At 30.0% G+C, this 72,089-nt stretch overlaps 3 protein-coding genes and 4 long non-coding RNA genes across 7 annotated transcripts; 2 read left to right on the plus strand and 5 right to left on the minus strand.

Moving 5' to 3' along the window:
- Positions 1-2,121: 2,121 nt before the first annotated feature.
- On the plus strand, positions 2,122-3,803 carry LOC126662092 (uncharacterized). The gene is made up of 3 exons (XM_050355978.1): positions 2,122-2,628; positions 2,866-3,239; positions 3,758-3,803. Exons 1-3 carry the CDS (start codon positions 2,122-2,124, stop codon positions 3,801-3,803), a joined length of 927 nt encoding a protein of 308 aa, XP_050211935.1.
- A 148-nt stretch (positions 3,804-3,951) lies between these two features.
- On the minus strand, positions 3,952-6,343 carry LOC126662093 (uncharacterized). The gene is made up of 9 exons (XM_056104192.1): positions 6,323-6,343; positions 6,182-6,235; positions 5,928-6,008; positions 5,700-5,780; positions 5,532-5,612; positions 5,287-5,429; positions 5,080-5,203; positions 4,459-4,973; positions 3,952-4,243 (listed from the first exon to the last, which is right to left on the minus strand). The coding sequence occupies exons 1-9, from the start codon at positions 6,341-6,343 to the stop codon at positions 3,952-3,954; spliced, it is 1,392 nt and encodes a 463-aa protein (XP_055960167.1).
- Positions 6,344-6,379: 36 nt separating this feature from the next.
- LOC130014915 (uncharacterized) lies at positions 6,380-6,886 on the minus strand. The gene is made up of 3 exons (XR_008789674.1): positions 6,775-6,886; positions 6,587-6,667; positions 6,380-6,454 (listed from the first exon to the last, which is right to left on the minus strand). It is a non-coding gene; the product is annotated as an uncharacterized LOC130014915 (long non-coding RNA).
- Positions 6,887-6,959: 73 nt separating this feature from the next.
- Positions 6,960-7,777, minus strand: LOC130014905 (uncharacterized). Its single transcript, XR_008789653.1, has 3 exons — positions 7,434-7,777; positions 7,216-7,278; positions 6,960-7,122 (listed from the first exon to the last, which is right to left on the minus strand). It is a non-coding gene; the product is annotated as an uncharacterized LOC130014905 (long non-coding RNA).
- Positions 7,778-11,763: 3,986 nt separating this feature from the next.
- Positions 11,764-13,966, plus strand: LOC126659912 (uncharacterized). The gene is made up of 4 exons (XM_050353238.2): positions 11,764-12,059; positions 12,333-12,822; positions 13,332-13,442; positions 13,549-13,966. Exons 1-4 carry the CDS (start codon positions 11,919-11,921, stop codon positions 13,647-13,649), a joined length of 843 nt encoding a protein of 280 aa, XP_050209195.1. The 5' UTR covers positions 11,764-11,918; the 3' UTR covers positions 13,650-13,966.
- A 12,342-nt stretch (positions 13,967-26,308) lies between these two features.
- Positions 26,309-29,771, minus strand: LOC126659782 (uncharacterized). Its single transcript, XR_007635071.2, has 3 exons — positions 29,615-29,771; positions 27,446-27,561; positions 26,309-26,737 (listed from the first exon to the last, which is right to left on the minus strand). It is a non-coding gene; the product is annotated as an uncharacterized LOC126659782 (long non-coding RNA).
- Positions 29,772-33,269: 3,498 nt separating this feature from the next.
- Positions 33,270-36,737, minus strand: LOC126659783 (uncharacterized). The gene is made up of 3 exons (XR_007635072.2): positions 36,576-36,737; positions 34,407-34,522; positions 33,270-33,698 (listed from the first exon to the last, which is right to left on the minus strand). It is a non-coding gene; the product is annotated as an uncharacterized LOC126659783 (long non-coding RNA).
- Between the last annotated feature and the right edge of the window lie 35,352 nt (positions 36,738-72,089).

Consider the following 72,089-nt stretch of genomic DNA (forward strand, 5'->3'; position numbering starts at 1 on the left):
GAACTTTTCATAAACACTCTTCCATTAAAACTTTAGCACATATACGCCTTTTTTGTTTAAAAGATAGCAAATATGCCTTTCACCATAACAGACTCTAATACCGTTAAATATCTCCATCTTCTCCGATGAACAACGGCAGTTTCTTCTTCAAATCAATAAAAATTAGGTTATTCAAAAATTAAAGTTGAAGATAAAACAGCTAATCTCCAAAATTGTTCCGATTTCTGCTGATTTCTCCAAAAATTTCAGATAATTGAATAATTAATCAGATTTGTCCCGTATATTCAAGTATTTGTCTGACTTCAAGCATTCAATCTCTCATCTAATTCAGGTACGTGATTCAAATTTAATCAATTACTCAATTAATGTCTTAGTAATTTTTCATTAAATTCAATTTTGTAATAACAAATTATAATATCTCTGTTTTAGTTTCCATTCTATTTAGAGAGATCTGAAATTTTTTAGGTTTTTCTTTGAAATAAATTACAATTATGATGAATGAGTTTTATTTTATGCAATTTTTGAATCGATTTCTAGGTTATAACTGTGCAATTATATTTGGCATTATATAAGAACGTTTTTCATTAAAAGATTTAGACAAATACAAAATAAGAATTCTCTATATAAAATTATGATTGATCTGTTTGAATATAGTTGTTTATAGCTCTATTAATTATCTCTGCAATGTGTGCAAATTAAGTTTATGGCATTTTAAATTAACTGTCATGGTTAAATATTATTAGGAATAAGTTCAAAGCATATTTTGATTTTTTTTGTTTTTGTTTTTCTGTTTAGTACATGGAAAATATTCCAGTATTCATTCATTATAATGGAGAGTGGAATCAGAGTATGGACTACATCAATTTTGATGTTACTGGAATGGTTTTGCCGGATGAATGTGACTACATCAGTTTACTACAAAAACTAAATAATCAACTGGAAAGCAACCAGAGAGCTACTGAAATAGAAGTCAAGTACCAAGTGAAGAACGGATATCCACCTTTGAAGATACAAGATAATGCTACTTTATTCTTTTACAAAGAGCTCAAAAAACAAGATGGAGATTGCACAAAGTATCCATTGTGCATATCATTTGCCAAAAGTCAAAGGGACGTCAACTTCTTTGATTCGACTTTATTATTGACTAATACCCAAATCAGAAGCATTCATACAGCTGCTGCCTCAAGCTCAAAAACTACGTCAGAAATGATGTCATTTAATGGAGAAGCAGACGGTAGCATTTCAGAGGCAGTCCTTTGCGCAAACTATGCGAGTAATGACTTTGATGGCGAGGACGAAGAGATAGAGAGCAAGTTTGATGATGCGAATGTGATATCGAATAGAAAACATCCAGAAATTGATCAAGGGCAGATTTACAAAGACAAAGAAACTTTGAGCACGGTTATGAGCTTCTACGCGATAAAGAATCACTTCCAATATAAGGTGAAGAAGTCATGTAGAAGACAGTTTTTCTTAGATTGTTGGGATGAGAGATGTGATTGAAAATTAAGAGCTTCAAGAAAAAGAAACACAAGCATGTTCATGATAAGGAAGTTGAACAATGTTCATATTTGCCCATTAGAATCAAGAACAAGCAACCAAAGGCAAGCAACATCAGCAATCATTGGAGAGTGCATTAAGTCAAAATTTCTGAGTTTAAAAACAGTTTACACGCCGGGAGATATATTGAGGGACATGAAAGAAGACTACGGTGTAAACATCAACTATACAAAAGCTTATAGATCAAAGGAGATGGCTCTTGAAAAAATAAGAGGAAGAGCCGATGATTCATTTGGAAAGCTGCCGTCTTATTTATATCTCCTACAAATTGCAAATCCAGGATCATTTGTGAGATTACAAACTACAGAAGACAACAACTTTCTCTACGTGTTCATGGCTTTAGATGCTTCAATAAAAGGGTGGACTTCGTGTATGCCTTTGGTAGCAGTTGATGGCACATTTCTAAAGTCAGCTTATGGTGGAACACTGCTCTCAGCAAGTACACAAGATGGAAACGGCAAAATTTTCCCCTTAGCGTTTTCAGTGGCAGATTCTGAAAATAATGAATCATGGGAATGATTTATTCAAAATTTAAGAGAGGCATTTGGATTGAGGGAGGGAATGTGTATTATTTCGGATCGGCATGAGAGCATCAAAAATGCAATTGGAAAGGTATATCCTGAAGTTAGCCATGGAATATGCACCTTTCATTTGTACAACAACCTCAAAACAAATTTCAGGAAGAAATCAAAAGATTTCAGAAAAACATTTTTCAAAGCAGCAAGGGCATACACTAAAGATAAATTTGAATTTTACATGGCTGAAATTGATGAGATGGATGCGCGTATAAGGCCGTATCTAGAAAAAGTGGGGTATCCAAAATGGGCGAGGGCACATATTACAAACAATAGACATTTGATGATGACAACAAATGTGGCAGAATCTTTGAATGCAAAAATTAGAGGTGCAAGGGAATTACCAATAACACCTTTGTTAGAGTACCTACGAGCATTGGTTCAAGAATGGACATATACAAATAGGTTCTCAGCCATGTCAACCTTCACAAGCGTTTCAAAAAGAGCTGAAAACATGCTACATGAAAACTACATTGATTCGCTGAAAATAAAGGTCAGATTTACTTGTTATATATCCTAATAAAATGTGTGTGCATTTTGGTGTATGCCCTTATTTCATATTTGTTTCTTTTGTGTTCATTAACATGTGTCGGCTTTAATTAATTGTTGCTGTTTATGATAAAATGAGTGTCCAGTTTGGATTTTTGTAGCTTGACAGTAGCTTAGTTGTGACTTTTAAATAGATTTTTTGTAATTTTAAACATTAATCGTAACTGATCTTGAATTGCAGGCATCAAAATCAACTGATCAACTAAGTACGGTTTATGAACATGACCTGATATTCACAGTAGATTTGAAAGAAAAAACTTGTACTTGTAGAAGATTTCAAATGGACAAACTTCCGTGTCCACATGCCATGGCGTTACTAAAAGAGCTACACCAAGAGCCTTATAGGTACTGTTCAGAATACTTTGGAAAAGAAATGATGTTAAAAACTTATGAAGGGATAGTATATCCAGTTGACAATCAAAACTTGCCTAGCATACCAACAAATGTTACAGAGAAAATAGTCCTGCCGCCACATGGAAAAACCAAGTCAGGAAGACCAAAGAAGAGGAGAATTAAAGGACCATGCGAATCTACAAATCAGAACAAATGCAGCAGGTGCGGAGTTTGCGGACACAACAGGAAAACGTGTCAAAATGCCCCAAAAAAAAATTGATTGTAATTCTTTAGTTATTTGATTTTTTTTAAATACATTATGATTTTATGATTCAAATTCAAACAAGAATATGAAATTATTATTCAATAAATACACATTTTAAAAATATCTTATGTTTTTTTATTTTTATTTAAAGATAACAATTAATGAATTACAAGTAAAATCGTATGAAAAACACATGACTATGGTTTTCGCTATAAGTATTATTTAAGTAGCTTTTGGTCAGCTAATTAGTAGCTCATTAGTATCAGGTCTTGGAAAAGGTTTAAATTTACCTTATGATAAGTCTTTATTTTAAAAAAATGGACTTCTTTTCATAAGTAAGCTACTATATTAAATATTTATTAGATACATTCTGATCAGATCATCAAATTCAAATTAAAAAATAAATTTATTGTACAATTATAAAAAAATCTAAGCAGCTTTATGGTAGCTCATGAGCACCTACAAATTCAAGCAGCTTTATGGTAGCTCATGAGCAGCTTTTTGGTAGCTCAATAAACTAGAATCATAAATATTTCATAAGATGTGAAAATATATAAAAATTTAAACTTAGAGTATAAAGATCTGATCATAACATAATAGAAAGAAAAAATCCAACAAACTTCATATTTTTAGACAAAGTATCAAAGTATCATAATTCATATTAAAAAATCACTTATTCTCTATTTTGATAATCTTCCTTTTCCCCCTGCCTTGTTCAACCTTTGATTCAGCTCCAATGTCTTTAATCTCTGCTTTGATCTTCTTCCTTTTCCCTCGTCCTTCTTCTACAATTGGTGCAGCTTGAGTATTGGTTTCCTCCATTGGTGGTTGCTTTGACAGTGCGTGAGCATACAACAAAGTACAATATCTAGACCTCATATTTTCAATCGAGATACGCAAAGGCACCTTCCTCCCTTCGATGATATACTCAGCAAATGCAGCCACGAATACACTACAATCACTACATATAAAGAAGAAACATAATATAATCACCAAATTGTATCACAAAAAGAAAAAAAATCAAATTACAATATCATAAACACAGCCATAACATAAACAACGCATAATAAAATGTAACCAGAACATTTAATCAAATTTAGGAGAGAACGCTACTCATTCATATGCATTAAAAGAGAAATAAATGAATGAATGAAAAACACAAACATAAATATTTACCTGTCAGATTGTGTTGGTAAGCCATCAACTTGAGACAAAGCAAAAGGTTCAAATTTGGTTTTCCCAACATAAGCAGGAGAAGACAAATCAATAGCTTTGATAGACGATAGTAAATTACCCATGACTAACAACCTTGGAATCAGGACACAATACCCCATAATCACTTCAGCCGCCGTTCGGTTGAGAATAGGTGACTTTTTAGAGTTGTATATATAAATGCACCTATCCTTGAACGATAAACGCGCCAATATCCAATGCCAACTATTTCCCACATGAATAGGAAATAAAACGTCGTCAACTTCACTCCAAGGAGTACCCATAAGAATCTTCTTACCCCGCATATAATCAAAAATCAAAGCGTCCCCTTTCAAAAACTTTTCAGCATCAGAAGTCGACAAATATGAAGCATACAAACTTTGCATGCGTCTATCAAAGATATTGTCAGCAGTGGTGCATCTCACATTAGGCCTCGACTTTTGCTTCTCCCTCAAAAAATAAAACAGCACGTCGATATGCTGAAAATATAAATTAAAATTTGCAAATAACTTATCAGTAAATTACAAGTAAATTAGTAGTAAATTAGTTTTATTTACTAAAAGTAAGAGTAGTAAAAAAACTCACAGAACATGATAAAGGCAGACCACTGTAGTTCAGATAAGAGAACCATGTTTTTTTGCTTATTTGATCAACATACATCTCAAAGGGAGGTGCAATTTCATTGTCCTCAGGAGAATAATGCTTGTACCTAAAAAAATAAAAAATAACATTATTAAAATAAGTCACAAATATATTTTACAAAAACAAATTTATAGATAAAAATATGTTTACCTGTTTTTCTCTTTAAATCCTTTTCCAAGCCATAAATCAAACTCAATTTGCTTGCAAAAATCAAATGATGCATCAATATCATTTAAAACCGGAGCAGCATCATGTACTACAGCAGTCAGATTTGCATGAACGAGGTTGGCGTTCTAAAGAGGCAAAAACAAACAATTTAAAGAATCAATAAATAAAAAAACAAACTGACAAGCAACAAAATAAATAAAATTAACAAAATTAAAATAAAAAAATACCAAATTTGAGGGTAATGACTCTGAAACAGTCTCAGCCAATACATGACTCGGATGTTCATGAGCAGACGTGCACTCAGTATTCTAAAAGAGAAAAAAATGATACATGTAATAATTAATAATTAAGTAACCAACAAAGGGAAAAAATATATTAAATTTCTCAAAAAATACCGAGGCAGAGGATAAAGTCTTTGAAACAACACCAACAGCTTCAAGGCTTCGATTTGAACAAGCACCCTTGTTCTCAAAATTCTAAAAAAGGACAAAAATTTAACAAAAACAGATATTAAACAACTACTAAGGAAAACATAATAAACTGCTAAGCAACCAATAATAAACTGTTTTAGTAAAAAAAACAACACATGATGAAAAAAATATATTAAATTTATCAAAAAATACCGAAGCAGAGGATAAAGTCTTTGAAACAACTCCAACAGCTTCAAGGCTTCGATTTGAACAAGCACCCTTGTTCTCAAAATTCTAAAAAAGGACAAAAATTTAACAAAAACAGATATTAAACAACTACTAAGGAAAACATAATAAACTGCTAAGCAACCAATAATAAACTGTTTTAGTAAAAAAAAAACACATGATGAAAAAACTATATTAAATTTATCAAAAAATATCGAAGCAGAGGATAAAGTCTTTGAAACAACACCAACAGCTTCAAGGCTTTGATTTGAACAAGCACCCTTGTTCTCAAAATTCTAAAACGAGACAAAAATTTAACAAAAACAGATATTAAACAACTCCTAAGAAAAACATAAAAAATTGCTAAGCAGCCAATAATAAACTGTTTTAGTAAAAAAACACATGATAAAAAATATACTAAATTTATAAACAAATACCGAGGCAGATGATAAAGTATTTGAAACATTAACAGCTTCAAGGTTTGGATTTGAACAACCACCCTTGTTCTCAGCAATCTAAAACGAGAAAAAAATTTAATAAAAATATATATTAAACAACTACTAAAAAACTTAATAAAGTGCTAAGCAACCAATAATAACCTATTTAGTAAAAAAACAACACATGATAAAAAAATAAAAGTAAAGTACCTCAAAAGCATCTAGACACATAGCTGCAGCGATAATTTCAGGATGATTTCTATTGTCACTAGATGAACATGCCATAGCTTTCTGCAAGGATTGAAATATACAAAAATATAAAGAAATAACAAAAAAAAAACAACTAACAAGCTACCAGATGTATACTAAAAAAATTACATAAATTGCATATAAGGTACCTTTTGTGATTTTATTTTCTCAACTGCAATTGTAGCAGAAGAAATAATTTCGTCAAAAGTGGCAGCATCCATTTCATCGATATCGCATTCTACATCCTTTAAAATAGTATCGATGTTGCATTGTGCATCCTTTAACGTCTTATCAATGTTGCATTCTGCAGCCTTTACGATTTCAGACTCAACTTCATCACTAGAAACTTTATCAAACTCATTTGCTGCTTCATCAACTTGAGATAAATTAGTTTGATCTTGTTGCTCAACCTCCTTTTTATTCTCTACTGCCGTATCATCCTCCGCCAAATTGTTCTTTTTTTCCACAATAGGTTGAACAATATTGCGATTGATCACCTATATAATAATATAAGTTTGTCGTTTCATATTAGTACATCACTATGTTGCTTAAAAAATTGATACAAATACATAATAGCTTAATTATTTTACCTTAAACGATATATCCTCCTCCTTGTCATCAGACCCATTATCACTAATTGAAGCTCCATTATGCTGTTAAAATAAACAAAAAAGAGAAAAATCAGTAAATAAATACTAGTTAAATTAAGCATATCATAAGTAGTTTAGATGTGAAATGTAAGTAGTTTAAAGGTATATCAGTAGTAGTTCAAAAGTAGATTGCAAATTTTAACAAAAAAATTACTTACCAAGTTTGTCTGCTCTTCAATTACATTTGAGCTCTTCTTGATTGAATCAAGAACTTTAAAAAGATTAGTAAACTGAAGAGTCACATAATCTTTAAAGCAGTTCAAATCTTCCACAATTTTATTTTGAGAAGAAACCAACGTCTGCAGCTCTTTCTCAAAATGATCAAGATGCAATCTTTTCTTTGGTAAAGCTGAAGATGATGCCTCACCACCTTGATACTCAGCTTTATCATCTTCTGAATCAGATAAATTCTCGCTCACCTCCTTCTTCTTATCCTTTCCCTTGATAAAAAAAATGAGATAAGTCCAACTTTTTCATCTCCTCAACAGAAGGAGTGATTTTCCTCAACTTCATCTGTACAATGAAAAAGAGAAAAAAAACAAAAAATAAGAAAATATAGATTGTATAATTTTTATTTTTTAAAAAAGACAACACTAACCTGTTTTCCACTCAAAGAGAAGAAAGGCTTCTCTAATTCCGCAACGCCAGGATTATTGTCAACTTTCCATCTCAAAATTCTCGGGATAGCATCACCATTCTCCAAAATTGCAAGGTTATTGACCGCGACAGGGCAACATTCATAGAACCAACATTGCAAGGCATAAATGAAAACAGCCAGCCGATAAAACGGGGTTTTACCTTCTTCTTCATATTGCTTACTTTTCCCTTTCAACTTATCTTTTAAATCATCTATCCCACAATTAAAACAATCCAGTCCCCATGGAAATTCATTGCACTCACTTGACTCAATTATGTTAAGGTTGACTATGGAAACACGTTTTACGTTTTGAGACGAAAACAGAAACACATCAAAAAAATACAAAATTGCTATTTTAACTCCATCTTCCGGACTAGACCATCTCCTAGTGACAAAAAAAATCCTCTAAGGCTTGCTTATTAAAACAACTAAGGTCCTTAAAATATTTGTCAAAGATCCCATCAGATGTGTTTCTAAACCTAAGTTTACTAATATCTCCATGACATTTCAAACCTGTAACTAAGGCAAACTCATCAATCCCAAATTTCAGTCTCACTCCCCCAATATTAAACCACAATTCATTTGCATTCGGTTGGTTAAGCAACCTCAATAAAAGGAAATGCAAAACTTGTGTTTGAACCTTAAAAACTGGCATATCAAGAAAATAACCAAAGGGACTCTTTCTAAACAAATCTAACTCAACATCATTCAATTTGGTTTTTAACTTTAAAATGGGATCATGATTTAAAGTAGTTTGCACTTTTGCTACAAACCATTCATCAACAGGTATAGCATATTGCCAAATCTGAAAAAAAAAACCAACATAAAAACATATACAAATAATCAATCACACAATGCTCAATTATTTGTAAACTAAACATACAAAATCATATTTGCAGCATATTTTATTACAAAAAAACACTGACCTTAGGCTGATTATCAATATCAGTAAGTATTTTCTTCGAATTACTTCTTAAACCAGCACGATTTCCATCTTTCCTTGTCGCACTGACTTCATCTTTCCTTGGTGTGACTTTTTTATGTTTAGACACTGACTTTAATACCATTTTCCTGAAATATATTGCCAATAATCTAAAGAGTCAATAACTTCTATCATACTAATTGTGAAATTTGGATCATAAAGCAAGTAAGGACATCACCAAAAACAAAGGCATCAAAAAACAGTTTACTTTAAAATTCCTATATTAATAAGTTAAAAACCTAACACATTCCATATAAAATATGTTAAATATATTCACTTATAATATACATAAGGAAAAATATGAAAAAAAACATGCTTATATACTGTCAATTTAATCTTAACCTAATGTCAAACAACTGTCAATATACAGTCAAACAACTGTTAAGCCAGATACATAAAATACCCTTTTTGAAATACCTATAGTAAAAAAATGTAATGTAAGGAAGAATGTTACATAACAAAACAAAATTGAACATAAAAACATAAAATTACAAATAAACAATGAAATTAGATTAAGAATATAACATCTGGCAAACAAAAAATCTGAAAATACTTTTAATAAAATGAGAAAATAATGAAAAAAACACATTTTAAAGTTTGAAATTAATGAAGCAGGATTAAAAAACAGCATCAAAAACAAAATATACTACTAATCATTTAAATAACAAAGACACTAATTAAAAACAAAAAAAAACTGTTCAAGCACAACCTTTAGTGATCAAATAAAAAACTTACTTAGACACCAAAAACCGTCAATTCCTTGTTTCACAACAGCACCAAAAAAACTTCTGTTGATAACAAACGGTTGCGTCACGTCAACAAAGCAAATTCACAAATTTTCCTAAAAACATGATAAATAAAAAACACAAATGAGAAAAATAAAAAAAGTGAAAAAAATTACAGCAAATAAAAGTGTAGTCTGATAAAATAAATCAAACAGGTAACAAAAATAAAAATGAAAAACAACAATGTTCATAGTAAGATAAAATTCCATCATATCTGCAAATAATACAATCAGTCTACCAATCATTAAAAACCAAATAAAAATTCTGGAAAACCTAAAATTAGATACATATCATCAAAAAATTGACAGTTGCATGAATAAATACACAATCCTAAAATCAAATAAGCTTCAAACATTAAAAACTAGGTTTTAGATAAATAAAAATAAAGACTCCACCAAATTCTTGAACAGGAAAATCAACCTGAACCTAAATAGCCACCATAATCACACACTACAAAATTGAATACAGAATATTGAGAAAAATGAAAAAAAAATAATAAAACTAAATAATCAAATGACAAAATCCAGAAACACAAAAGAAGTAAAATCATGGCATTCGATAAGTTTATGTACTGATTTTACAAATAAATTAAAAAACACGAAGAGAACCCATAAATTAAAATAAAAAAAAATCGAGAAACGATAATTTGAAAAAAGAAATTCAAATACCTAAATCAAGTATTCTACCTTTAGATTAGAGATTGAAGCATGTATCCGTGATCAGACTAAAACAGAAATGGAAGAGGGGATGATTCAGCCGGAAAAAGAAAATCAGGCGAAGAAAACGGTGAAATCAAACGGAGAAAAAAGAAAAGAGACGGCTAAAGAATGGCTAAAGAAAAAGGCGTAATTGTGGAAACAAAGAATTAAAAAAAGCGTACGCATGAAACCCTAAAAGTTGAGAGGGCATATGTGGAAAATTTTGAAAAAAAGGGGTACAGCGCGTCATTTCCTCTTAATAAAACTGTAGAAGATTTTAGTTAAATAAAATTAAAATATATTAGAAAAGGATTAAAACAATAATTCCGAGCTAATCTCAATAGTTTTAGAATTTTTTTGGAAAATCAAATTCGATTTATTTAGTAAATTTAGTTAGTTTTAAACTTATAAACTCCAGTTTTTTTCATTGTTTTCTAACGAGTAAAATAAGGGTCAAAATACATAAAATGTTCAATTTTATCACCATGAAGTTAGATTTCAGTTTTGTTATGAGACATGATTGATTTTATTTTTGTTCGATTATGAGTTATATTCATAATTCAATTATGAAAAAAAGTTAATTATCAAAAAACAATTATGAAAAAAAGTTATTTAATTCATACTTAAAAGATCTATAAAAGGAAGCTGCTGTTGTCAATGCTAGAAATTCATCAAACACTTATGCAGTAGAGGCTCCCTTGATTAAAACTCTGTTTATTTTACTAGATTCATTTATTAATTCATTAAACATATAAAACAAAGCTTTCATTTATTAAACTTTATAAAAATCAATATTGTATGAAAACATCACCAATAGTGGAGACCTACTTAGAAAAGAAGGGTGTAACAAATTTCAGATAGTTCGCAAGTTATTTGATTAAAAAAAAACATTCAAGTATTTGATCCAATATAAATCAAAATTGAGCTTATCAAATCTATCTATCGAATTAAAATAAAACTTTAAAATACTCGGTTTAATAACTCCGTGAACGTTTCCTATCTTTTTTATTTTAATAAACCATTCATTTTTATACTGTTAACTGAGACAAAAGCGAAAAAACATATCGTTCTATTTTCAATCAGGAGAACTAAATCGTAAATTATGATATATACGAGGAGTTTTAGTATAATTTGCTCTTGAAATCAAATTTTGACAAATGGAAGTGCATGAATTCAATACCAAAACAGGACAAATATAGGGACCGAAAAACTGATTATGCCAACAAAATAAAAGAAATTAAAACAAATCACATAACGTGCAATCCACATGAACATACGTGGAGTTCCATAATGAACATTATTTCATTTTAATTATTAATTTTCCTAATTATTATCCTCTTCTTTTTTTCCTTTTAAACCAAATCACCGGCCTACACACACTCACAACTTAACTGTATTAACGAATTATTAAATCTTCCCCAATCACCAACGCCCATTTCATTTCCCTCTCTGTTTTCTTCTATAAAAATTTTAAATTTTGTTAATTTTTCACTATAAAATTTGCTCAAAACATAGTCTATGGTATATACAGAGATTTAATAATGTCTGCTTCAGTTCAAGATTTAGAATCTTTACTTCCGGTTCAGTTTCTTACAGATGAAATGGAGGTTGATCAGAGTAGCCAAGAAGATGATTTCTTGTTCTGTTTGACTCAAAAACTCACTCAGCAACTCGCTACAAAGGTACATAATCAAGATCTAAATTCCAATTCTCTTTTATTGAAAATAGCGATATTTGTATATTAAATTTCAATATTTAACGTTTGTAGCGATTTGATCTCACCTCTTAAAACGTAGTATCACACATTTTTTTTAACTTGAATGTAAACTACACAGTGCAAAAGCACAGAATATTGAAATGTGCAATGCAACGTTTTAAAAAATGAGATTAAACTGCTACAACATGCTCGAAAATAAAGATCTTAATTTGATTATGTTTGAATTTTGTTTTTTCAGAATCAACAGTCTACGAATTGGGTTAGGCCTGGATCGCCCGAATCTGTACTGTCCGGGAACGGAAGTTGGTCTTTCTCTAGCAATGGTAGTTTAAACGATTCTTGGCAGCTGAATCAGAATCATATGATGCAAGAACGTGAAATAAAGGCTCAGTGCTCTTCATCACCGTCAACTTGGGGGAAAAAGCAGGTTAAACCGAAGACTCATCAACCAAACCGGCAGATCCAGAGCAGATCAGGAGGAAGAAGAAGTAGTACTGTTGGCTATGATAATGGAATATGTACACGACCTTTAGGTCTGCCACCGTCTGCTTGGCCGCCTTTGCAGCTGAACAATAAGCCGGGTTTAGCTGGTTCGCAGCAGCCGAGTTCCGATAATTATGGAGGTGTTTCTGTAAATCGATCCGGTGCTAAACGAGAGTGTGTTGGTACTGGAGTTTTCTTGCCTCGGAGATATAGCAATGATAAACCTAATCACAGCAAGAAATCAGGTTTGAACTAACTTCAGATTCGGTTTGGTTTTGAATTTTTACCTATTTTCGATTTTTGGTTTTTTTACCGGTTCGGTCACTGAAAACCGACCGAATGGACAGCCTTACGTACCATAAACCACTTCAATAGTATGATAACATATGTTACATGGCGGCTGATGGGACATTTTCTTCTTAAAATATACTTCAATCGGGTTGACGTATCAGTTTAATCTAGTCGAAAATTATTGAGGTAATTTAACTCGAAACAAAATTTAAAATAACGGTATCTAAAAGGTCTAAATTGAAGTTTAGGTATTAGTTTGAGATATGTTGTAAAGTTTAGATACTATCCGAACATTTAACTCTCAATTTATACTTGCATTAGATGCATTATAATTTGTTTTTCCTCTTATACTTAAATTAGAGTTTTTTTTTTTTTTTGAGATCATACTTAAATTAGAGTTAATTATTTGTTCTTGAACTTAATTTATTATATTAACATGGGATTTTTCTTGAATCATGATCAGCTTGCTCTTCAGTTTGGATCCCATCGAAGGCTATTGACACTAATTGTGAGAACCTAAACATGCAACCAAATCCCCAGCGATATTTTAAGACTGATTACGCATCTGATTACGGTAAGTACGTCGTTATTTAAACATTCATCCCGACTCCCGAGTATTTGATTAATATATATAAATATAATTAAGCATTTAATTAATGTACTAATTTGTTGTTTTTCAGATTCTGTGATGGCAAAAAGAAATTCCCATTTAACAAATCAAAATGGAAATTTACAAATTGATCATGAAATATTACAATTGCCTCAAGAGTGGATTTATTAAATTAATAACTTCAAGAAATGTGAAGATAGATTTTACTAGAGGTAGAAGAAGATTCTATAGTTTCAACTTATTTACAAGAAAGCAATAAGATAAATATGGAGAAAGTTGCATCAAATTATTTTTAGATAAAGAAAAAAAATAAGGAAAGGACCAAAGTGGCAGCAAATTAAGAATGTTGGTTTTATTGTAAGCTTAGTACTAATAAGTGGTTTATGTTGTCCTGTGTCTATTTTTTTATTAAATTAATTGTGGGTGCAATGTATCTTTTATTTAAATTAATTTGTATCTATGATATTTTTTAGAGACTATCTTTTTTATGATTGTTTTTTTTTTACTTTGTTAATATTACCTCTGGTTAAGTAGGATATCTGATGGCATGTAAAACTCAAACAAGAACCGCTAGTTCCGTAAAAAAAAACGATCCGAACATAAAATTTTATCGCTAAATCCGTCAAAAATATCAACCCTAACAACATTGATTGAAATGCAATTTGATTGAAAACTCAATGCATCTCTGTTGGATCGAAGACCCAGCTAATATAGTTGGAAATTACAGATTTTCGAACTTGGCAGATGAACCGTAACTCCGATTTTTTACATACGCAACAAGGTGACAGAAAACGGGTCCAAACTTAAATTGTCAAATTAAAATAAGATATGTTTATATTTGCTTATTTTAAAATAGTGTTTAAATTGTTATTTTTGTAAGAGACTGGGAATTATTTTACAAAATAATCTTAAAAAATTAACATATGATTTACTCAAACTTTATCTTTTCATCATATTTTAATTCAAAACATAATTTAGGTCCATGAGGAGTGGAAATTTTCGAAGCTATAAAACATAAATATTTCATTATAGAACAAAAAGTTAAGGAGAAAATTGAAAACAAGAAATTTGCTTCAGCTTGAAGGAGTGGAGGTTTAGCGGTGGGAAGTAAAGGATATCAATTTTATTATTTAATTTTAATTAGTTGGGATCAAGCAATTGGACATTTTCTATTATATTTAGTTGGTAATTACTTACTAGTTATGATTTTTTCTCCTTTTTTTTAATCTCAAAAGGCACCTCTTTGTTAGCTGTTAGTTTTTTTCTTAAATATTACATGAATAGTACTCAACTCTTTTTTTAATATGTTAAATCATTATTTGAATTAATTTTTAGGTAAATTAGTTATTAGATTTTAAGATTTTGTAATAATGTAATATTTTTAGTTGATAAATCCTCACAAATGTATATAGAAATTAAATTTTAAATATGTTATTGACTTTTTGCATGTACAAAATTGAATCTATATGGATCATAACTGAAATTATTTTTTACATAATTATGTTTCAATTGATTCAAAATTATACAATTTTTTGAAGGTATACTACCTCGGAAAGTTAGCATGTAGAAAATAAATAATTACTTCTTTTGGTTTACTTGTCAACTTTCCAAAAAAATTCTACTTAATTTTATTAAATAAATTTTGAAATAATAATATTTTAAATAACTAACTAAACTAATTAAATTTAAAAATATAATTATATTTCATATCAATTTAACTAGAAAAATAGATTTTGTCTAGATTTCTCTAAAAAAATAATTTTTCTAATCATAAAAAAACAATACTCTCAAATTTTTTAGAAAGTAGAATGGAAAAAATAAATCAAATAAAAAATAAATAATATTTTTCAAAAAATAATTAGTAAATTTATCCCCAACCAAATCTTATTACATGGCGAGACATTCTAAAATTCAATTTTTAGTATTTCCATGGAATAACATCTAACAGAAGTACCATAATCACGTATATTTTTGTAATTTAGTAACTTTATGAGATTATCAAATAATTTAGATATTAAAATGACATTTTTAAAATTGATCCTTTTATTTTCACTTTATACCTTCATTATCATAAAAAATGAACCTTAACCTCTAAATTTTAAATTTAATTTCAAACCTTAAATTTTGTAGAATTGATGTATTAATGTGAAATAAATAATTATTCTTTTAAAAATGAAATAAATTTTAAAGATAGAATTGAACTAAATCAAATGTAAGTGTGACTTCATTTACACATAATTATTTTTTGATGTCATATATCTATGAGATTTTAGTATTTTGTCTTTTACTTATAACAAATAATTAAGCTGAATTAATACCAAAATGTTGGCTTTAGCTTGTATTAATAAAATGATTAAGGACTAAATCATTCTCTTTGCACCATTAGTCAAAGTGAATGTTCCCAAATTCCTTACGAAAACAAACCAATTAAGCAATACAAGCATTGTCCTATTCCTCAATTATTGAAAGCCTTTTTTACTTATTATTCTAAAATTTCTAATTTTCCTAATCAATCGAAATATAATTAGCTAGGAAGTGGATATCACTTCATATTCAAGTTTGAATTTTACAAATTAGTGAGAGTAGGTGAAGAAGGTAGTTCCATGATTGGATTTACAAGTCGAAAACTTTAAGTCAGCTATACTTCCATTATTTTCATGCATAAAGAGAGTCTTTGTTTACTCTGTAAGAAATTTATGTGTCTCTTCTCGAAAAAATAATAATTGTGTGAATCAAGTTCGCCACGTAAAATTATTAATCATTATCGTGTGGCATGTGACATCAATAAATATCATAACCAATTAATAAATATTACATTAATAACTTATATTTTAACTATAATTAATGTGATATTTATTGATTGGTTATGACATTTATTAATGCCACGTGTCACACGATAAATGGATAGTTTATAATCCTACACAGCAAACTTGATTCACACAAGAATTTCTCATCTCGCAAACATAGCCTATTGGTTAAACAGTGGCGGAATTATAATTTTTCTTTTCACTATGTAATTATTTTTTACTCCATTTTTATTTTTCGGCAATTTAAATTTTCCTCTTTTAGTCATGCATTTTTATTTTTGACATTTTTGAACGGCTAACCGAATTATAATCTAAAGTAATTTTAAAATAGATCCGCCACTGGTGATAAGAACACTATAATTTTATTTATAAGGTTTTTTCTCTTTTATGGTAACGAAAATGGTTAATTATAAAAATAATCAATCTTTATGAAATTTATAATTTTTTTTATTTTTACAATATGGCGCCTGATCTTTTCATATTTTACAGTTTCTTACAACCCGGCTATTTAAATTTTGATGTGCCTAATTAATATATTTTGTGTACACCTGGTCTCCTCCGATTAGATATATCAGTTTCAGATGATCGAATTGCATAAAATTACAAAACATTGAGCAGTCATGCATGAAACTATAAGTATTTGAAAAGTCATGCATGAAACTGTAAAAATTTAAAAGTTCATATATAAAATTACAAAAAGAAAAGGTTATTGAGATTGTAAAAGATTGAAAGGTAAGGTATGATATTAAAAAAAAAATTATAAACATATGATTTAATTATAAACTTTGATAGAGGTCAAGATGTGTTAGTAATTAACCATTAAAAGTCTTTTTTTTTATAAAATCTCATCTCTTCTTTCTATGTATAAACAAAATTAGATTTTAAAGAGTAAAAATTAAACAATCAAACACGAAATTAGAAATATATGTCACTCACTCAAAGCTTAATTGACGTTTAATTGAGAGCACATGGGTATTTAAAAATTGTTTATAAAACTCATGACTTCATGAATGATGAATGCAGATTCCCTTCAATTTTTATTGTTATTTTGATTTAAAGTATCATAATCTTGATTTTAAGTTCAATTAAGTTCTCAAATGCATTGAATTTCATCTATTCGCATGTCGTGCTTAGTGCAATTACAAGATAATATTGATTTCTTGCTTGTAATGATAGTTCTCAAACATAGGAGCCCTAACGTGCTACTGTGCTACCAATTAAGGTTTAGATTAGAATAGGCAAAATGCGGATTTGAGTCCCTATAGTTGTTGTTTTTTTACATCAATTCCCTACATTTTAATTTTATAGATTTGAGGTCTTTCATCGTCAAAATTAAATGCTTGAATTTCACACACTCTTCGTTCTATTTATTCTCATTTCTCTAACACCTCATTGGATAGGTCCATGAATTTTTTATGGACCGGGTCTAGGTAAGTATTTTCCCTCTTCGTTGGGAAATTGAAACAGTTTTTTTAATTCCTTTTTGTACTTTAACTTTATTAAAATTAAGTGTTCGTGTTTTTATTTTTGTTGGCATCTAGTTTCCAAATTAGTTTTGTTTTTTATAGAGAAGATAACAAAAATATTCAAAAAATGGAAGAAAATAACAAAAATGCTAAGTTTGTTGAAATATTACATGAGCACCTCAAAAAGCTGAAATTTTACATTTAATACCTTTCTAATGAGGATGCAACACATGGCACACACAAAACAAGTCAAAAAAAGTCAAAAACGCGTCAGAATAGGTCAAAAACGCGTCAGAAACGCGTCTGACATGTGTCTACCACGCGCATCAGAGCTGTGCACCAATCACGCGTCAGTTTGTCAAAACTATTCACACATGTATCATTTATGTATCTGTTATGTATCAGATATGTATCACGGACATATTTGATTATTATTTTTCCATTTTTCTTTAACAAAAATAAATAAATAAAAAATAAATATATTATTAATATGTATTATTTATGTGTCTCGAAGGTGTATATATAATATATTTTAAATTAAAAGATATATGTATCACATATTTTAATTAAAATTCACGCATTAAATAATATCAATAGCCTCTTATAATAATCCATCAATTTTAATATAAAAATTACAATGTATAAATTATACATCAAACATGTATCTATAATGTATCATAACTTAACATTTATGTTATAACAAAATTACAGTTTAAAAAAAATTTAGTCTGCAATGTATCATAAGAGTGAATGCTTTACTCATGGTCTCATTTTCTAACACTCTCTCGAGCATAATAATTAAATTGACTTGTGATCAAAGATAAACTAGCGTTAACATATAATTATCACTTGTATGGGCTACTCCACTAGTTTTAAAATCGATTGATGTATCTACGATGTATCAAAGATGCATCGGTAATGTATTATTGATGTATTTATAATGTATCAATAATGTATCTATAATGTACCGGTGGTACATCTATGACGTATCAGGTGATGTATCTACAATGTATCATTGATGTATCCAATATGTATATACATGATATATAAATAAAAAAAACTAATAACAATATAATGTCGTCATAAGAAATGTACCGTATATGTATAGTATTTGTATATGAGTTGTATATTTAACGCATTGAATATATAATTTACGGGTAGTTGAAATGTATCTATAACATATATAAAAATAAAAATATGCCACATGCTCTGTAAATTGTATAAAATATTTATTAATGATACATAGTAAGAATATACTTATTATATTTTAATTGTATATGAAAGATGTATCTAACAAATACATCTAAAAAACATATATTAAGGATGTACATATTATGTATAAATTATATATCAACGATGTATCTGTTTAATACATTTTAAAAATATATCTATCATATATATAAATTATTTATCAGAGATATATTAAATATGTATACAAAATCTATATGTAATACATGTAATAAAATTTTCGATAAGTCTTTGAGATGTATTAAAATATTAGTAATAAAACTTAAAAAGAGAAAATAAGAAAAAGGTTCCGAACAACGAATATGTATCAAATATGTATTGCAAATGTATTGGATATGTATTCGAGGTGTATCGTATATGTATCGTAGATGTATCAAATATTTTTTTCAAATATCTTTTGTATGTATTAAATATTCATCGGTTGATTCAATTAAATCGATAAAAATAACAAATAACAAATTAAAACATACCACAAAATACATAAAACATACATCTCTTAAATAATATAAATACATGTTATATACATTTCAAATATATAAATAATACATCACTTTCTCATTCGCAGTGCCACCATATTTTTTAAAAAAATGCGATGTTATTTTTTAAAATACAAATAAACTGAATTAATTAAATAAAAATTTGAAAAAATATATACATGAATTGTTAACGAATATTCAAATGCATTCTTATTTTTACTTTTGAACAATGTTATAGCATCTAAAGTTATACATGTGTGGTCCTTACCATAGTACAAATTCGTAAAAACAAAAATATTAAAATTGGACCCGTCCACTTTCACCACTATCTTCGGCTTTTTCATCTAGAGTCTTCCCTATTCCGGCTACTATTCATTAATCCAATTTATTCTCACCATTACTAGAGATCTACATCACTACCGTGTGTTTACTTGCATGGTCCGCCGCCGCCGCCACTTGCTCCGCTCCTTCGGTTCGTTTTTCTTTTGACCATCTGACCTCTCCTAATTTTCCATAACATCGCCGGTCAGAAAACCTTCTAGAAATCCGCCGATCAAGGAGACCACTTTTCACCGTCATATATATGAATCTTACTTCCAGCCATGCTATGAAACAACAGCCTTCTTCCACGATTTGATGCACAGATCCATGATCCATCATACTCGAGAGGATATTAGTTTCGCCGGAGACCACCGGTTGATTTGTATAAGAGCCGAAAAAGCCTAAACGGCACTGCAAATGTTAGGAGAGAGAATATTTGAAAGAGGATGAGAGAGAAATAAAACATGTGATTTAACTTTACACATGGTGATAAATGTTGACAAAAAAATTTAATAGCACTGACATATTGCTTAATATATTACACGTGTAGGCTCAAAATGAAGTATGTAAACAGTGTAAAGAATCACCATGAATAGCTTTTAAATGTAAAGAAAAAATTAGCATTGATGTAAATAATTGAGAAGGTTAGCATTTTTGTAATAAATACGCGTGATTGGCTTATTTTTGTTATTTTCTCTTTTTTATATGAATTAGCACCCTTAACACTTTTATTAACACAAGGATCTAATATATACGAAATTACAAGTGTAAATATTTCAATGTTGATGAATAGAAATGCAGAGATTTAAGATAAAAAAACATAAGGCCTAATGAGCAAAAAAACCACCGATTTTTTAGTTTCTTTTTGATTTCACCCTAATGTTACAATTTCGTCAATTATATCCAAATTCGCACTTTTGGTCTTTAATTCCACCCTCAGAATCAAATCGGATTCTTTTCCACTCGGAAAAAAATCATAAAAATCCTTATAAAGTACTTATTTAAACTCTTTTTCATTCAAAAAGTTAAAAATAAATAACTTATTTAAATTTTTTTCCGAATAAAAAAGAGCTCAATTTAATATTTAAGGGTGAAATTGAAATCCAAAGATATAGATTCGGGTGCAAATCGAAATTACAACGTTAGGTTGAAATTGAAAAAAAAAGTTAAAAGGTTAGTAATTTTTTTGGATAATAGGCAAAACAAAATTAGCGTAAAAATCATGCATTTTGCTATTAAAATACAATTAACATAAATATTTAATTTGCACCATTAAACATTGAAGGTTCAAGTGGTCCAATAAAAATTAAAAGAGTTTATGTGTTCTTTTTGAATAATTTTGAAGGTTATTTTTATCGTCTACCTAGAAGAAAATAGAATTTTATATTTCAATTATTTTACCATAGAATATATAAATTGAACAATCAAATATAATTTATAATTAATAGTAAGAAAAAAAAATGTTTAGTGAATAAAACAATAAGCTGAATGATGATGGTGTTTAGGTCAAGTGAATGAATCTTGAAACATATTTCTTTGATTGTACTAGTTTTGCATGTGAGCAGCAAGTTAATCAAATTTGTTATATGATTATAAAAACAAAGGATTAGGTACTGAATTGAATATTAATTGGTAATTTTTAAAGTGGACTACTATTTACCGCCCCAAATTACTACCCACCGCCCAACTTTTTACCAAAATACCCCTAAGCCATTTTCAGTTTTTTTTTTAAAATATTCAATTCTCTCAATTCAATTAAAAACCCAACGAATATCCGAGTGAATTTACAATAAAAATGTCAAAATCGACTAAAAATAAAAGACGGAACTACACGTGTAATATATTAAGCAATATGTCAGTGCTATTAAATTTTTTTGTCAACATTTATCACCATGTGTAAAGTTAAATCACATGTTTTATTTCTCTCTCATCCTCTTTCAAAATCGACTCATGGACAATGGTCCACTGGGACAATCGTCCCTCGGGGACGATTGTCCCTGTGCACCATCGCCATCGCCAGGCGATGGTGCACAGGTCCATCGCCATCGCCGGGCGATGGCCTTTATAAAAAATTAGGTGTTAGAGAAATGAGAAGAAAGAGAAAATAATAAAAAGAGAGAAAATTATATTAGATTTTCTAACATCTCATTGGGTAGGTACATGGAAAAATCATAGACCGGGACTAGATAAGAATTTCCCTTTAAATCATATCGACGCAACTGCACTGAATAAAATCTATCCAGTGATTCATACTTGTATGGCGGATCTAATTTTTTTGAATAGATTATAAAATAAATTATTAATTTTATCTTATTGTAATTTTTAACACAAATATTTAATTTTTATAATTAAAAATAATAAATATAATTTCTTTGTAATAAACTTAATTATTTTTCATTGAACACCGTAACTTATATAATTATCCACTATTCTAAAGTTTACATCAGCACTTTTTATAAAAATATTATTTGGCATTTCTAATTGTAAAATAACTAGTTTGTATTTTAAATTGTCAAAATAAAAATTCATTTTAAAATTTCAAAATACATGAATTTCATAATTTATGCTACAAATACCCTAAAAGTAAATTAATTAACAAACAATGAATATAATTTTATTTATAATGTCATACATCAAGCAATGAGACGGTAATATAGCCAATCCATTGATTAACAGCCCAAGATCTGAAAGCCTGGAACCTATGACTTTCAGGCCTTTAATGACCACTCTTTTGCTGTAAGCCCAGATAGTATATGGGCTTCAAATAATAGATTTTTTTATTCCAAGCTTCAAATAATAGAAAGAGGAAATTAGGCTCTACACCACCAAACACCTAAATATTCTCACTAATACAGACGCGCATATTCCTTGCAAAAATACCTCACCTTTCTTCTTTCTTTCTTCTTTACAATTTTATTTGATTCTTTTACTGTTTAAGTTTTTGGAAAATACCAAATAGAGAAAAGTATATCTTCAATCGATTCAGATGTTTCTCGTTTTCGCTGAGATCTCTTTGGCCATGATGCGTAACTAACATCAATTCCGGTAATTAAGAAATTTCTTCCTCGTTATGGCGGCGCTGTTTTTTGTGTTGCCGGTTTGAATGTAAGGTGAGATTATTATGTTTGTCACAGCGATTAATTTTTGTTCAGGCGGAGGGTGTGACGATTAGTTTTTTGGGAAGACGAAGAGGTGGTGGTGATTTCCGGTAAGGGGGATAACCGACGAAGAAGATAAAGAGGATGAAAGAGCGTGAGGCTGAAATTGGAGCTGGTGGAGTTCCAGGAGATAATTGGCGACACTTGGCTATGTCAATTTTGATCTCCTCGAAGTCAATCTCATTTACCCTGTCAAAGAAAAAGGAAATAAGAGAATACCCAAATGAAATTCCACGAAGAAAACAAGAACCCACTACTTAATTCTAAGAGAATCCATAGAAATTAGAAAAACAGAATTGAGCAAAAATTCAAAACTAGTGAATTGAAAATAAAAAAAATTTACTTGCAGAAGATGAGATAGTCAATTTTAAAATAATAATTTGAAAAGTAATTACATAAAAGTAGGTCACTGTGTATTCTCTAATTATTAAAAAATTATTTTAATTTTGTTGTTGGTTGACCAATGATTTACTAATAGTAAACTAATAATTGTAATTTTAATAATACCGTTAGCAAACCCCAAGTTAATTGTTGGTAAATTTATAAATTATTTTTTGATGATGCTATTGATTATTTATGTAAAAAAAATTTTCACTTGTTTATCTGTAATGGTTTTGTTGTTGGTTAACTAATGATTTACTACTGGTACACCAATAATATTAGTAGATTAAGTAATAATTTATTTTAATATTTTATAATTTAAAAATAAAAAATAGTAATTTAATTTTTAAGTAAACCAATAGTAGATCATTAGTAAACTGTTAGTGAACTTACCGTAAACAGATGTTTAGTAAACCGTTAGTAAACCATTAGTAAACTGAAATCGTATTTTTGCAAATGTAAAAAGTATTTTTATAAAAAGAATTGGTCAATCCGTAAATTTTAACTAATTTTGATAAAAAGATATTCCTGAGAATAAATAGGTGTTTGATAGGTATTTGTCTAAAAATTCCTAATAGAAAATCATCAATAAGAAGTACTCTTTTTTTGAATTTATAAAAGATCACTGAAAATAAAATAAATATCTGTCAGTAAAAATCATATATTCCTACCATTTATTTGGAGAATGAACTATTTACATTTATTAAAAGTTATTAAATTTTAATTAAAATTGTTTAGTAAAAATATTATGAATTATGAAAATATTTACTAAATAGATAAAACATTTTAGGCCTAATCACTCAAAACCCCCTCACCTTTAAACGTTTTTTCAATTCCACCCCGACGTTAAAAAGTTGTCAATTTTACCCACTTTTGAATTTTCCGTTTTCAATTGTACCCCAATTTTTATATTTTCGTTAATTTTTTATTTAAATGATGAAATCATTCAATTAACTAAATCTAAAGATGAAATTAAATTCTTTTTTATTCAAAAAAGTACAAATAAGTCCTTCATTTTAAAAACTAACTAAAAACCATAATCAAATTAACAATAATTTAAATTCTTAATTAATTTAACTAAATTTAAATAAATTTTAAAAACATACAATTAATATATGCTAGACGTGGAGAATGTTTTTAAATTTTTTTCCAAATGAAAAAGACATTAATTTAATATTTCAGGGTACAATTGAAACATAAAAATGCAAAATAGGGTAAAATTGACAAATTATCAACGTCAGGGTAGGATTGAAAAGGGGCTAAAAGGTCGGGAGTTTTTAAGGTCAATATTTTATATATTTATCAAAACATAATATTTGATTTTAATAAATATATGTCATTTTTAATTTTTTTTGATAATTTTTCAATTATAATGTACTTAGAATAGTGCCGAAGTGAAAAATTGATCCAATAACCCTTTTTTCTTTTTGGAGTTTGCGTTTGTTATCAGACTTGGACCAGGTATAAAAAAATAGTATGAACGAGTTTCTCTTTTCGCTTCTGCATGCTATCAATTATAGACTAAAGAATTCTCAGGCAAGCAAGCCAACAAGCAAATAATCACGCGTTAAACTCTGAAATAAAATATTTTTTTAGTGATTTTCTCTCCGAGTATGGATGAAGAACTGGCTAAGGTATTGTCGTTGTTATTATACTACCGCCTTGTCTCTATATATTGGCAATAGGGTTGAATTTTAAAACATAATTCCACCTAAACCACTATTTTAACTTGTAACCGCAAACATCTCTTTCAATTTCTTTTTTTGAAATTATCAAAATAATAAATAAATTCTTTTGAATATGAAAAACTATGACTTATATTATCCTAACTGATAAAGTCAGGATATTAAACTCTCTGGGTCACTCAAGTTTCAGGAAATTTTAAAAAGGTCACTAAAGTCAATTTTCTTACAAAGTGGTCACTGAACTATACCTTTTATTACAAAAATATTTCTGTTGTTACGAAAAAAACACTAAACTTTTCGTGAATTACAAAAAAGTCATTGGGTTATATGTTTTATTACACAAAGGTCACTGAACTATGTTCCTTTTTGTAATTTTGGCTTGCCACGTAAGCACAAATGTTACGTTTTTACGTCGTTTTATATGGGTGAACCGTTTTGTAATAAAAGGTATAGTTCATTGACCATTTTGTAAGAAAATTGACTTTAGTGACCTTTTTGAGATTTCCTGAGACTTGAGTGACCCAGGGAGTTTAATATCCGATAAAGTCAACACATTTTAGTTCCTTTTTATAGCTCCAAATCAGATGTGGGTTCGCTTCATGAGGGTAAATCAAAAATAATGTCTTTTCAGCTTTAGACCTTTATTGGTTTAAAAAGAGGATTGTTAATAGTTTAGTAAATCTTTATGTTTAATTTAGATATCTTTAGAAAAGGAAGAGTTGCATATTCAATTAACGTTGCCTCAAATGATTAAAGCTTCTAATCGAGCACCCTCGTTATTTTTTCCAACTTTATCTTACCGAACAAGTCGAATATTTAATTATTTGAATAATTGTTGAAGACTCAAACAGTGAATATGCAAGTAGGAACAACAGAAATACGAGCAAAATGACTCTTGCAGCAATAGTGCTACTAATTCAATAAGAGCTATAGTGTCACGACCCGATTCTCGGCATCGAGACCGGCGCTAGGGAATGGGAGTGGTTGCTCCGAAACCCGTAGCAAGCCTTAAAAACACTTTAAAAATCACTTCAAATTTTTCGCGGAATTCAAAACACATTTTCGAACATTTTAAAATCTCTGTTTAAAAACGTTCCGATAAAATCATAATGAAACATTACAATTAATTTCCTATTTAATTAATGTATTCAAGTTTCATACCCACTACACTGGGGTTAATAATGCATCTCATTATGCACACACTATCTCATTATGGTGATAACTGCATTTCACTATGCAGACCATTTCATTATGGATTTAAATGCATTTCATTATGCAAACACATTCATTAAATTAAAACCATTACTTTTCAATTACTAGTTATCGTTTTAACGCGTATTCCTCGAATACCGTCTTTTACAAAACCGATAACATGCAATCATGCATATAGCCACGCTGGGCCCCACATTATACACATAACATAGTTGCGTACAGTTTTCTTTACACTGTATCTCAAAACTCCCGGTACTACCGTGTACCCGGGTTGCAACTATTTTCCAATACCTTAATGCATGTCGTTAAAATATATTATAATCGTGCGATGAAAACAAAACAGAGTTCATGCGTGGCAAACATCGCAAATACTGACATGCTAAGGCGTCTGTCTATCTATTCTACTGCAGCTCTACAGATCAAAATAAGACCAATTACCATATACGCAAAACGAAGACTTCATGAATCAAAAAGATGAAGTCTTGTCCAGACACAGGCAATATTCCTGAAAAATAGTTCCACAACGTGGGTCAGATATACTGGTGAGTTTACAACTTACAAACACACATTAAATAATTTAACCCGTTATAAAATAGTCGTATTAAAATATTTAGTACTGGTTCAATCACAGAAACGTAAAGCTTTTGAATGAAATGTTATTTCTAATCCATATTCCTCTAAGTCTCCTTTCATACTTAGTTTAATAAACTAGTCGGCTGAACCCATAGATTCACTCGACTCTAGTTTATTTTCCACTATCCTTTACAGTTCTAAACTTTTCTTTAGACTGTTCCCAACTTTTCTCATGAACTCAACGACCGATAACATTAAGTGTTCCATGACGCCGTTAGTTCTTAAATCAATCGGCCGAACTCTATCGTTCTGTCACCGTTAACTTGTTCGGGGTTCTAGACCGTCGTCTTAGAAGCTCTCCCGCTATGTCTGGACCGTCGTCTCAGACTTCTAGACCGTCGTCTAGATTTCCACATCCACTTAACGTAAAAATAAATATGCATGCAATAACTAGTGATCACATAGTCCTATTATAGCCCAAATAGGATGGCACGTTTCATAGACTCATTTCATAATAATTTTATTTACTCAAAATAAATATACGATATATTTAAAATGCTTTACGATATTAATTTTCCACATTAAAGTAATAATAGTAATTTTATTACTTTAATGTATGCATGTAATAATGCAAACTCACAGACTGTCGCTCCATAAATAATTAAATACGCCACGATGATCCACTATTAGCCACTCGGTCTATTCCAACCGGTGCTCCTTCAATTTGATCCGTCAATAGTTGACTTTCCGTCACATCTATATTCAGGAATCGTGTTAAGTCGATTTCAAAATAGAATTCTAAATCTATTACCGACCTCTAAACACGTAGCCACATAAATACGATATCATATCGTATACAAACAATCATCACATTAAAAACTTTTCACAAAACACTATCCTTTTCGGTCGTTATTTCAACGTAACCGATTCACGATTCCTTCTCATTCTCGACTATTCGAGAATTACGAACCTACTCTATCGGGTTCGATTCAGGAAAACACTTGAAATAAATTCAAGGTTCATTCCAAATCTATGGCCTTTCATAATTATTCACAAATAATTATTTTTCTTTTATCTTTTTAATTAGTTTCATTAAACTAATCAAATTACCATATTTCTCTTTTATCACATTACCCTTATTCCATTAATTACCGAACTAATTAATAATATTTTAATTATTAAAATTCGGGTTTATTTCCACTCTCGAGTTCTCATTACTCCGTTCTATTTCTAACTCAATTTAATTAAGTAATTAAATTGATTATCTTATTCTTTAATAAATTGCTCATCTAATTTAATTAGGCTATAACCATTCTAACTCTTTAACTCTTACTCTTTTAGACTTTTGGATTCATTTCTCAACAAGCCCATAATATAAAAACTCTTATGACATTAGCCTAAAATTTCAAAACTCTATTTCATATACTTTAAAATAAAGCCATATAAATATACTCACTTTTATTATTTATTTAAATTTCTTATTTTCCTTCTTCCTCCAATTTTAGACCAATTAACAATTTCTATCTTTTAGAATTAAAGTCCAAAATCCACATCGCTCCGGCCCCTTTCGGCCTCGGTCAAGTCTCATTTTCTACCGCCCATTTTTACTTAAAATCCAATCAAATGTAAATTTTAATAATCTATGAATTTAATCACATAACACACTTGAATTTTTTTTAATGACTAAAATCAAAATAAACCATTATAACACATAATCAACAATCATATAACCAATCAATCATATAGTCATGTTAACTATTTTTTTAACATGCAATATCACCAACACTTAACCACTTTTAACATAAACAATCATACAAGACTTTTCATTTTTTTCTTTAAATCTCTCAAATAATCCATACAACCATAAATCCATGTTGCATGCACAAAAATTCTAGCAATTTATCATATAACATACTTCCATAAATAAAATCAACTTTAGCATGTAAAAATTCCAAATAAAATCATATTACATGGAAATTTTAGCAACAATACTAACATGTAATTTTTAACTCTAAATTATCAAAACTCATGTCTAGATTATACATGTAATTTTCGGATTTAATTAAATCATGAAAATTCAAAGGATTTATTTCACATTTTTAAAGCATAGACCTTTGAAAAATTCACCATAATTTGAAAATAAATTCAACCCATGTCTTTGATCATTCTTATAAGTCTATATTTGAGATAAAAATCAAACCTTTTGAACTTAGAAAAATCATCCACATTAAACCATAAAACTCCCATAAAATTTTCGGATTTAATTTATTTCTTATAAAAATATATTTTCTTTTAGCTTAAAACCAACAATCCATACAAACCCAACACATATTTTTATTCTTATAATTTTCGGATTTAATAAATAATTAAATCTTTAACCTTTTTCTCTAGAGTTCAAGAACACTCAAATCCTCAAAATTTCATATAAGAACACTCCATGGAATTTTCGGATTTTTTATCAACTTAAAAATCAAAACTTTGTTTCAAGAACACCCAAAACTCAACACTTTGATTTAAGCACCAAAACTCAAAAATATTAATTACCCAATAGTTTAATCATCCATTAAAGCTATAATCCAAAGAAAAGTTTAAGTTTTTAAGCTTTTAAAACCATCCTCATATAATTACGAATTAAAATTTAAAAATAACAAAAACCCATTAACTTAATCATCTTTTAAAACTATAATCTATAGAAAATTCCGAATTTTTAAACTTCAAAATTATTACCACACAATATTCGAAATAAACACCAAAACACCACATAAAAGCTTCATTCATGTTTAATAAATATTATAAACAAGTAATTTACCTTTAGTTTGGTTCAAAAGTGAAGAAAAATGGAGTTGAAGGTGGTAGTGTGGGTGGGTACGGTTTTAGAGAGAAAAATGGAGAAGAAGAAGAGTTACTTTTTAGTAATAAAAATGTTTTACTATTTTTGGTAATAAAAACAAAGTAATATCACATGCAAACTTAACTCCCAAGTTTGTAGGTAAGAATGACACATGTAAGGCCATGTGTCCAATCTCTACAACCCTTTTTTGTTTCCATGACACATGTATCTACATGTGTCACAACCCTTACACCCCATTTGTTCTCCTCTTTGTCTCTACACTATATTTTATAGTATATTTATTTTTATGATTAATTAATTACATACTATTTTAACGGTTTTTAACATAAATAATATTTTCTCAGAAACCAATTCCGATGCATTCTTATTTATTATTTTACCTTAAAAAAGTCAAATTCATATTTAACCTATTTTACAATATTTTAAAACTCATTTTAAAATATTTTGCATTTATTTACGAAAATGCCACTGCACATAATAAATAGCACGCAATCTATTTCTAACACGTAATCACATAATTCACACAATTTGACTCGATTATGACCTTACATCGTCAAATTGACTTTTCTATTCCCGGCCTAAAAGTCAACGGGACTAATTTCACCGTCCGGACTTTTAAAATTACATCCTTAAATTTTCGGGGTATTACATTCTCCCCCACTTAAAAACAATTCGTCCTCGAATTGCTTAAAACTCGTTTGTGCTTACCAGTTACTCATTTTAATGTAAAATATAAATCCTTTGCGCTTCCACTGCGCTACTCCGATACTTTACCTCTTCTCTTTTCCAATATATACAATTCTTTCATTGGTCCTTATCTCATTAATTACTTTTACTTTCTCGTAATGTTTACCGACACTACCTATCATTCCCACTGCGTTCTCATCCAAATATCACTGTCTTTTCTTATTCCCATTTCTCTCACAATTTTCATATCGACTACATCTTTACAACTCCTTCACTCATCTCTATGTTTTTCCGAGTTTCATATGTCAAACTCGTACTTACCACTTTCTTATGTCAAATCTTATTCTTTTAGCTTTTTTTTTTACACCATTGCGTCACTGTACTTTCTATTTCGTAACGTCCTTAGATTCTCTCCTTTTTTTTAATCTGAATCAATTTCAGAATTAACTTGTGATGATTCTTTCTCCAAATACACTTCATTATTTAACAATTCCGTAATTCATATGCCAATCCTACACCGAAACTTACCTCCTTCTACCATAGAATTCTTTCTCTAGAAAATTATAATATTTCCGAGTTAAGAATTTAGTCAATGCCTTTGCATCACGCGTGAGATTATCCGAAGATTTTGTACTCAACACATTTGCCATAACATTTCCTATTCTGTAATGTTTTTGCAGTGTAATCATAGCTTCGAAATTTTCTAAATCAATTTCTCAGCCTGAGATTCCATTCACTTTGATTCGTGAAAATCTCACCAATTACATCATACAACTCGTGTCTCTATCTTGAGCACACGCATACAACCTTCTACTACCTTTCTAGGTGTCAGAAAAGATATTTCTGGTACCCAATTGTCTTGTCTCCTTATCACATCACTTTCTACTCATGACTTTATTTGTCAGAGAACACACACCCTTATTCCAATCACTTTGCCTCTTAATCACTTTTCTCATTTGATTTTTATTCTCACTACGACAATCCTTAAATTCTTGTTCATCACTTTATATAGCTTCAATGCTAACTTTCACTTATCCATTCTTCCATTTATACTTATGTTTCATTAAATAATTCATGAATCCCGTTCATGACCAATACACGAGATTTACCAGATTATCTTTAATCATAGACACTTTCTATACTCTTTTCTATTAATCCTTTACTCACCTCTACTCTTTATTTCAAGATTGCGCCTTTTCCATTTCATCATATCTCGTAAAAGATGAAATTATACTTTGGTATTAACATCGTCTTTAACCACAAACGCACTTACTTATTATAATAGGATGGTTCTACACATCCAATTGGTTCCACTTACTCAATGTCTTTCTACATTTCGTATTAGCTACTCTATCTTTAGTGCAACATCTCGCTAGCGTACTCTTAATCGATCTATTCGCTCGGTCCGCCGCGTAATCCTTATATCTCAAAGGATATACCTAGCTTACATTATCAGTATTATCATCTAAAATACCTGATAATTCTACTCTATCGCTATCGAATTTCTACTCGAGTAGAAATCCGGATATTCGATAAGAATTTCTCCTTATACTTGAATATCGGAACGTACTTGAATTCTTTGTCCCACGAACAATGCTGATTATCTCAAACTTCTTTCGATACTACAGAGTTATGTCCAGCAAAACTTATTTAAAACTCAAATTCACTTTAAAACATAGGGCGTCCCCTTTTTCTTTTCAATAAACTTTCAAAATTTTCACTTTTTGAAATCAAAGAAAATCTCATTTAAATTTTATTCCCTTGTGATCACAAGTTTACAATAACACTCTTTTGAAAATAATTTGACACTCCTTTAAATAAGTTGCTTTAGACATTTCCAACTCTGTAGAAATCATTCTTCGCTTTCTTCTTTCGTTGATCAATTCGATGTCAACGACAACGCCTCTATATCTATTATCTATTGTTCGCGATTTTTACCTATTATAGGTAATGGGTCATTTCCTTTACCCTGAACAGAGGTCTCATCATGAGTCTCCTCTTTATCATGTTCTACTTCTACAACATGAGTTTCCACTTATTTTTAGCCACTCATTCTAATCAAATCACGTTGCTCACTTAGCAACCAATCAAATTCAAATGCGCAAACAAATCGCATATCATCCTTTAAACATATAATCACTGAATAGTCAAACATAAACCATATAACTTTTCACATAAAATGTTAAACAATCAATTTTCATACTTCCCACATATCACATTTTAGCACGTTTTAAATACTGAAAAACATGCAATCATATTCGGTTTTCATTAACCGAAATCAACTTTAATCAACGAATCATAGAATTGCAAATAAGCACATAATCACAGACTCACTTCCTAAGGGAAAGCTGAAGATCGAGGATTTTGAAAACGATGACATAACAAAGACATGATTCGAATTCTTATATGCTGCAGTAGATTCCTATGAATACTTATAAATTCCTCGGAACAAGATAGACATTTCTAAGCCTTTACACTTTATCACTATACAATCATTCGACTTTTTTGAATATTGCTCACACATTTTCACGCAATGGCCCAACTCATCGACCATTGCTCTGATACCACCTTTGTCACGACCCGATTCTCGGCATCGAGACCGGCGCTAGGGAATGGGAGTGGTTGCTCCGAAACCCGTAGCAAGCCTTAAAAACACTTTAAAAATCACTTCAAATTTTTCGCGGAATTCAAAACACATTTTCGAACATTTTAAAATCTCTGTTTAAAAACGTTCCGATAAAATCATAATGAAACTTTACAATTAATTTCCTATTTAATTAATGTATTCAAGTTTCATACCCACTACACTGGGGTTAATAATGCATCTCATTATGCACACACTATCTCATTATGGTGATAACTGCATTTCACTATGCAGACCATTTCATTATGGATTTAAATGCATTTCATTATGCAAACACATTCATTAAATTAAAACCATTACTTTTCAATTACTAGTTATCGTTTTAACGCGTATTCCTCGAATACCGTCTTTTACAAAACCGATAACATGCAATCATGCATATAGCCACGCTGGGCCCCACATTATACACATAACATAGTTGCGTACAGTTTTCTTTACACTGTATCTCAAAACTCCCGGTACTACCGTGTACCCGGGTTGCAACTATTTTCCAATACCTTAATGCATGTCGTTAAAATATATTATAATCGTGCGATGAAAACAAAACAAAGTTCATGCGTGGCAAACATCGCAAATACTGACATGCTAAGGCGTCTGTCTATCTATTCTACTGCAGCTCTACAGATCAAAATAAGACCAATTACCATATACGCAAAACGAAGACTTCATGAATCAAAAAGATGAAGTCTTGTCCAGACACAGGCAATATTCCTGAAAAATAGTTCCACAACGTGGGTCAGATATACTGGTGAGTTTACAACTTACAAACACACATTAAATAATTTAACCCGTTATAAAATAGTCGTATTAAAATATTTAGTACTGGTTCAATCACAGAAACGTAAAGCTTTTGAATGAAATGTTATTTCTAATCCATATTCCTCTAAGTCTCCTTTCATACTTAGTTTAATAAACTAGTCGGCTGAACCCATAGATTCACTCGACTCTAGTTTATTTTCCACTATCCTTTACAGTTCTAAACTTTTCTTTAGACTGTTCCCAACTTTTCTCATGAACTCAACGACCGATAACATTAAGTGTTCCATGACGCCGTTAGTTCTTAAATCAATCGGCCGAACTCTATCGTTCTGTCACCGTTAACTTGTTCGGGGTTCTAGACCGTCGTCTTAGAAGCTCTCCCGCTATGTCTGGACCGTCGTCTCAGACTTCTAGACCGTCGTCTAGATTTCCACATCCACTTAACGTAAAAATAAATATGCATGCAATAACTAGTGATCACATAGTCCTATTATAGCCCAAATAGGATGGCACGTTTCATAGACTCATTTCATAATAATTTTATTTACTCAAAATAAATATACGATATATTTAAAATGTTTTACGATATTAATTTTCCACATTAAAGTAATAATAGTAATTTTATTACTTTAATGTATGCATGTAATAATGCAAACTCACAGACTGTCGCTCCATAAATAATTAAATACGCCACGATGATCCACTATTAGCCACTCGGTCTATTCCAACCGGTGCTCCTTCAATTTGATCCGTCAATAGTTGACTTTCCGTCACATCTATATTCAGGAATCGTGTTAAGTCGATTTCAAAATAGAATTCTAAATCTATTACCGACCTCTAAACACGTAGCCACATAAATACGATATCATATCGTATACAAACAATCATCACATTAAAAACTTTTCACAAAACACTATCCTTTTCGGTCGTTATTTCAACGTAACCGATTCACGATTCCTTCTCATTCTCGACTATTCGAGAATTACGAACCTACTCTATCGGGTTCGATTCAGGAAAACACTTGAAATAAATTCAAGGTTCATTCCAAATCTATGGCCTTTCATAATTATTCACAAATAATTATTTTTCTTTTATCTTTTTAATTAGTTTCATTAAACTAATCAAATTACCATATTTCTCTTTTATCACATTACCCTTATTCCATTAATTACCGAACTAATTAATAATATTTTAATTATTAAAATTCGGGTTTATTTCCACTCTCGGGTTCTCATTACTCCGTTCTATTTCTAACTCAATTTAATTAAGTAATTAAATTGATTATCTTATTCTTTAATAAATTGCTCATCTAATTTAATTAGGCTATAACCATTCTAACTCTTTAACTCTTACTCTTTTAGACTTTTGGATTCATTTCTCAACAAGCCCATAATATAAAAACTCTTATGACATTAGCCTAAAATTTCAAAACTCTATTTCATATACTTTAAAATAAAGCCATATAAATATACTCACTTTTATTATTTATTTAAATTTCTTATTTTCCTTCTTCCTCCAATTTTAGACCAATTAACAATTTCTATCTTTTAGAATTAAAGTCCAAAATCCACATCGCTCCGGCCCCTTTCGGCCTCGGTCAAGTCTCATTTTCTACCGCCCATTTTTACTTAAAATCCAATCAAATGTAAATTTTAATAATCTATGAATTTAATCACATAACACACTTGAATTTTTTTTAATGACTAAAATCAAAATAAACCATTATAACACATAATCAACAATCATATAACCAATCAATCATATAGTCATGTTAACTATTTTTTTAACATGCAATATCACCAACACTTAACCACTTTTAACATAAACAATCATACAAGACTTTTCATTTTTTTCTTTAAATCTCTCAAATAATCCATACAACCATAAATCCATGTTGCATGTACAAAAATTCTAGCAATTTATCATATAACATACTTCCATAAATAAAATCAACTTTAGCATGTAAAAATTCCAAATAAAATCATATTACATGGAAATTTTAGCAACAATACTAACATGTAATTTTTAACTCTAAATTATCAAAACTCATGTCTAGATTATACATGTAATTTTCGGATTTAATTAAATCATGAAAATTCAAAGGATTTATTTCACATTTTTAAAGCATAGACCTTTGAAAAATTCACCATAATTTGAAAATAAATTCAACCCATGTCTTTGATCATTCTTATAAGTCTATATTTGAGATAAAAATCAAACCTTTTGAACTTAGAAAAATCATCCACATTAAACCATAAAACTCCCATAAAATTTTCGGATTTAATTTATTTCTTATAAAAATATATTTTCTTTTAGCTTAAAACCAACAATCCATACAAACCCAACACATATTTTTATTCTTATAATTTTCGGATTTAATAAATAATTAAATCTTTAACCTTTTTCTCTAGAGTTCAAGAACACTCAAATCCTCAAAATTTCATATAAGAACACTCCATGGAATTTTCGGATTTTTTATCAACTTAAAAATCAAAACTTTGTTTCAAGAACACCCAAAACTCAACACTTTGATTTAAGCACCAAAACTCAAAAATATTAATTACCCAATAGTTTAATCATCCATTAAAGCTATAATCCAAAGAAAAGTTTAAGTTTTTAAGCTTTTAAAACCATCCTCATATAATTACGAATTAAAATTTAAAAATAACAAAAACCCATTAACTTAATCATCTTTTAAAACTATAATCTATAGAAAATTCCGAATTTTTAAACTTCAAAATTATTACCACACAATATTCGAAATAAACACCAAAACACCACATAAAAGCTTCATTCATGTTTAATAAATATTATAAACAAGTAATTTACCTTTAGTTTGGTTCAAAAGTGAAGAAAAATGGAGTTGAAGGTGGTAGTGTGGGTGGGTACGGTTTTAGAGAGAAAAATGGAGAAGAAGAAGAGTTACTTTTTAGTAATAAAAATGTTTTACTATTTTTGGTAATAAAAACAAAGTAATATCACATGCAAACTTAACTCCCAAGTTTGTAGGTAAGAATGACACATGTAAGGCCATGTGTCCAATCTCTACAACCCTTTTTTGTTTCCATGACACATGTATCTACATGTGTCACAACCCTTACACCCCATTTGTTCTCCTCTTTGTCTCTACACTATATTTTATAGTATATTTATTTTTATGATTAATTAATTACATACTATTTTAACGGTTTTTAACATAAATAATATTTTCTCAGAAACCAATTCCGATGCATTCTTATTTATTATTTTACCTTAAAAAAGTCAAATTCATATTTAACCTATTTTACAATATTTTAAAACTCATTTTAAAATATTTTGCATTTATTTACGAAAATGCCACTGCACATAATAAATAGCACGCAATCTATTTCTAACACGTAATCACATAATTCACACAATTTGACTCGATTATGACCTTACATCGTCAAATTGACTTTTCTATTCCCGGCCTAAAAGTCAACGGGACTAATTTCACCGTCCGGACTTTTAAAATTACATCCTTAAATTTTCGGGGTATTACATTCTCCCCCACTTAAAAACAATTCGTCCTCGAATTGCTTAAAACTCGTTTGTGCTTACCAGTTACTCATTTTAATGTAAAATATAAATCCTTTGCGCTTCCACTGCGCTACTCCGATACTTTACCTCTTCTCTTTTCCAATATATACAATTCTTTCATTGGTCCTTATCTCATTAATTACTTTTACTTTCTCGTAATGTTTACCGACACTACCTATCATTCCCACTGCGTTCTCATCCAAATATCACTGTCTTTTCTTATTCCCATTTCTCTCACAATTTTCATATCGACTACATCTTTACAACTCCTTCACTCATCTCTATGTTTTTCCGAGTTTCATATGTCAAACTCGTACTTACCACTTTCTTATGTCAAATCTTATTCTTTTAGCTTTTTTTTTTACACCATTGCGTCACTGTACTTTCTATTTCGTAACGTCCTTAGATTCTCTCCTTTTTTTTAATCTGAATCAATTTCAGAATTAACTTGTGATGATTCTTTCTCCAAATACACTTCATTATTTAACAATTCCGTAATTCATATGCCAATCCTACACCGAAACTTACCTCCTTCTACCATAGAATTCTTTCTCTAGAAAATTATAATATTTCCGAGTTAAGAATTTAGTCAATGCCTTTGCATCACGCGTGAGATTATCCGAAGATTTTGTACTCAACACATTTGCCATAACATTTCCTATTCTGTAATGTTTTTGCAGTGTAATCATAGCTTCGAAATTTTCTAAATCAATTTCTCAGCCTGAGATTCCATTCACTTTGATTCGTGAAAATCTCACCAATTACATCATACAACTCGTGTCTCTATCTTGAGCACACGCATACAACCTTCTACTACCTTTCTAGGTGTCAGAAAAGATATTTCTGGTACCCAATTGTCTTGTCTCCTTATCACATCACTTTCTACTCATGACTTTATTTGTCAGAGAACACACACCCTTATTCCAATCACTTTGCCTCTTAATCACTTTTCTAATTTGATTTTTATTCTCACTACGACAATCCTTAAATTCTTGTTCATCACTTTATATAGCTTCAATGCTAACTTTCACTTATCCATTCTTCCATTTATACTTATGTTTCATTAAATAATTCATGAATCCCGTTCATGACCAATACACGAGATTTACCAGATTATCTTTAATCATAGACACTTTCTATACTCTTTTCTATTAATCCTTTACTCACCTCTACTCTTTATTTCAAGATTGCGCCTTTTCCATTTCATCATATCTCGTAAAAGATGAAATTATACTTTGGTATTAACATCGTCTTTAACCACAAACGCACTTACTTATTATAATAGGATGGTTCTACACATCCAATTGGTTCCACTTACTCAATGTCTTTCTACATTTCGTATTAGCTACTCTATCTTTAGTGCAACATCTCGCTAGCGTACTCTTAATCGATCTATTCGCTCGGTCCGCCGCGTAATCCTTATATCTCAAAGGATATACCTAGCTTACATTATCAGTATTATCATCTAAAATACCTGATAATTCTACTCTATCGCTATCGAATTTCTACTCGAGTAGAAATCCGGATATTCGATAAGAATTTCTCCTTATACTTGAATATCGGAACGTACTTGAATTCTTTGTCCCACGAACAATGCTGATTATCTCAAACTTCTTTCGATACTACAGAGTTATGTCCAGCAAAACTTATTTAAAACTCAAATTCACTTTAAAACATAGGGCGTCCCCTTTTTCTTTTCAATAAACTTTCAAAATTTTCACTTTTTGAAATCAAAGAAAATCTCATTTAAATTTTATTCCCTTGTGATCACAAGTTTACAATAACACTCTTTTGAAAATAATTTGACACTCCTTTAAATAAGTTGCTTTAGACATTTCCAACTCTGTAGAAATATTTTTGTAATAAAAGCTATAAAAAGGAACTAAAATGTGTTGACTTTATCGGATATTAAACTCCCTGGGTCACTCAAGTCTCAGGAAATCTCAAAAAGGTCACTAAAGTCAATTTTCTTACAAAGTGGTCACTGAACTATACCTTTTATTACAAAAATATTTCTGTTGTTACGAAAAAAACACTAAACTTTTCGTGAATTACAAAAAAGTCATTGGGTTATATGTTTTATTACACAAAGGTCACTGAACTATGTTCCTTTTTGTAATTTTGGCTTGCCACGTAAGCACAAATGTTACGTTTTTACGTCGTTTTATATGGGTGAACCGTTTTGTAATAAAAGGTATAGTTCATTAACCATTTTGTAAGAAAATTGACTTTAGTGACCTTTTTGAGATTTCCTGAGACTTGAGTGACCCAGGGAGTTTAATATCCGATAAAGTCAACACATTTTAGTTCCTTTTTATAGCTCCAAATCAGATGTGGGTTCGCTTCATGAGGGTAAATCAAAAATAATGTCTTTTCAGCTTTAGACCTTTATTGGTTTAAAAAGAGGATTGTTAATAGTTTAGTAAATCTTTATGTTTAATTTAGATATCTTTAGAAAAGGAAGAGTTGCATATTCAATTAACGTTGCCTCAAATGATTAAAGCTTCTAATCGAGCACCCTCGTTATTTTTTCCAACTTTATCTTACCGAACAAGTCGAATATTTAATTATTTGAATAATTGTTGAAGACTCAAACAGTGAATATGCAAGTAGGAACAACAGAAATACGAGCAAAATGACTCTTGCAGCAATAGTGCTACTAATTCAATAAGAGCTATAGATAGAGAGGAATTGTTGTTAACTTTATTCATTAAACTAAGCCTTTAAATAGGCATTACATCAACGGCTAGAAACAAAAAAATAGGAACAACTTTTAAAGATAAAAACTAACTCCTACATATCTGAATACAAGATCAGATATTAACAAACTCCTATTGACTAGGACAAATAAAGTAAATACTAATAAATTTACTCAACAATTTCAATTTTACTGTTTATTTTTTATTTGGAAGCCATATATTTTTCATTGGACAGTACCGCTAAAGCGATTATGTGCCAATTTGGATATAAAAAAAAGCACAATTCAATCGTCAGGTTTTTTAGATGTTTTATCGGGATGTTATTAAATTTTCATATACTCTCTCAATCTAAATAGGTAGGATATGAAATGTGACTGGCGCTAACTATCCTATGATCTATACTTTAGTTTGCTTCGTTTCGAGTTTGAAAGCATTTTGGCAGGCACGTTCGTATGGAAAACCTAACCACTAAACACTAAAACTAAAAAAATTTCTATAATAAACCAAGCCAAATAAATTATATACTATATAAAAACATTTATATTTATATTTATATTTATATTTATATTTATTTCTATTTTTATCTTTAATCTAAAATTAAAAAGGTCAAAAGCCAATTCAAAAACATTCTCTTGCAGTCTAAAACAAAAAAATTGACAAAACACGTATTTTGGTCGTTATACTATAACGTTTTTCCAAATTGAGTTCTTGTACTAAAAGACATTTAATTTTTGTCCTACACTATCAGAAACATCTATTTTAAATCTCCATTGTTGTGCGAGTTAACGGAATATGGACGACGTAAACAATTAATAGAGGCAAAAAATATATTTGAGTCCTTGCACTATAACTTATCTGTCAAATTGAGCACCTCCACTAAAAACATCTGACTTTTGTCCGGCACAATTGAAAATATATATTTTAAGTTCTTTTGGCACATTCATTAGAGCGTGAAATATAAGCGCTTGTCTCTGAAACTAGTTGTATTTAATTGGTTAATAAATTATTAATGAAAGACACCTCAGCTAGAATTAAAAAATGTCAAAAAAACTTATTTGGAGTCATACTGGTATTATTAAAGCAATTAGTGGTCCAATAAGTGATACTATGATTATGAGTGTTTATCCCACACAACGGATGTGGCACGTCATTTTTACAACAATCTAATAAGCATTTGCTATAGAGAATTTTTATTTATTGTTTATTATTTTTTATCATTAAATATTTACACATGCCTAACGTCTCATTAGTTTATTGCACGAATGATATGCTGCAATCGTTGCGTTGTATAATTATTCCGTGATTATACATATAGGTCGTTTAATCTGACCAAAAGTTGAAATTCGCAATGTTAAAGGTCATTCAATTTGGTCTCCGTTCACTTGTTTTGTGTTTTACAGGTAATATTTTTTTTTTATATTTATTATTGTTTCTTGATTTTTGTTCTTAGATTTTGTGCTTTTCTAGTGTTGTTTCTTAAAAAAATTTCGATTTTTTTCTCTTTGAAGTCTTTATTTAGTGATTTTTTTACAGTTTTTGATTAATTTTCTTGTAGGTCTTTGCTGGTTTAATCTTCATTTGAGGTAATAAACTATTCTAGATATATTGTATTTTTAATAATTATTAGGTGTGATGACACATAAGCAATAATCTTTTTTTTTGATTTTTAATAATTATTAAGTGTTTATCTTTTTGTTAATTGTTGATGCCATCCATTCCGTTAACTCGCACAACAATTGGGACTAAAAATAGATGTTCCTAATAGTACAGGACAAAAGTTGGACGTTTGTTAGTACATGTACTCAATTTGAAAAAAAGTCATCGTGCAAGAACTCAAATATGTGTTATGCCGATATTTATTAACCAATTAAATACAACCAATTTTGGAGACAAGCACGTTTATCTCACGCTCTAACGGAATGTGACAGAAAGACATAAAATATATATATTGGATAGTACATGATAAAATTTAGACGATTTTTAGTGCAGGAACTCAATTTGTGAAAACGTTATAATGCAAGGACCCAAATATATACATCTCTAAAAAAAACTATATTATTATTTTAAAATAAAATTCATAGTTCTAGTGGTATCTGAACCAAATTGTACTGGACCGTGAGAACCGAATCTTTAAACCGTACCGTACTGAAAAATAACATTCTCAGACCAAACTAATTTTATGGTACGATTTCAGATATTTTGATTTGGAAATCTCTAAAATTTGGGACGGTTCGTGTAATACTCCAAATTATCTAATTATCTAATTGGACCACGTGTTCAGTTTAGATCCGCCAGAGTGGCGAAATCGGAAAGATTTTGATAAAATTCAAATAAATAAATTTCAAGTAGGTTGGTTTCAGGAAATAAATTATGAGAAAAATTATGGTTATGTTTCGATTCTAAAGTTAGAATTGAAATTAGAAGGAAAAATGTTAAGAAAAGTCCAAAATAAGGTATAAGGACCAAAGTGGTAATTTAGCCACTTTGTGTCGAAAATAGAAAGATTGGATTTTGACGGAAAAGTGTTATATCGAGCTTCGTATTATTTATCGGATATAAATAATACGTATAAGTCGTAATAAAAGAGTTTAACGATTTAGCTATGGACTAAATCGTAAGAAAGAAAAGTTTAAAGGATAAATGAAAAGAAACAAAAAGAACAAGGACCAAAGTGAACCTTTAGCCAGAATATATAAGGAATAAGATATGAATGAAGAATCAGAGGAAGGATCGAGAGAAAGGAAAGGTTATCGCCGATTATCGTCGTTTCGCCGCCGTTTCGCCGTCCGACGTCCGAATTGAGTGATTCAAGCGGCAATCTCTTCGGAATTGAAAGCTTTATCGATCTCTAGCTTCAAATCAAGGTAAGATTTCGAAAATTGATGCCGAATTCGAGTTATATGGGATGTTTTAGTTTAGGAATTGAAATTATCGATTTAAACTCGATTTTTAACGTTTTTGGAGAAACAAAGTTACGGGTTTTGTTGGAAACGGAGTGTTTGGCATGTATGGCAAGTGATAGCACGACGGGAAGTCCGGAAACGATGTTTCCGGGGACTGCGTGCAGATCGCACGTGGTGTGCGATCGCACACCCGTGGTGTGCGAACGCACACCTGTGATGGTGTGCGAACGCACACCAGTGAAGGTGTGCGAACGCACACCCATGGTGTGCGAACGCACACCACCTTGTGCAGACGCGTATTCCATGAGGGACTAAAACGGATTTTTTTTCCGAGGGACGAAAATAGACTTAGCTCGACGTTTTATGCAAGTAACGATAATGTAAAGTGTTAAGAGAATTATATAACTCTTGGATACAAGGAGTAGTATTTGGTAAGTCGTGGATACGACTAAGAATTTCTGAATACGAGAATAATACCAAGAATGAAATCAATATTTAAATTATGAAAGTATTATACGTATTAAAATATAAAGTGCACGTCTAATCATAAACAATTTCTCATACGTGTCAGCGATTAGTGGAGTCAGTAGAAGCGGACTAGCGAGGGCATACCATCAGATCGATCATATCATTTCTTGGATTGCGGTTACAGTGAGTTGTGCTTTTACTTTCATGTATTAACACTATTTGATATATATATATATATATTGTTTTCACGCATCGCATTATATATAGTTGACTGAAATGTTATATGTTTATTTAAATTCTATATATGAGAACTAGTATGCGATCCGAAGAAACTAGCTACCTATTGGGTGTCAATAGGCTGTGTGATCACCAGTATCGAGTCAGTCTAGTATGTTTGCAATTGAGAAATGACTTAACACAGCTGGGAGCTGTTGATGAATATGATATTTACGATTGGGTTTTGATACGAGTGAGTACTCGGCTACGGTGTAGTCTGGAGTCCCCGTATCCAGTGGCTGGGCCACCAGCGAGTTGGACTCGCGAATGATATTTACGATTGGGTTGAATGATAATGATTATTCGAGAAATGTGTCGCATGCTAGGATATTAGTTTCGTACGGATCAAATACGTGTTTATATGTTTCATATTATTGTTTCCTTAAAATGCGATGCTATGTTTTTTATATATTAATACTGTTAGTAAATGACAACTCACTCAGTATTTTCCCAAATACTGACCCCTCACCTTTGATGTCTTACATGTGCTTAGTTTGTGGACCTAGCTAGAAGCCAAATTTTGGAGTGCAGAAGTCATATGTATATGTTAGTTTATGACTTCTGTGAATGCTGCAGTAGTGGTCCTGTGTCGGTAGAAGAGTAGCCTAGACAGCAGTTTATTTTATTGTATATATTAACTGCTGTTATTGTTTTATATGCTTTTTGATAGGCTACGTGTTTTGTATATAATCCACGGCCCCAGATGCCGATGTGATAGTTTGAGACACTAACTGATGTATATAGTACCGCGAGGCCAGTTCGTACAGGGTACGGTAACTAGAGCCCGCGAGGTTTTGAAACAGTTAGTGCAAATGTATGATTTTATGTTTTATATATGTACATTTGCTTCCGTTGTTTGATATTGTTTATTTTATATTATATTTGCGAAAAATTAATTGTGATTTTAGGCTTGCTACGGGTTCCGGAGCTACCACTCCCGTTCCCTAGCGCCGGTTGCGGCTCAATAGTTTTGGGTCGTGACAGTTCCAGAGATTTATCAATCTTCGGATCTCTCGAACAGTGTACACCCCTACTTCAAACATATTTTATCATTATTTGGACCTTTATGCAAAGGTGTGCGGTCGGTTTGATTATTGAGTCGAACCGAATTACTCTATTTTCATAATTATAACCAAAATATAAAAATTGAGTTATAACCAAATCAAAATAATTATTTGATTTGGTTGATTATTTTAGTTAACCGAATAAGTACATTTCATTACTTATAAATGAATTATTAAAAAAATAATCATAGCATATTGATATCTAAAAAGATTATGAAAATCTATACATTGAATTTCTAAATTATTATAGAAAGAACATTTTAATTTGGGCGGTTCGGTTTGTTTGAAAATTTCATACTAAAAATAGAATCAAACGAATTAACCAAAAGTTTAATATTAATTAACCACAACCGAACCGAGTTAATATAAAACTGAATCAAATTAAATTTTAATTTAATTGGTTGGTTAATCAATTAAACCCAAACATGCACTTAAGTCTAACTTTATGAGAAAAGAACTCTAGCCGTTTATAACTTCTTTTTTTATATTTTCTCCAGCTGTCGTCAACGATTTTTATTTGCCGTTGACATTAGCTATTTCTTTTAATTTTATAACATATAATAAATAGCCAACACATCTCATTGTTTTTTTTTGTTCAATCAACCAAAGCAGCAATTTTATTGATTGCTAAAAACCTGATAAACCAGGACAACAGAACAAGCTTACAAACAAGCCAAACTAAGGCTTCAAATCCAAAACAGGAGAACTTTATACTGCTATAATGGATATCAGATCTGATTCTCTGCACAACAACTTCCCACATGACCCTATTCTTGTTAAAAATCAAGTCATTTCTAGCTATCCAAATCTGGTAAATAGTAGCATTAAAAACTAATTTCCTCCTTATAATTCTCTCAGATTTGCCTTTAGTTCTTCTAATCATGAAGCTGACCTCCCTTCTCCATTCAAAAACAACTCTAGTGAAGCCTATGAACTTCAAGATTTCTTTCCAGATAGGTTTAGAAAACCTACATGCAAAGAATAAGTGATCCACTGTTTCTGTGTGAGAGTTACAGAAACAGCAGTCTCCTGTTTGAATTACTCCCCAATCATCAATTTGTCTCTAGTCTGAAGCCTATTCATCAAAGCAAGCCAAACTATGAAGGAATGTCTAGGCACATTACAACACATCTCATGTTGTTCTTGATGGATTAAACTTTTTTGACAAAACGCACATCAAATTCAATTAATTAATCAATAATCGAAAATAGGTTGAAGACCTTTTGACGATTAAGATGATATCATTTATGAACTATAGTAGTTTTTTGTATGTTTTTTATTTTTTATCGTGCATTGTTCTTTTTTGTGAAAGAGTTGTCTTTATTTCTTTGTGAAAGACTTGTTGTCCTTTCTTTGTATAAGGCTAATATCTATTTTGTATGATGATCCTTCTTGTGGTGATTGAATCAGATGCCACGATTGTAGTTTTTGTTATCAAAAATCAGTTTGCGAGTGTTAGAGAAGTTTGATCGATGACTGTATTTAATTAGTGAAACATTTTATCATTTGTTTTATATTATTGTAAACAAATATGCGAATTAAGAATTCGTGTTAGCGTAAAATGTTTGTTTTATGTCAGGTCATCAGGTTTAGTTTTTAATTTTTTTTCAAATTTCTTAAAAATGTATTTGTTTTATATCCATTTAATAAAATTTGATAAATTTCAAAAACAAAAGTTATAGGGAGAAGACATTTTTAGAGGGTTTTTTTTTTTGAAAATATTTTAAAACAAAAATATTTGCGGATTTGACTTTTTTGTTTGGAAAAAATACTTGGTTGATCAAAAACGTTGACAAAATACTTAAAAGGGTAATTTTTTATAGAAAAAAAATACTTAACCATAAACCAAAACGAGACCAATCAAAGTTAGCCCTAAACCAATCTACACAAATCCTAAACTCTCTCTAATCTCTGGCTACTGACCATAACCACCTCCGGCTAGAAGCCACCATCACCGCCGGCGATCAATCCTACTTACGGTTGCCAAAAAAAAAAACCGTCGGTCATCACTCCCTCACCGCCATTCACGACCACGACGTTTGGCCGTTGTCGATCCTCACCAGCGACCACTGGTCCGGCAACCATCCCAGCGATGGTCTGTAGCGGAAATTGCCGACCTCCGTTTGCCCCCACTTTCGACCTCCGACCACCCATTGTTTATGACCACTACCGGCAACCTCTAGCCACCTCTGGCGATCACCACTCAAAAAGCTAAACCCTAGAAACTAAAACTCTAAACAGTAAGATTGAGTCTAAATCCTAAAAACTAAATCCAAAATTCCAAAAACTAAACCCCAACTTAAATACGTATTTTTGCAAGATTTTTTACTTATGTAAGTATATTTGTAAATATATTTGGTCAAAGGGAAATTCTTACCTACACCCGGTCCATGAAAAATTCATGGACCTATCCAATGAGGTGTTAGAGAAATGAGAAGAAAAAGAAGATAATAAGAAGAGAGAGAAAATTGTGTTAGATTTTCTAACACCTTATTGGATAGGTGTATGGAAAATCCATGAATCAGGTCTAGGCTAGAATTTCCCTTGGTCAAATAATTATGGTCCTAAAAAAATGTGCAGTTTGCTTTATTTTCTAAATTGAAGAGTCCCTCTTTCAAAAATTAATATACACCTCGATTCCAGCAATAAGAATCAAGAATAATTCAATTGAAATCAAATTTTAGAATTCAAAAGGTTTGTCTCCGAAATTCTGCCTTTTAGACTTCAAAAGACTAACAACAAAATATTACTTATTTAATTGAGAAAATAACAAAAAAGCAAAAAATGAAAATTCACTTTTCACACAATACAACTTTATTAGGTTTGTTTACTTTATTACCAAATATGAGTGTTTTATTTCATCCAACACCACCTTTTCCTATTAGCATACACATGTTCTATTGTAATACCCCAAAATATTTAATTTTCTAATTGGACCAAGTGTCCAGTTTTAAGTCGCCAGAGTGGCGATATCGGAAAGTCTTCCGATAAAAGTAAGATAAATAAGTTTTAGTAGATCGGTATTGAAAGAGATTATAGCAAAGGATTTAACGTTATATTTCAGTTCTAGAGTTGGAATTGGAATCAGAAAGGAAGTATATTAAGAAAGTTGCAAAATAAAGTACAGGGACTAAAGTGGTAATTTATCCACTACGACTTAAAATGGAAATTATTTCGCCAAGGTCCGCGAAATGTTTTATAGTATATGTGGTAAAAGTTTCGGGTCAATCGGAGACCTTTTAAAATTTGGCCGCGGATACATTTTGGGCTAAATTGCAACTTTTGAAAAGTTTAAGGGCTAAAGTGCAAATTAGTCAATTAAGCCTCGAGAATAGCAATTGGAAGATTATTGACGGAAAGTAATAGTCTTGTATTAGTATTATTTATTTTGATATAAATAATACGTAAGTAATTGAGTCAAAAGAATAATTTAACCGTTAGGTTAAATTAGAAAGTTTAAAAGAGAAATGGTTTAAGTAAAAGAAATGAAGGATTAAAGTGGCTAATTAGCCAACTTATATGTTAAGGAAAGGAAGGAATCAGATGATTCCAGAGAGCAGAAGAGGAAGAGAGAAAGAAAAGGGCGAACGATTACGTTCCGCCGCGGTTAAGCCGTTTCTCGTCCAAATCGAGTGATTCTCGCGCCGATGGATTAAGAATTCAATTCCCTATCATCTTTAAGCTTAAAATCGAGGTAAGCTAGACGTTTTGGTTTAGGGTTTCGAGCGGTTTTACCGTTTTAATGATTTTGAGTTTGAATTCGACGTTTTAAGCTTGAATCTTGAGTTTTGAGGTTATTAAACGTTGCGGGATCGAGTTATTATGTTATAGCACGTCGAAATGGCCCGGGGAATGAACCCCGAGGCTGCACATCGTGCAGCCAGTAACTGCACGTTCGTGCAGACTGCTGCACGGGCGTGCAGCAAGTGCTGCACGATCGTGCAACACAGCAACTGCACGATCGTGCAGCGTACTGCACGATCGTGCAGTCCCTCGTTAGTGGGAATCAATGATTTTGGCTTCCAGAGCCCTGACGCGACGCGGAAACTTGATTTCAGACAGTTTCAAGTCGCATAATCAATCACGATTCGATTGAGTATCAAAACGTAAACTAGGACGTTTAAAAGAGAGGTGTGATTAAGAGATTATCAAAGTTAAGAATCGTATTAGGCTTGCTACGGGTTTTGGAGCTACCACTCCCATTCCCTAGCGCCGGTCTCGGCTCAATAATTTGGGTCGTGACAATTGTGGTATCAGAGCAGTTGGTCCATTTCCTCTGCTAAGATGCGTTTGTCGGTTAAGTAACCTAGGAACTACTGCAGCTATAGAGTTGAGGTTTGTCTGATCCCAGTCATGTACGTAAAGTGTTTTTGTGATAGGTAAAACATATTGATTTGTGAAATACTCATGAGTTTCTTGTGACACGTATATACGAGATATATACGTATATGTTGTTTCGATGAGACAAGCATACATGATATGCTTTTTGAAATGAAGTTTCTAGGAGAGGTATTGCCTCCTATGAACAGAATATGATTGATGTGAATGTGATTTGATGTTATATATACGGGTGTTTAGCACCAGATAGCAGGAGAGATATTATTGGATTCGATCGATCGAAATTTCAGAAAGAGTGAGAAGAAGGAATGGAAAGTTTCAGAAGTTGAAGAACTTTACAGGTACAGAGTTTAAAGGTCTAGAGAACTTACAAAACGTAAAGTTTATAACTTTTAAAAAGTTATTTGTTTAACGATTCTGAAAGCAAAATTGTGCCTAGACCCGATATAGAAATACATGATTGCCACGACATTGATAGAAATGCATCACTATATACATCAATACATGCATTAATAGGACATGCATCATATGCATTATGTTCAGACGAAGAGGTGAGATGTGGCAACTCTTTGGGGATGAGAGACGTCATCACCCTAGTGCACAATTTTGCTAAGATTTAAATGAAATTTTCAAATGAGTTGTTTTATTTGAAAGAGTTTTCAAAGAGTTTTGTTTTTAATGTGAGTATACCTAGACCAGAACTCTGTGACGGAAGTGAAGTGCTCGCGAGCAAGCTGTGATCAAGGCTATGAGACGAATGAATATGTATAATTGAGAGACATAGGATTTGTGCCTCTAGTTATTGAACTTAGCCTTGATTGAACAAACTAGTACACAGTTATAATAGTATATATGTGTTCGATTAATAATGTATAGAACATGTATGATGTGACTTGATACCCATGATGTTTGATTAAGTCCATGTGAGTGGAATGCTCGCAAGACTTAATATGCGATTCGTAATCAAGAAAATCTAGGGGACACTGATTTTCTTGAATTCGGTCAACATAGATGCTTATAGCTACGCTAGTAGCATACGTTTAACATATACAATGTGAGTATATGTTTTGGCAATAGGCTAGTCTATGATGAGTCAGAACACTCAGAAGACTTCCAATAAGAGACGTAATCATAGAAGGCTTAAAGGAAGAAGACGTCCCTAGAGTCCAACGTACGTGGACATTGATTAGACGTGATGATTAGTAAGGATTATATTTTAAGGAATTTATCAGTATTCCTTTATATAATCGCTATACTAGGAACGAAGAATTGCGCGAACGCGTGCTGTTGTACATCAATATGAGACGCGAGAGGAAGATCGAGGTGACGAAGGCGAATGCAACCTAGTCTAAATGGCCAGTTAAGGCCAGAAAGGAGATGAAAGTCAATGGGAACCTAGTAAGATAAGGTGGGAATATACAGACATTAGAAGTGTCGTAGTAACCCAACGTTGTTATGAATCAGTAACAGTAAAAGTAATTGATATAAGGAATTGTGTGCCAATGATAGGACGATGGATATAAAGATAGTATCAACGTGAAGAAAGGAACACCTATAGAGATTTGATGTTTGTATACTTAAGTTAAGACCAAAAGAATTTGACGGATTAAGCGGTATGCTAAATCCACTAGGAATGTAAAGTAAGATACTCGTACACATCGAGCGGATAAAGGACAAAAAATATTGTCGATCAAGATGTCGATGGAAGGTTGAACCCATGAATAGTTAGGACGAACAATTAAAGCAATGATAGGTCAAATAAAATGAACTAAGTTTGTGACCCGATTTGGGAAATTCTTTTGACTATTAGCTCCTATTAAGGATAATCGGGAAAGATCAAAGTAATTAGATCAGAAGTTACAATGAAAATGAATAATTGAAGTATACGATAAGAAAGATCGAAACATAAACAATAAGTACAATAGTAAGTGGATTAAGAGTTGAAACTTCCACATAAAGATTTCGGGTTTGAAGCAGAATAGTAAGTTGTGAAAGGTACAAACGTAATGGATGTTTGTGAAGTGTTAAACCTTGAACTTCAAAGTAGATCAAATGAAAAGTAAAGTGCATAAGGTGATAAATATAGAAGATTGAGTATGATCCTTGAAGGATTAAGATGTGTTAGACATGATTAAACTTGTTTGATACATTCCCAGAAAAAGATCCTCAGGAAGAGGACTTCGAGGAAGAAGAGTTATTATAGAAATCTAAAGACATTACCTCGATAACTCCAAGTATAAGTTATCTACGGGTTTATAGACCTATGTAGAACGAGTTGTTAAGGATGTATACAGAAAGAAGTATAGTATCTATTAAAAATGATAGTTAAGAGGATAATAAAGTTTAATTAGTTAAACTTGATACACTTCGGGATTAATGAACTGTATGAAGGATCGAATCAAGAGAGTTCGAGAACCACAAGATGGTTAACGATATAGAAGTATAACAACGCAAAGAATAAAAATCAGGATACAGTAAAGTATCATTAGATAAAGAATGTCTAATGAAGGCTATTGGTCATTAAAATAAGAGTTATCAGACGAGCTCGATTTCGAGAAGTACCAGAGCGAGTATTTCTGGCCCAATGTACGGAAATGTCGCAATCTGAGGAAGGATGCAGAGATAGTCAACGGTTGGACATAAGTGACTCTGGATCAGAATAGAAGGCGAATGCGCTCCTTTTTACGAGGAATGCTACCAGTGGAACGGTATTCCACTGACTTTCTGTGTATGGTCAGAGAAGTGCCAAAAGTATATGACTTGTATGATATAGTATAAGGATTCAAAGATAGATTTAAGAACACTAAGAAGTTAGTTCAAATAATAAGAGTTGAAAAGATACGAATAACTTGCGTATATTGCAAGGGAATTGATAAGAGTTATTGAGAAATGAAAAAGAGAAATTCACGTGGAAAGATGATGAGAGGATCAGATGGATTGAATTTTATGTAGTCGTCAACGCATAGAAACAAAAAGAGGTAAAGATGATAGAGTCGTATGAATGGATCCACTGACAGTTAAGATGTCAGTAAGAGTACAATAGGACGATATGTAAGTAATCGAGAATGCACTACGTCGATAATTCAGGCAAAAGGATTGCGACCTATTATTTAATTGGTAATCGACGTTCAGAGTGCCGAAACAAGAAATATCAGGAATACGAGATGCGATAGAGGTGATACCCGCATATGATCGGCTTTACAGATAGCCATGATGATAAAACAATACGTATACAAGTGGAAACACACCACATCAGGAAATCTGGACGAAGAAGACCACAACTCTCTATTAATGATCGATGTTGTGGATATTAAAAGCAAGTAGTACACGATGTACAAGATGCGCTGAGAAGGAAAACAAAGAATGCAATAGAAGATAATCAAGGAACACGATAAGAGCGTGAATAAGGAACGCAAGAAAAAATACCATAGGATCATAACATTTAGACTATTAATCCTATTGGTTAACTAAGGACAAGAAGTCAAAGAAAGTTACGGAGAAATACGTCTGCAGTATGGACGAAAGCGGAAATAACAAACGAAATAGCAAGATCGTGAATAGTAATGAGAAGTAAGCTTAATGCTACATGATAGTAAAGAGAAATGATTTAAAAGCTAAGAGTCATCTAAAATTGAGGATTGGAAGGAAGAAATAGATAAGAAAGAGTTGGATTATGTTGATAAATGCTAAAAGCATCTTCGAAGGTCCATAGACGAACAATGTCAAGAAGACGACAGAGAAAAGAAAAGCGTACACAGAATAAGATAAGATGACGAATAAAAAGGTCAAGCATGGAGCAAGTAACGACGTCATCAGAACACATACTAATGTAAGTGTATGATTGGAAAAGGATTAAGATATTTACTTAAGGATTATAAGCAAAGAAAGCTTACCAAAGCATTGGTCACACGCTGTCTTATTACGATAAAGATTCAGCGACCAATATGACGATCCTATGTGGCTGAAAACCAGATTGATGAAACAGGTCGATGTAAGATAAGAAGAGACATGGAGTTTTAAAGAAAAGTACGTCATGCTTAAGAAAAGAAAATAGATCAATGGATATGCAAACGAATAAAGAGGCATATGAGATATCAAGATGCAAGAAAAAGGTTAAGTAAGCTTTACTAGAAAAGTGAAGGCCTCATAAGGATATATCCTGAGGATTCACCTCATGGATAACCATGATTAGTGATGATAGCGAAAGAATCTGCATACGAGAAATGAAGTAACGAGATAAAAAGGAGATAACAGAAAGTGGAATAAGCTCCTAGCGCCACTATAGATAACAATCAGACGACGACAATAGCCATACAAGAAAGACTACGTAAGTAGTGAAGCATGAGTTGTTTGAGTGTCCACAACACTCAACGAGAAACGATGATAAGATTAGATGGTGTTGGAGAACAAGATCAAGTCGTGACTAGATTAACGGATTGTCTAAACAAGGAAGCCTAGTGACAAAGATTATCATCCTTAATGATAAAATATCATTAAGATGAGCTATCATTGAACATCAGTAAGGAACTGAAAGTTCAATTACGACTATAAGAGTTTATAGTAACGAATGTCAAACACATGAATTGTGTTGTAAAATAAAGAGAAGAGATCGAAGATAGATTGTCAATGATAACTGACATCAAAATGCAAGAAGTACAGAAAATAGGATAACGATTCCTTGCGCTAACCAGTGTCGTAAGACGAACACGGTATTCCTACTATGAATAAGAATTCTAGATGTAAATGGGATTAAAGTAAGAATAGTATATGAAAATTCGAGGACGAATTTTTATAAGGGGGGAAGAATGTAATACCCCAAAATATTTAATTATCTAATTGGACCACGTGTCCAGTTTTAAGTCGGCAGAGTGGCGATATCGGAAAGTCTTCCGATAAAAGTAAGATAAAGAAGTTTTAGTAGATCGGTATTGAAAGAGATTATAGCAAAGGATTTAACGTTATATTTCAGTTCTAGAGTTGGAATTGGAATCAGAAAGGAAGTATATTAAGAAAGTTGCAAAATAAAGTACAAGGACTAAAGTGGTAATTTATCCACTACGACTTAAAATGGAAATTATTTCGCCAAGGTCCGCGAAATGTTTTATAGTATATGTGGTAAAAGTTTCGGGTCAATCGGAGACCTTTTAAAATTTGGACGCGGATACGTTTTGGGCTAAATTGCAACTTTTGAAAAGTTTAAGGGCTAAAGTGAAAATTAGTCAATTAAGCCTCGAGAATAGCAATTGGAAGATTATTGACGGAAAGTAATAGTCTTGTATTAGTATTATTTATTTTGATATAAATAATACGTAAGTAATTGAGTCAAAAGAATAATTTAACCGTTAGGTTAAATTAGAAAGTTTAAAAGAGAAATGGTTTAAGTTAAAGAATTGAAGGATTAAAGTGGCTAATTAGCCAACTTATATGTTAAGGAAAGGAGGGAATCAGATGATTCCAGAGAGCAGAAGAGGAAGAGAGAAAGAAAAGGGCGAACGATTACGTTCCGCAGCGGTTAAGCCGTTTCTCGTCCAAATCGAGTGATTCTCGCGCTGATGGATTAAGAATTCAATTTCCTATCATCTTTAAGCTTAAAATCGAGGTAAGCTAGACGTTTTGGTTTAGGGTTTCGAGCGGTTTTACCGTTTTAATGATTTTGAGTTTGAATTCGACGTTTTAAGCTTGAATCTTGAGTTTTGAGGTTATTAAACGTTGCGGGATCGAGTCCCTCGTTAGTGGGAATCGATGATTTTGGCTTCCAGAGCCCTGACGCGACGCGGAAACTTGATTTCAGACAGTTTCAAGTCGCATAATCAATCACGATTCGATTGAGTATCAAAACGTAAACTAGGACGTTTAAAAGAGAAGTGTGATTAAGAGATTGTCAAAGTTAAGAATTGTATTAGAGATACGATTGTGTTAACCTAAGTTTATAACTTAGGAGTTTGAATACTAAACCTACGTTTACGGATTTAACGTATAGGTAACTCGATTAAGTAACTGACGTACCAACAAGCCATCAAGCCAGTTAGCTGGAGTGGTTACGTGATTGGACAACGCATGGAGCTTACGCTTGCGAGATTATAATAGTGCAGTTTTGGATAGCGGTCAATGTGAGTGGCAATTTACTTTCGCGTATAATCATTATTAAAGTTATTTTCATATATTATGAATATGATTATCAATACGTCGCATTTATATGATTTGCTTATATAAGATGGTATGTTTGATGAATGTGATTATATGAATGCCATTATATTCATTGTTTGAATATGAGTATCTAGCTTGCGATCCGAAGAAATCAACTACCTATTGGGTGTCTATAGGCTGTGTGATCACCAGTATTTGAGTCAGTCTAGCGTGTCTAGATTGTCTATGAGATTATGAAATGCGCATACGATATGAATGCGATACGAGTGAGAACTCGGTTACGGTGTAACCTGAGCCCCGTATCTAGTGGGTTGGACCCACCAGTGAGTTGGACTCACACTTTGAGATTAAGCGATTGGTCGCGGCTGACGTGGTTGAGTGTGAACACTCCCGGGTCGGACCACTTGGATCAGTTTGATTCGAGTATTCGGAATGAGATAAGTTCAGAGTTTAAGATTAGGGTTTCGGCCGGATCTGCTATTTATGAATATTATGTTATTTTCATATTATATCGAGATAAATATATATATGTTTGAGTATGCGATGTGTATTTTGATAATACCGATAATAAGTTGCATACTCACTCAGTATTTCCCCAAATACTGACCCCTCACTCTGATGTTTGCAGGTATTAGAAGTCGGATCAGACAAGTCATCTCCATTGTGCCAGAAGTCATTGGACTTGCACAAGTATGAGTTCCTAAAGCTGCAGTAGTCAGTAGGTGTCAGTACTTGATAAATATTTTTGATTCAAACAGTATTTTTATATTGTAAATGTTAATATGATATTTAATATTTATAAATGAATTATCCGAAAGGGTTTTCATAAAAATATTTTAATACATATTATGTATTATACTTTTATTTGCGAAAAATTAATAACGGTTTTAGGCTTGCTACGGGTTTTGGAGCTACCACTCCCATTCCCTAGCGCCGGTCTCGGCTCAATAATTTGAGTCGTGACACTTATACAATAAGCCTGATTTAATATTTTTGTTTTAAAAAAAAAATTCCCCCCTTTCAGCAGGCCTGACGCTGTTGAGCGTGAAACAGGTGCACCATGCACCTGTCATCACAAATTTTTGGGAAACAGGTGCATGGTGCACCTGTTACCCATATAATATATAAAAGGGGACCTTTTTTCCAAAGGTCCCCATACATTGTTTATTAAATATATAATATATATTTATACATATATTTATTTAAATATTAAATATTTATGTTAAATATTAAAAAAACTCAAATCATTAATTTATTTTTATATTTTATAAATATAACGTATTAAAAATTGTTTATTTTATATAAAATTTTAAAAATATTAATTTTAAGTTCGAGATATTTGAATAAACTATTGTCAAATTAATTTTATAATTTTTTTTAGTTCTGTTATATATTTTAAATATATATATATTTGGTATATCACCGATACATATTTGTTGTTGGTGCATGTTCATAACATTTAGAGCTGATAAATTTTAGTTAATAATTAATATTTTTATTGAAAATAACCCTTAATTTGTTAGTGAATATGAGAATGGTGATGTTAGTTTTTTTATTCTTATTATATTACAACTATTGCGAAAATAACCTTTAATTTGCTAGTGAATATTTTTGATACATCTTTAATACATATTTGATACATCTCAGATATATAATTTAGATCGTTCAGACATTTTTTTTATTTTTTTATCAATTTAATTAAATCAACCGACTAATTCGATCGGTTTGTTATTATATTTTAAAAATGGATGCATCTCAGATACATATTTTATTTAATTTTAATCGACTATATTTAATTGTAATTCGAATATATTTTTAATACATCTCTGATACACAATTTATACATATTTGATACATTAATTGAATTAACTGACTGATTCAATTGGTTTGTTTTTAAATTTAATAAAGCTTATAATTAGTATTATTATATTTGTTGTTATATATATATTTGATCGGTTTGTTTTCATGATTTGACTGGAAGCCCAAGGTGGAAGAAAGGAAAAAAACGAGTATAAGTGCAAAATATTTGATACATCTCCGATATATATTTGATGCATCTCGGATATATATATACGTGATACATTTTCGATACATAATTTATACATGATATTTATCAAAAAAAATATTAAACATGATAGATACATTTTTTAAATGTACTTAATGGATACATCGCTGATATATATTTTATACACAATAGATATATATATTTAAATATATTTAAATAGATACATGATAGATACATTTTTACTAAATTTATGTACGATATATATTTAAATAAATACATGATAGATACAGTTTTATTACTTTTATTTTTTATACATATTTGATACATTTGCGACGTATCAATTTTTTTATTACATGTATTATATATATATTTTAATATATGTATTTGATACATATTCGATACATAATTTATACATGAGAAATATATTATTCATGCATTAGACCCGTGTTCGGTATGAATGAACAATATATTCGATAAATAATGAATAAAATTATTTTTAATACATATTTGATAAATCTCCTATACATAATATATACATGAAAAATATATTATTCATGCATCGGACCTGTGTTCAATATGTATCAATATTATATTTGTTTGATACATCATTGATACACAATTATTTATTGTAGTTAATTAAACTAGCTTTTTAATTTTTGTAAATATTACTTTGAATAATTTTGTGGATTTTTTTTATATTTTAAAATATACAGAAATAATAAAATACTATGAATAATCAATATATATATATTTTTTTTTAAATAAATTACTATCAATTTTTTTTGGAAAATGTATCAATGATGTCTCAGAGATGTATCAGAGATGTTTCATATGATATTACAGAACTGTGTCTATAATTTGTTGATGCTTGCTTGCTATAGGTGATGACGTGCTCTGACGTGCTGACGCGTTATGACGCGCGCTGACGCGCTCTGACACGGAAATCACATGTCCTAGATGTTGTTATTCCTTTTTATTAAGATGGTGTTATGCTTGCCATGTGTCACCTATTTAATGTAATGGTGTTTGTTGTAAATTTTTTTACTTTTGTGGTAGGAATGATAAATAAGGGAGTTAGGTGACAATGTGTGAAATGTTGAGCTATTTTTATGGTATTTTTGTGAGTTTCTCTTTTTTAATTACTTAACTGATCGAAATCAAGTTTTGGAATTTCATATTTGTATCTCTATTCCAAATATATTTAAGTGTAAAATAGTAAATTATATAGTAATTCTTGCTCTAAAGTGGCGAATATTATACAGCGGCAGTAATTGTAATATTATATTAATTATATTAATTATAATTATAATGATATATTTTAAAATTATGATCAATGTTTAATTATTTAAAGTTTTTGTTGGATTAGAAAACATCTATGAGTTATATTAAATTTATTATAATCATATCATTGTATTTTATTTATAATTAATTTTTAATAGAATTTTTGTTGGATTAAAAAATATCTTATGGTTGACTTAAATTTATTATTATATCATTGTATTTTATTTATAATCAATATCAATAGACTTTTTATTGAATTAAGAAATATCTCATGAGTTAAATAAATTTATTATAATTATATCATTGTGTTTTATTTATAAATACTAAATTACTTAGAATTTTTGTTGGATTAGAAATGATTTTATGAGTTGGATTACAATTATTAATTTTATTAATTATTATATTAGAAGGTAAAATAATATTAAGGATACCCCCTCCGTGCTTATTGAATTAATTTTTATATGACTCATGATAAAATGAAGAAAAGTAATATGATATCAAACATAAATTTAAATCCATATTTATCATAAAGTAGTAGTATTCAATATTAAACAAACAACAATACTTTCATATTATGTAAACAATATTTAAACAACAATTAATAATATAAATTCTGGTTTTATCTACTATTCAAAAAGTAATTTTGATATGAAGAGAAAAATATAGACGATATTTTTTTTTGTATGAAAAATATAATTATTAGTGATTGGAGATGAAAATATGCTATTTTAGCATAAAGCTATTTTGATCGGATTTTATCAACAATTTTATAAGTAATATCAATCAAATTAGTTATTGTTCGGTAACTATCACTCAAATCTTTGTTATTTTGAACTTGGTCGCATTCATCAACTTTGGTGCGCACAACTTTAGTGTATGTTATAGTTTCAGCAACGTTCCGTTCAAGTGTTCTTTTGCTTGCTAATATGGATGAATGAAATGCATCATTATATTTAGATTGACAGAGTTCGACTATTTGTCGTGCTAGAGGATTACTTTTAACTTCTGGAAGGAGGTATAGAGAAATCGTAGCTCTTGCATCTCCAACTCTAGTCTCCGTGACTGCAGCCGATGTTTGTAATAATCCGTAAAGATCCTCTCCATCGGAGTTACGTTCTACATTATACAAATTTTTGCAATAATCTGGATCTTGAGTTTTATCGCAAATACCGTTAACTAATTTCCTATCAGCTTGTGTTGGAATGAAAAGTAACACCGTGAAAATGGTAATAAAAAGAATTCGCGTGAAAAGATGATCCATTATTTTAATTTTTTCTTCAAACTTATTTTTTGGATTAGAAATAGTGGATTAAAATTTCCGATGTGAATTTAACCTATTTATACATTGAAGTCTTTTCCCTAAATAAGGAAATTAGTATGTAACAATCAAATTAATTAGTTTGTTGCTATAATTAGTATTGACAACGTACGGGTGGTTCAGTTAGCTTAAAATTTGATGGATGAAATTAAATTTTGATTCAACAAAATATATAAATTTTATACAGTTCATAAAATCTTATTAAAATTCATTGTTTAGTTTAATACCAAAATATGTCATAAATATCATGGATTACAAAAATCTCATCATAAAAAATCCCTTCACCTTCTAGATGGAAAAATCACAATCCATCATTTTTAATAAATAATAAAATATATTGAAATTTAACTATACCAAATAAATTTTTATAATCTATAAAATTTATATTCAATGCAAAAGATGGAATTTATGAATTTTATCAATTTCATATGAAAATTCATGGATTCATGGATTACAAGAATCCTCAAAACCCTTAATGAAATTATTTCATCTACTTAATTAAACCAACTTAATTAATGCAATGAACCAAAACTATACAAACTAAAGTTTTAAAAGTATAAAGTTAAACCGAACGAATTATTTGGTTAATTTTTGAGAATAATAAAAATATTAAAAATAACTAAATTGGATACAAATATTTTATTAATTTGATTAATAATTTGTAACCAAATCAAACTTTGAATAATCGAATCAGAGATTGAATTTGAAATAGAATATTCAAGACGAATCCAAATTCTTAAATTATATTGAAGATAATTAGATAAATTTATCTATTTATATAACTACTAGTGTCGCTTTACGTGTTTCACACGCAGCTCGTAGTGTGACTCGTTAAATAATGATAATTATATTTATTATGATTAATGTAAAATATTTATGTTTAATTAATAAATTATTTTATAATTATAAATGGTTTTTAAGTATAAAAAGTTAAATAATAATAAAAAAAAATAATCGAAACAGTAATTTATTAAAGTAGTTTGTTAAATTAAATAAATAATTAAATAAATATAACTGTTGAATTTCTTTCCGAGTATATGTAGTAATACTATTCTTAACCATATTTTATATGTTACTATCACAATTACTACTCCATGACTTCCTAACCTTTTCAGGTAAGAAAGAGTTTAACATCAATTACTCGTCTTTTTTTCTTATAAAATAGCCATGTTCACTTTTAGGAATTAGGTGATTGATCAAGAATTAAATAAGTAAATTATATATATAATATAACTCTATTTTAATTAGAACACTTATCAAAATATTTAATTAGGATTCTAATTATAATATATTTTTAATAATAAATTAAGTAAATAATTATTTAATGACCATAAAACCTTTAATTAGTAATAAATTAAAAATGACTATTTGGTAAATTTGTTTGTTCTCCCCATCCGTACTTTTATGAGGAAATTACACCCTATATCTCATTTTTCCTAAAACTATACATTAGTGACTCACAAAATAATTATATGCAGAAATCTCTCATCTTATTTTTTCTCTTTTCACTTATATCTCAAAACATTTTCAGCTCTATTTTACCCTTCACCATTTACTAACGTCCCGCACTGCATCTGTTGATAATTAACATTTCTTATACCTTCATTTGATTCCATTAACCATAATTAAAGCACCACCATCAAAACAGTACAATACAAGAACTAGATCCACCTGTCACTATTCCCTTTTCCAAAAGCAACACCATTCTCTCTACCGCCACCATCGTCAACGCTGTGTTTTCCTCGCCTCTTGCCGGAATTCATCATCGTCTTCTATCCTCCTTCAGAATCAGCATTGAACAAGTTAACCACTGCAATTCCGATGATTGCCTTTTTAATTTACCCTAATCTCCCCAAAATTCCGTGACAAATTGACCTAAATATCGCTTGAAAAAGCTTCGTAGGAACTATAAAAGTTGTGTTATTCAGTTAGAAATTTTATCAGTATTTAACAAGCACAACAATACGATGTCAGAGAAGAAGCGACGGGGGCGCCGTCGCCGGAAGAAGAAAAATACCTCTCTAGTTTTACTGTTTTAATAATGGAGGTCCTGCTTCAAACTGGGTCTGCTTGTTTTTTGGATTTGTTAATAATATTAATCATTTGAATTGTTCTACTTCATAGGATAGGTAATTTATGCACATGGAGTTTATAATTTTATGTGTCATAGAGATTTTTTTTTTCTTTAAAAAGCTTTGATTTGTTGGTATTCACGAAATAAGTGTGATTTCAATGCATTTGAGGATTATTTCTAAAAAGTAAGTAGAATCAATTAAATCTCTTGAAATTATTTTGTAGGTATGTTTTATTAATTCTCTGCTTTTGATAATACAAACTGTGGCAATTTGTTATTGGTATATCTGATTTATCAATAGCTACATTTCTATGAATGCAATCTTTTTTTTTCATCCTCTAATTTTATTTGAGTTTCAGTTAGTTAATGTATAATCATTGGCAAAAGTCAGTTCAATACACTTTTAAAATTAACCAAATATCAACCAAAGATCAATTAAATGTTAATTAAATATCAAAAATTAGTATATTATTATTTTCAATTATATATTAACCGAATATCAATAAAATATTAACCACATAAATTTTCATTTTCTTCTACAACACAGTTTAAAATTATTGTTGTAATTTTTCAATTTTAATGGACTCCAATTATTTAGGGATTAAAAAAAAGAAAATGGATTTCAAATTATAATGTCGACAAGTGTCAAAAAATTTAGAATACTTATTTCACCCGGTTATAGGAAATTCAAAAAAACATTATAAGATCGACAAGTGTCGATTTCGACTTATTTGATGAGTACACTTTAATTTGGTGAATTTTTCTTTTGTAATTTGGCTAAATTTAAAAGATCAACCAAATGTCAACCTAATTTCAACCCAATATCAACCAACTGACTTTTATTTTTCTTCCGTGACACAGTTCAAAAATAGTATTACCATTGTCCTTTTTCTTAAGGTTGACAAGTGGTGATTTCGACTGTTTTGATGAGTTCTATTTATTCTGTTGAAACTCTTCTTTTTGTGATTTGTCCAAATTTTAAAAATCAACCAAATGTCAACCAGAAGATCAACCAAATGTCAACTGAAAATCAACCGAATTTTAGTCGAAATCAACCGAATGTCAACCAACTGTCAACCAGAAAATCAACCAAATATCAATTGAAGATAAACTGAATGTCAGTCGAACATCAACCGGATGTCAACTGAAGGTCAACTAAATGTCAACTGGAAAATCAACCAAATGTCAACTGAAGATCAACTGAATATATCGGTCGAACATCAACCGAATGTCAACTGAAAGTCAACCAAATGTCAAATGTTTTTCATTGACAAGTAGTGAGGGCATGAATCAGTTTCAATTTAAATTGTGTAGTTTTAATGTTTTGAGAGAAAATTAATAGTGTTGATTGGATAATTTTAAGATCAATCAAAGATCCGCCAAATATCAAAATGAAGTTTCGTTTATATATATTTATTTATTTATAGTAACCATAAATCAATTTATTGTTAACTTTAAATTTAAAATAATTTATTAGTTGATCATATGTTTATATAAACATGATCGACTCATTTTCAGCTTTATATTTTAAATATATATTTATTAGTTTATCATGTATTTATATAAACATAAATCAACTCGTTATCAACTTTAGTATTTAAATATACATTTATTGTTCATAGTAACCATAAATCAACTAATTGTCAATTTTAAATTTTAAATAATTTTTATATAAACATGATCAACTCATTGTTAACTTTATATTTTTATGAATTTTCGTCTTTATATTCTATATATAGTTATTAGTTTATCATGTGTTTATATAACCATGAATCAATAAAATTGTTAATTTAAAATTTAAAATATAATTATTAGTTTATCATTTGTTTTGTGTAACCATGAATCAATTCAATGTCAACTTTAAATTTTAATGTTTGAAACCTAATAAATGATAAATGTTAATCAAAGAAGTTCTAAATATGTTGACATTAAAAATTCTTTCCATTTTGTTCGTCATACTACTGCTCTAAATGCTTGTAATAATAATACTTTTCGGTGTGTGTAGATTAATCCTTTGTGCATTATGTAGCTGAAGTCATTCTTCTTCTGCTCACAAATTTTTGTTCAATTTAAAACAGAATGCATAGACAGATTCAAAAAATAAAAAAAATATGAATATTATATTCAAATCCATTGAAATTAGTTTTTGATACATAGCCAGGTGTCTTATAGTCTACAGTAATTTACATAATATCATATAAAATCATCCAAAGTCCAAACATTTCCCCTTCACTTTCCAGGAGCAAAGTTTGTGGCAAATGCCCAGGCACTATTGTTCACGGGATCATCCAATTTATATATTGATTCCTTATCTCTTACTATGGCTTGAAGAATTAAAATACAATTAGTTTCATTTTCTTTATTTCTCTTTCTATCTCACTCTGCAAAAGAGAACCAATTAAGAATTATAGAAAAAAAAAATAATGGCTGCCAAATTTCAAGCTACACCTCCTCTCAAAGATAAAAAAACTTTTACAACAACAAATTGAGCTTGAAGGAAACAAAGAAAATGAACCCATAACTTCATTTCAACTTCTAGCTAAGAAGTAGAAGCCGTAACACAGTTCACTTTCCCCAACCTACGACCACCGCCAATTCGTTGCCCGCCAAGAAGCTTTTTGTCCCGATTTTATATCATATTCTCACCCCCTTTGACTGATTGATCTCATTTTTGAGTATGAACCTTCTCCTGATAATAACGAAATCAAACCAATTAACATCGATCGCAACAGTATCGCACACTACTTGTTGTGGTAATCCATTGATTAACAATGTTCCCGATGAATTGTGGCAGTCATTGGTGGTTGTTGAAGCATAAATGGAAATCATAGGCGGTTGTCGGAGTATAGGTCGTGTGTGACGGCGGTGATAGAGGTTGAAGAAAGTGAAGTTGACAGATTTAGATAAAAAAATTAGTCACGATTGAGTATTTGAGGGTAAAATAGGACTAAATTATCTTATTTTAGATTTTGATGTATTTATGAAAACTTCTATCTCAAATTGAGAGATTTCTGTATATTTCTATTATGTGAGGTATAAATGTTAACGAATTGAGCTTTTGGGGGATTTATGTGCTTAGCCCTACTTTTATATACTAGCGTTTCGCCACGTGCTACGCACATGAGCGACATTTATATGATCCGTTATATATATTGATTGTTAATAAAATTAATAAATATTATAATTTAGTTTTTAATAAATTATTACAAAATATTTTTTGTTTAATTTAAAATGGCAGCGCATGAGTTATAGTTTTATGGTCCGTTAATATATTAAATACGATATATTTTAATTTTTAGTTACGTGCTATAAACGTGAACGATATTTATATGACCCGTTATATCAATTAAACTATAAATATAATATTTTCTTACTATGTTTCTTCTTTAATATTCGGAAAAACCACCATTGTCAGAAGGTGATTATTTGTTGGTTGTTTTGATTATTTGTTGGTTGTTTTGATTTTTTTTAGAGCTAATTAAAATGATTAGAGCTGTTTTTCATTAATGATGAAGCAATTAATGGTTTAGCCTTTAAAAGTTTTCATGTTGTATTGATGGTTGAGTTAATTGTGTGTGTTTAATATGGAAATTATTGTCTATTGAGGACTTTTTCTTTTGAATTGGCTTCGTTCTTTTGTTGTCCCCTTATAATTGATGTTAATTTTCTGTTGTATTTGGAAACTTTGAAGTTGGAGTTCGATTTGTCTTGCACGAAAATGGTGAAATGGTTAATAAGAAAATCTGTTTTCCCCGGATTACAGCTGACTCTTAATTACTCTCTGTTAATTGGCATTATTAGAGAAGTTTGATTTACTTGTAGCAATAGAAATTTGTTTAATTTGCTTAATTGTCGCAATATTTTTTTCCTTGTTTCTTGGTTTTTGCAGATTCAGGATATTACATGTCTTTGTTACGACTACAGTAATAAATCCTATGACACTCACATTTTTCCCGGTTATTTGCCCTTTCAAAACACATATTTTTTCATGTAGTAATTATTAATATGGTGTTTTCTGTATTTCCAAGAGAAAAAACATCGCATTTAATTTTTTTTAGTGAGGTTAAATTTCAGCGGTTGGACATTTTCCAACATCAGTCTCGATGCTGAACATCTAAGTCCTTTTTGTATTATTGATATTTTAGCGAATGCAATGTTTTTATTTCAATTTTAAGGAAATAACCAACCTTTTTGTTGGTTGTGTTTATATATTCCTTGTCTGGTTTCATTGGCCAGTTTCATGGATGTTCGTAAATGAAACAAAACATCTCATTAAAAAAGTAGTACATTTTTTTCGTGAGAAGATATCAATTCATTTAAATGAATAATAATGGTTTTGCATTGTATAGCAGAATCATCATTTTGGCAACCGGCTCGACTACCTTCTCTGAACAATACCGTCGCTTCATTACTGCGCCGTTCGACTTTCAGGTAACCAATTTTTACCAAGTTCTTGAAATCACAGCTACTGCTTTTGAACTCACTGATGATTCTTGGCAATTTACTACTGTTTCTTTCTATTTGTTGCCTGTTCGTTTGTTTTACAAGTTGGGTAGTCTTCATTTCTGTTTTACATTCAATGTTCTTCTCTAATTTGCATGAGTTGCACTTGTTGATTATCTAAAAGTTGGTTATTTTCTTACAAATCCTTTGGCAATTCTATTATTTTGATTTCATAAACATACCCTCATGCAATATTAGTTTAGAATGAAAAAATCTCTCATAACTCATAAGTATGCAAATTTATGGATGCTTAAGTTAGTGCTCCTATTCTTTAGCTCTTAACATGAAATAAGCATTGAATTGATTTAAGGTTGAAAATTATTTTCCATCAAATGTCTTTTTTATTCATTTATATGACATGTTTTGGTTATTAAATTTAATGAATTTTAACTAAAATATGTTCTGCATTGAATTGATTTAAGGTTGAAAATTATTTTCCATCAAATGTCTTTTTTATTCATTTATATGACATGTTTTGGTTATTAAATTTAATGAATTTTAACTAAAATTTAATGAATTTTTTCTAAAGTTTATGAGTAGTTCTAATCTATATTTAAAATGTATGAAATATGATTCTAAAAAAAGGTATGAAATATGAAGAATTTTAATTAATATATTAAATAATTAAAGAATTTTTATTATATTTAAAATTTATGAAATTTATTATGTTTATAAATTATGATATAGAAAATATTTTTTTAAAATTATTAAAATCACCCGCGCATTGCGCGGGAATCATCCTAGTTGACATATGTTATCACTCAACTTTTGTTCTATTTAAACTGAACTCTAATACTTCTAATAGTTACAGCGGTGAGAAAATTAATTGCTACTATATCACTACTTCATTTTATGTTGTTTTGTTTAGATTAAACTCCTATTAATTTTATTTTGCAATTATAAATTCTACCCTTAATAAAATCTAATATTGTAATTTTGCCTGTCCCCCCCATATAAGATAGTTATAGATAGATAGATATAGATAGTATAGATAGGTCGTTTTTCAAATTTAATTTAATACCGTAATTTAAAATTTTACTAGATTGTTTTATTTTTGATTTTTGTCAAATATATTCACAATTTGTTTAAAATTGATGTGGTGCAATGTCATATGTCCATGTGTCATAAATTTATCTTTTTTGTGAATTATCAAATCTCATTAAATCGAATATGAAACAGTTACATTTATAAGAAATTCAGGACAGTTTGAAAACCAAACCCGATGACCTGACATGAAACAGACAACATGCTGCCTGATTCACAGATCTTACTTACGAAAATTAAATTAAATTACTAACTGTTTCACTAAATGAGTGCAGTCTTTGATCACTCTTCGATCAAACTTCTCCAATCACCCACAAACTCACAGCATTCCATTCAATCATCACTTGATAACTCCCTCATAAAAAAGAGACAACAAACCTTTCACAGAGAAAGATAACAAACCTTTCATAAGGAAAGGACAAAATAAAACATTCAGAAAAAAGACAAACAATGAAAAATAAATACAACTAATATAGCTCATAAACGATTCCATTTTATTGTTAAAAGATCTTCAATTCATCATCGCTTCTTGGTAATTGAATTGCGCTTTATTAATAGATTTTAATCCATAAAAAAAATGAAAAAGAATCGCTATTTATTATATTCTACAAAATTAAAAGAACATAAATAAAGGGATAACTATCGTCAACAAAGAAAATCAAACCATTGACGGCAGCCGGAGAAGAAATAAAAAAAAATTCTTGTCGGCTAGAGTTTTTTTAGAGAAAAAAAAGTGTTTTAGTGTTTTTTTTTGTCGTTGGTTAATTATGTGTAATAAATTTAGGCTTAATCACCAAAAAAATGCCAAACATATACGTCTTATGTCAATTATAGCCAAACCTTTAAAAATCACCAGATTTGGCCAAACCTTATATGTTATGTTTCTTTTTTAGCCATTTTTGAATCGAACCGGTTTTTTTGACACCGTGTCGTCCACGTCACCGCCAACTAAGCAATTGGCTTGCATGGAAGCTGAAATATTTAAAAAAGGTTTGGCTATAACTGACACAAAATGCATAGGTTTGGTATTTTTTTGTGAATAAAAATAATTTTAAAATTAAATATTAAATAATTAAATAATTAATTATATTATAATAAAATTCATATATATTTAAAAAATAATATTTTTATTTAATGCTAATTAAAATTAATTTATTTTTTTTACTAAATTTAAATAATTCTAATAAAGTTTTTTTACATATTTGATGGATATATAATTAATTTAAATTCTATTAAAAACAAAAAAATGTCATATTCATCTTAATTTTTTTTTTTAAATTCCAGTCGTCGATTCTTTGACATCGCCGCCGTTTGAGATCCAATTGTTTGTCTTCCGACGAATAATCTGAAAGTAATATACACAACGAACATACGACAGCGATCATAATTCAACTATACACACATAAACATAAAAATAATCACTGAATAGACTGCTTATTTAAAGGACGAGTGTAATTATTTTCTCATTTTTTTTCTTTTAAAAAGTGAAGCTCATTGTGGTGTAATCAATATATATCATGATGTTTATAAGCATAAACGCATATGTCATTTTACTCGACATAGCCAAAAACTTACCTTAGTTTACACATAACTATTTTATTTATTACCTAAACCCAATCATAACAAGATCTCAACAACATTAAAAATAATAAATCAAGTTCAAAATCATCATGAACATTAAACCCTTTCATCAAATTTAATTCAACATTAATTTTTAAGTAATACATTAATTCATTTTTAATTACATATTCATTAAAATATATTATAATATAAATTTATTAGATTTAATTAGGTTTAATAAAAAATTAAAATTAATTTTAATTAGTATTAAATAGGAAATATTAATTATTTTTAAATATATATAAATTTCATAAATGATATAATTAATTTACTAATTATTAAATTTAAAAATTAGTTTGAATTTAAAATTAGGTTTATTCACTCAAAAATACCAAACCTATTCTTTTTGTGTCAGTTATAGCCAAACCTTATTTAAATATTTCAGCTGCCATGCCAACCAATTGCTTAGTTGGCGGTGACGTGGACGACACGGTGTCAAAAAAAACCGGTTCGATTTAAAAATGGCTAAAAAAGAAACAGAACATATAAGGTTTGGCTAAATCTGGTGATTTTTAAAGGTTTGGCTATAATTGACACAAAACGTATAGGTTTGGCATTTTTTGGTGATTAAGCCATAAATTTATCTTATTTTTCTTATATAACACTGCACTATATATGTCAGCTCTAACTTATGAAGAAAATATGAAATCAAACTAAAACAAATATAAAATTTACGTGGTTCATTAAAAATTACTCCACGAGCGAAGAAATAAGTTATTATTCAATAATAGATCAAACTTATAAAAGAATGATAGAGATTTTTTTAAAACACAAACCAAACAATAAATTCTAATAATGCTTTGATCGTATTAATCTGCCGCACACTTTTAAATTTTATAAATTTGTCTAGTTATAAGAACAAATTTTTCCTGTAAAATAAGGCTACAGGAACTCCTACTACTTTTTAACATGGTTACCATTGCTAGGCTCCTAATGTGGCATCAGCTATACAAAATTTAAGGCAAAATTACAACTTTAATACCATAGTGTATTGCAAGCTACTTTTTAATTATTTGGACCATCATTTAATTATCTTTTTAAAAATGTATCATATTACTGCTTATGTGATAAATTTGAATTCTATATATTAAATTTGAATATAAAAATATCAATCTTTTTATTATGCTATAAATTGCATTTTAATTCTTATTTTTATATATTTAGTATATTATTTTTTGCTCATAAGGAAATTTATATATAAAAATGTATTAGCATTTCTTACTATGTTAGAAACGTTTTATGTATTAAAAAATTTAATTTTATTATTTTTTTAAGACTTTGCATTTTATTTTATTTTTTTCTAATTGATAAATTTATTTAGCTATGACAAGTGTTGATAAAATATAATGGAACAAAGGGTCAACACGCCCCCTAAACTTGTGATACGGGGTCATCTAACCCAATTTATACTTTTTAAGCAACTAACCCCAAAACTCTTCATTTTTGGATCAAATAACCCCATAATTTATATTTTTATTTCAAAAAAATAGATTTAGAATAATTATATCGCAAAAAATTAGAGAAATATTTAATTACATTTTTACATTCCTCACCTCCGATTTGTATTTTACGTGTTTTAAAAATACGAGAGTTTTGGGGTTAGTTGCTCAAAAAAATATAAATTGGGTTAGATGGCCCCTTGTCACAAGTTCAGGGGGCGCGTTGACCCTTTGTTCAAATATAATGTAATCTAAATCATCTTATTGATATATATATATATATATATATATATATATATATATATATATATATATATATATATATATATATATATATATATATATATATGTGTGTGTGTGTGTCAAATTGTTAATTTTATTTTATTTATGACAAGTGTTGATAGAAATATACCATTTAAAAAAGATAAAATAAAAAAGAAGTTTAATAATTTAGATAAAACCTATATAAAATATAAGGATTAAAATTGCACCTTTCTATTGAATTATGTATGTTCAAGTGTTCAACCTATCAATGGTTGACATGATAAGAGTAGTAGGAGTTCCTGCAATCTTAGTTTGCAGGAAAAATTTATTCTGTTTATAAAATTTAAAATAGGTTAAAGAAATAAGGACTATGAATCCTAGGATTGGGATTCCCTCAAGTTTAAATAAATCTGAGGGGGTCATGTTTACGATTTACACCATTCATTGTAAACTTAACGGTGTAGATTAATTTGATTAAAATTGTACCTTTTTGATCTGCACCGTTGATATTACAATGAACGGGGTAAATCGTGAATATGACCCACTCAAGTTCAAAATGAACTTGAGGGAATCCTAATCCTTAATCCTAATAAGCAGTAAGAATAAGAATAATTCAATTGAAATCAAATTTTGGAATTCAAAAGGTGAACTGGGAGTAAGAATCAAAAATAATTTAATTGAAATCAAATTTTAGAATTCAAAAGGTTTGTCTCCGAAATTCTTTCTTTTAATCTTCACAAGACTCTAACAACAAGATATGATTACGAATATATTTCATACTAGTATAAGCCAATTCTTGTGACCAGCTGTTTAAAAGAAATCTTGAGGCGGTGCCTTTCCTTATCCTCTCCAAAAATCTCCTAACTCTCTCCAAAACTTTCATCAAATCTTTCATTTTTTTCGGTGAAGAAGCTGTGGTTTTCGGTTTCGACCGGAAATCATAGTTTCTTCACCGATCTGTTAATATTTTATGAGTTTTTTTTGAATAAATATTTTTCTTTTGAAGTTTTATGTGTTTTTGAGTGTGTTTTTATGAAATTTGTGTTTGTTTATGTAGATCCTTGAATTCTTCAAGACCTTTTAGCGATTGTTCGAACTTTAATTTCAAGTTTCTTGAAGATTCAAGGCTGTTTTGGAGTTTGATTGAAGTATATTCTCAAATGAAACAAGTTATGGATTTCTCTACAGATGTAAATGGTGCACGAGATCTTCTCGGTTTGTTTTGCGCCGTCAAAATTTCATCCTGTAATCTTTATATTTCTGTTTCATTTTTTGTAGATCGAATGTTAGCTTTAATTTGTTGTTCTTGACTTTTTGACATTTGATTTGCTCTGATGTACTT

The sequence above is a fragment of the Mercurialis annua genome, linkage group LG8 (genome assembly GCF_937616625.2).
Source record: "Mercurialis annua linkage group LG8, ddMerAnnu1.2, whole genome shotgun sequence".
NCBI classification, from domain to species: domain Eukaryota; kingdom Viridiplantae; phylum Streptophyta; class Magnoliopsida; order Malpighiales; family Euphorbiaceae; genus Mercurialis; species Mercurialis annua.

Bases quoted from the DNA above. Each gene is read 5' to 3' on its own strand.
- LOC126662092 (XM_050355978.1), top strand. From the start codon at position 2,122: ATGTGTATTATTTCGGATCGGCATGAGAGCATCAAAAATGCAATTGGA. The intron at 2,629-2,865 runs GTCAGATTTACT...CTTGAATTGCAG, and splicing joins TTGATTCGCTGAAAATAAAG to GCATCAAAATCAACTGATCA. The intron at 3,240-3,757 runs GTGCGGAGTTTG...AAATTCAAGCAG, and splicing joins AATCAGAACAAATGCAGCAG to CTTTATGGTAGCTCATGAGC.
- LOC126662093 (XM_056104192.1), bottom strand. From the start codon at position 6,343: ATGTGTTTTTTTACTAAAACA. The intron at 5,613-5,699 runs GTATTTTTTGAG...TTTCTCTTTTAG, and splicing joins AGACTTTATCCTCTGCCTCG to AATACTGAGTGCACGTCTGC. The intron at 4,974-5,079 runs GTGAGTTTTTTT...TTATATTTTCAG, and splicing joins GTCTGCCTTTATCATGTTCT to CATATCGACGTGCTGTTTTA.
- LOC126659912 (XM_050353238.2), top strand. From the start codon at position 11,919: ATGTCTGCTTCAGTTCAAGATTTAGAATCTTTACTTCCGGTTCAGTTT. The intron at 12,060-12,332 runs GTACATAATCAA...TTGTTTTTTCAG, and splicing joins CTCAGCAACTCGCTACAAAG to AATCAACAGTCTACGAATTG. The intron at 13,443-13,548 runs GTAAGTACGTCG...GTTGTTTTTCAG, and splicing joins TGATTACGCATCTGATTACG to ATTCTGTGATGGCAAAAAGA.